At 36.5% G+C, this 72,089-nt stretch overlaps 1 protein-coding gene across 1 annotated transcript; it reads right to left on the reverse strand.

Annotated features, from left to right (window-relative positions):
• Window positions 1-41,843: 41,843 nt before the first annotated feature.
• On the reverse strand, window positions 41,844-42,389 carry LOC149266020 (uncharacterized). Its single transcript, XM_089406813.1, has one exon. The coding sequence runs from the start codon at window positions 42,387-42,389 to the stop codon at window positions 41,844-41,846; it is 546 nt and encodes a 181-aa protein (XP_089262939.1).
• Window positions 42,390-72,089: the final 29,700 nt, after the last annotated feature.

Raw genomic sequence — 72,089 nt, forward strand, 5'->3', positions numbered from 1 at the left:
ATAATGTAAATATAGAAATTTATTAAAAGAATAGATGTGCTAGAAATATTAATTTTATTGAGGAAAATTATAAAAAAAAAAAGTGGTATACGCAATTATCAAGAAGAAAATAACACTCTGCAATGCATGTAGACAAAGCAACATATCCACACTAGTCCTCTGCGAGGACTAGGATTATATGCAAGGAAACTCTCCGGCAGGAATTAAATCTGGTGCATACATACGACCCCACGTGACATTTAATGTCATACAGCGGGGTTGTAATTGATTGATGTGTGGGAACCTCCATTCCTTCGCTTCTGTAATTATTCGATGTGTTTTGATTTTTTTGTTTGCATTTCATATTTTTTGTCAATTATTTCATTTTACGTGGTGACTCCAATGCTAGCCCACTCTTCAAGTACTAAAGTTACAAGATGAGTTGCGAAGTAGCAAATCTTTAGCCGTGTATTTGAAATGAACTTTACATATGCCACGTTGACATGATCACCAATGTGTAGTGTTTCCAGGAACAGGGCAATGATATAAGCACAGGTGAACTATTTTTTTTGAATTCGATGTCATTCAATGTCAAATAGGCTATCTTATTTGAGTTAGTCTGCTTCTAGATTCTCAGCCCTATGGTCTAGCACTCTTGTTATGAATTTTCCTTGAAAATTAGTATGTTTCCTTGTTAAGAAGTATTAATGCACTGAAGTGGTTGATATCATGGCAAATAAGTTGTCTTATTCAGATCTGGTCAGCTTAAGTCGATTGCAGATTTCCCGAATATTTGGGAATCCAACGGATATGGGGCGGTCAAAATTGACCGCGCCCATATCCGTCAGATTCCCAAATATTCGGAGAATCTGCAATCGACTTAAGGATGGCCATTTGGATCGACATCATGAGCTATCTGATATATCAGTGTTGGTATCATTCAAAAAGCTATAATTGGATGAGCCAAAGCATGCTCAGCTATTTGCAGAGTGATTACTACCTGAGTGATTCTGCAGAGCACATTATCCTTTCCGTCACATAATTGTCTAGCATAAGCTCTATAGTGCATTACACAAAGTAACACAATCTCATAAAAGACCCTAGATATCCCCTACTGCAATTTCAAATGACTCTGGATCCACCGAAAGATTTAACAATCAACATGGTGTGTACTATGCACATAATGCAATATCAAAATCAGGTAAGCATGAACAACCGGGGCATAAGGGAGCAAGTTGGAAAATTATTCTCTCTCGGACTTTAAAGAAATTGGTTCGCAACTCCTGCCAAATAAGATTAAGGTAACAACTAATGATGAGGTGATTATATGGTATAGTGGTTAAGATTGATGCCACTATTTAAATTATAATAAATAGAATAAAATGCAAATAGAAGTGGGAACAAAATTGAAACAATAAAAAGTGCAATTATACTTAAAAACAAGTATTACAATGGAGAGATAGGTTGAAAACAAAGAGAAAGAAGATACATTTTTTTTCATTGAACAACAAAATTTTCAAGACATATACAAAATTGTTCATATTTACAACTGTTAAGATGCATGTTACAAAAACTGAGGGTTAATAGAACTATCAACATGCATATAAAAAAACTTGATCTTAACAAAGTAATTGAAGGTATCAAATCTGCTTGATATCGAGAATGATATTTTCCATCGAAATTGTGAAGGTTCCCTTGAGTGAAAATGCACGTAATCCTTGCAGGAATTAAGGCAATGGACAAATTGAGTGTATTGAAGCGCACAAGAACTTGAACTAGGGTTCTGATCTGCATTTTGATCGTTGTCACAAACTTTGGTGGAGGGCAGAGCCCTGTTCGCAGAGCTTCGGAGGCGTGGGCTCACCCTGGCCCAACAAATGAGGTGAGCAGGGACCAATGGGGCCCCTTCATACAAACAAGTAATGATGGATAAAGGAAAAGCCCCACTGGAAGGGGTGCAGATCTCTAGATCTGAAAATGCAGGAAAGGATGAGCTAAGCAAGAAGAAAAAGGCTAGTGGGCAAACCAAGGAAACCCAAAGTCAAAAACGGACCAATGAAATCAAAATTCTAGAAGGAAAAGACAATGTGACCCTAGTCCCGAGCAGGAACCACAAGAAGCAGAAGGAAGAAACAAAAAAAAATGTGTAAACCGAGGCCCTACCCCATAGAAAATTTTAGAGGCGAATGTTCGCCCTTTGGGGGAATTAAGGGGTTTTAAATTTTTAGTGGGCGAATATTTTGTATCATAGTACATTTTTACAAATCACCTCAAATAGCCCACCTTATTTTAAGGGAGAGGGTAAAAAAGGTAAATTTAGCCCTTGAAATTAGGAGTTACAACCTTCCATTCGCCCATTTTCAAGAATAGGTTTTATTTAAGTGAATCCTATGGGCCAAAGGCCCAAATACCATATTTATAAAAGAGGTATGGTAAATTAATAAAAATATAAATAAGTGAGAGGTATGGTAAATAAATAAAACATTTTTTATATTTACTCCATAAGTCACCTTAAACAAATAAAAATATAAGTAAAGTGGAGGTATGGTAAACAAATAAAACCTCTTTTTATACTTCCTCAAAAGGTATGGTAAATAAATAAAAATATAAATAAACTAGAGGCATGGTAAATAAATAAAATCTCTTTTTATATTTAGTCCATAACCCTCGTTCTATTTATGAAGGCTCAAGAAAGAGGTTTTATTTAAGTGAATCCTATGGGCCAAATACCATATTTGTAAAAGAAGTATGGTAAATTAATAAAAATATAAATAAACGAGAGGTATGGTAATCAAATAAAACATTTTTGTATATTTACTCCATAAGTCACCTTATATTTACAAACACTCAAAAAATGCGTTATATTTAGGTGAAACCTATGGGCAAAATACTATGGGACAATACCATGCAAAAAAACATTATTAACCCTAATATTAATAATTAATAAAAATAAAAATGGCACATGGTATTTACCCATGGTATTCACCAAAATGGCACATGGTATTGACCCATGGTATTCACTTGGAATGTAGCCTATTTAAATGGGGGAATTAAACCAGCATAGATCCATCTTTACTCTGGATCTACTAACCCCCGAGAGGTATCAAATATCGTGATATGCAAACTAGCATAGAGTGAAAAAATATTTGATCCGATCAAGAGTAAAAATGGATGTTGTAATTTAATGTATGTTAAACATTTTAGCTTGGTTAAAATAAAAAATAAAATAAAAATCAACTATTAATTTTATTAATTTTTATAAATTACTAATAGTAATTTCTAAGCTCCAGGTTTATGATAACCCATGGTATTTACCCATGGTAATACATGGTATTCATGTGAGCATAGACTATTTAAAGAGGAAATTCTATTATCTTAGATCCATCTTAATTCTGGGTCTACCAAGTGCTCAGAGGGATAAATAGATTTCATCCCCCTAAGAGTGGTAGATGTGGAGTTAAGATGGATATAGGTTGGTTTTTATGATAATGAAGATATTAAATAGACTTAGGAAATTATATTGTAAAAACATCTTAAGGTGAATGGTTAAAGCATAGACATTGGACAAGTATATTTGTATACTTCTGTTTTAAACTGAAACAAATCCAGGGCTAAAAGAAATGGATTGATTGCACTAATCATCCTTCTGTAACTTTCCAACATATGCTGGAGTAAACAGATTGTAATTTGGGTAATTTTTCTAATTGCAAACAGGAACATACTTGTGTATTGGCAGGGTGGTTACGAGGTCCCTAGAAGTGATGAATTTGAATTTTTCTTGGTTTTATATATAGTATTAGGTTTTTTCTCATGCTTTCTGTGAATGGCACGGGTGAATTTTATCCTACACCCACTAGGTTATCGATATGTAATTTCGGTAATTTTGATTTCAAAAGATATTTTAAAGAAATGCAATGATTTCATTTGTGTATTCAATAAACACAAGATTTTATAATTGAGTAAAATATTCGCCATGCCTGGTGAGAGATTCGCCAAAAAATTATATATACATATCATATTATTGATAAAATCACCTTCCATTTTTCCTATATACCATGGAGATTCGCCCATTTGTTATACATGTAAATTTAGGGGGGGTTCTTAAAATTTTCCTTGCCCTGCCCCAGCATGACACATATTTGGAGGGATCAGCCACAGCGACAAGAAAACAGGAGGACCTAGGGCGCTGCAAGCCCAAAACGACAGAAAGTCTACGGGTTGTTATCAACGACCCTAAAATGCAAGCTTACAGAGACCATATGTCAATACATGCGGTGATCTGTAAGTTCATGGGCTTCTGGCCTATGGAAAAAGCCCTCTGCTTCTGGATCAAGCAACAATGGAAGCCTAAGGGAGATGTTAGGTTACACCTGGGGGCCAAAGGGTTCTTTATTGTTGTTTTTGCGAGCCTGGAAGAAATGGATCGCATTTTTTATGGAGGACCGTATTTCTATGCCTCAACAGGCCTCTATATGAGACCCTGGAAACCCAACTTTGCACCAGAATAGGAAACATTCATGCATGTACCTGTTTGGATTCGCCTATTCTCTCTCCTCATAGATTAATGGAGACCTGCAGCGCTGGAACAAATAGGCAACAAGCTAGGAACCTTCATCCAAGCCTCGAAGGCTACCCTGCAAAAAAGGTACACCTCTTGTGCAAGAATATGTGTTGAAATGGATGTTTCAGGTGCACTACATGAAGGTCTATGGCTAGAATTTAGAGATGAAGTCTTCTTTCAAGCCATAGACTATGAACAAATCCCCTTTCCATGCCAGAAGTGCCACGAACATGGACAATTGTTTAGGGAATGCCCAATGAATAAGCCAATCGAGAAAACCAAAGAAAACACAGGCAAGGATTAGGAAGGATTTTTCCATCCAAATGGGAGACAACGGGCTAATTGGAAAAACCATCCCAAAACAAGCACCTCCATCAAAGGAATAGTCAATGCCTTTGAAGTTCTTGGATCCAGAATAGGTTCAACCGAAATCCCCCAAGCATCAGACCTAATGCAAGTAATCCAAGATGCTCCTTCACAGGAAGCCCAAGATCCTAATCTAGATCCAACGAATGATATCCTACAAGGTCATGAGTTGGCAAAAGACCTAAAAGGAGATGCGGAAATGATAGCCAGTGAAACCGAAATAGAGGATATGGAACTCAGCGACATAATAGAGAGGGAGGGTATGGATATCAATACCATGGTAGAGCAATGGAAGCAAAAAGGATTGGAACACATGCCAGAGGAGGAAGTAGCCAGAGTAAATCTTCTCTTCCTGGCAAGGCAAGATGCAAAACTAAAAGGGCAGAAAAGAGGGTTTGGAGCCACAAAGGGTTTGGGTGTCAAGGCCCAAGGATTACATCAAACAAATAACAATGCCAATCACAGGAAAAAGATAGGCCGACAAACAAACAATGAAGCATTACAAGAGCTAGGTCAGATGCTTCTTAACTCAGGTAAGATGAAATCCCTTGAGGCTTTCACATTTTCCTCTTAAACCCTGTTAAATATGAAGATTCTTTCATGGAATGCTAGAGGGCTAAACAACCAAAGGAAACAAAGACTTCTAAGAAAGAAAGTCAAAAATGAAAATCCTGACATGATTTTTCTACAAGAAACCAAGTGCTCCAGCCAGAAAATGAAAGGAATAAGCAGAAATTTAGGAAAAAGAATGGAATACACGGAAGTGGAAGGGAATGGAATGGAGGGAGGCCTGGCCACTTTCTGGAATCCCCACTCCCTCCATCTTATAAATGCAGAGGCTTCCAGATCATACATCTCCCTAGAATTGCAAATCATAGGGGAATCCAATACATACTTGTGTACTAATATCTATAGCCCCCAAAGACTAGAGGATAAACTGTTGATGTTAGATCGCCTCTCCAAGATGCAACGCAGACATCCTACGGCTAAAGCTATCTATGGAGGAGACTTCAACATGATTACCTCGCTGACAGAAAAGAAAGGAGGGGTAAGAACTCTGAATAGAGATGTAGAGGCATTCAATAGCTTCATCAGAACAACAAATCTTGTTGATATCTTCCCCAAAAATGGGTTATACACCTGGAATAACATAAGAGGAGGAGAAAGGTAGATTGCCTCCAGACTTGACCGTTTTCTTATAGCAGAAGCCATCCTCCTTGAGGGGGTCAATGTGGAATCGAACATTATTCCTTGTGGAGGCTCTGATCATTGGCCCATTACCCTGGACGCAGCCATCCTCAGCACCCCGAAAAACAGACCTTTCAGGTTTGAGAAATTTTGGTTGAGCCATCCAGAATTCACATCTAAAATCAAACATTGGTGGCATGAGTGGCTGGATACCAGAGGAACCAAAATGTACCGATTCCAAGCCAGATTAAAGCACCTCAAAGCTTAGCTTAGGACCTAAAACCAAGGGGCCTTCGGGAATATCTTCAAAGGAAAACAGGCATTGGAGGAACAAATAGCACAGATCCACACTAAATGGCTCAAAGGGGCCATCACCTAGGATTACATTAGCACGGAGCAAGTCCTCATGCGGAAATGGAATGAAATATGCCAACAGGAGGAAATACTATGGAGACAAAAGTCTCGTATACAATGGCTCAAAGAAGGGGAAAAACACCAAGTTCTTCCATCGTTCGGCTATAGATTACAGGTGCACCAACAAAATCACCCAGTTGAAGGATGAACAAGGCACTCCCCTCCACTCTCATCAGGATATTGCCTCCATCCTCATTGATCACTTTAGCCATATAGCAACGGAACCAGACACTAATAGGGAAGAGGTTATTAGGGAAGTCATGTCCTCCATCCCAAGGTTAATTACTACAGATCAGAACAAATCCTTAGACCACCCAGTTACCATGGAGGAGGTGGAAGAAGCAGTGAAAGAGATGCCTAATGGAAAGGCACCAGGACCGGATGGCTTCACCATTGATTTTTTCAAAGCTTGCTGGGAAATTGTGCGATTGGAAGTGTGGGAGGTGGTGGAAGACTCCCAAAAATCTTCCTCCATCCTCAAATCCCTCAATTCCACCTTCATCGCCCTTATTCCCAAAGAGGAGGCAGCATGTACCCCTTCGAAATTTCGGCCAATTGCTCTGTGCAACGTTATTTATAAGATTATCTCTAAAGTAATGGCCAACATACTGAAGCCAATACTTCCTTTGATTATCTCAGAGGAGCAATCGGGCTACGTGGAAGGTAGACAGATCATGGATAATGTCCTACTAGCACAGGAAATGGTTCACACTCTACAATCCCAGAAAAAAGCAGGTATGATCATTTAGTTGGATCTCTCGAAAGCCTATGACAAGGTCAGTTGGAAGTATCTTGAAGCCATTCTGGAAGCCTTTGGATTTGCACAACGCTGGATCAATTGGATTCTAGCCTTAGTCAAATCCCCCAGCTTTTCTATCCTGGTCAATGGTGCTCCCACATTCCCCTTTGCTCCCTCTAGAGGTATTCGCCAAGGGGATCCCATTTCCCCTTTCCTTTTTGTCATATTGATGGAAGGCCTGAGTCGCATCATTAAAACTGCAAAGGAGAGAAACCATATCCAGGGCCTCCAACCTCTGCCACTCTGCCCAACCACCACTCATCAACAATTCGTGGATGATACCATGCTCCATGGTACTCCAACGATTCGGGAAGCCCAAGGTTTCAAAGATATCCTTAATCTCTTCAGTCAAGCAATAGGTATGGACCTTAATTTGGATAAATCCTCCATTTTCTTTTTCAATACTCACTTAGCGATCCAGAAAAATCTTACAGCTATCCTTGGGTTCAGAAGGCAAAGCCTTCCCTCTAAGTATCTCGGGATCCCTCTCACTGATAAACCCTGGCAAAAGCTCCACTGGGAAAAACTGATCTCCAACCTCGAAAGACGAAGTAATCACTGGACTAATAGGGTCCTTAACTTTGCTGGCTGGCTTGTCCTGACTAAGGTTGTCCTACAAGCCATTCCTCAGTATATGCTCTCCATCCTTCCGGCTCCCAAAGGTGTTCTCCAGAAAATAAGAAACATTCAGAGAACCTTCCTATGGTCTGGAAAATCTGACAAACAAAAATGGGCTCTAGTAGCTTGGGAAAAACTCTGTAAACCCAAGATCCTGGGTGGTTTGGGGCTTCAAGACCCGGACACAGTAAACAAAGCCTGTGGGGCCAAACTTTGGTGGAGATGGGTCAAAGAACCACAGACACCCTGGGCCAGATTATGGAAAGCCAGGTATGCTGAAAACTAGAGCCCTCAGGATCTCATTAGATTGACTGATCCTCCTATCAGATCCCCCATTTGGAACCTGGCAAAGGCCAATCAAAACATCATTCAACATCAATGCTTCTGGGAAATTTGCAATGGGAACACAACTCTCTTTTGGGAAGATTCTTGGCAACAACTTCCCAAGCTTGAAAATCCTGACTATCTTCCCCTGCAGCACAGGTACCAGGAACTAGGAAAACTCAGGGTGAACCAATACTGGACAGACAGTATCACGGACCAGCATTGGAGACATTGGAACCCTAATACTACCCCACAGGCAGATGGAATGGGCAACCTTCTCTTATCCTTGCACTCTTGTCTAGATAAAAGGAGGATCTATTACTCTCAGGATGAAGACCAACTAAGGTGGGGAAAACTAGATGGAGGCACCTTTAACCTAAAGGAAGCCAGATTTTATTTAGAACACAGGGATCAGGAAGAAAAAGTGAATTGGCACAATAATGTTTGGGAAACCACCATCTGGCCGAAGATAAAGACTTTCTTATGGCTCCTAATGCATCGTAATATCCTCACTTGGGAGAACCTATGCAAAAGGCTTCATTGGTCCATCCCGATGTCCCCTCTGTGAAAAAGAAGAGGAGTCGATGAATCATCTCCTCAACGATTGCAAATGGACCAATAAACTATGGGAATGGATGGAGGAAATCTTTAGAAAAGCAGATAGGAACAGAGAGTCCATACAAGATAACATAGCCAATTGGTGAACCAAATATTCTAGCTGTGACACTGTAAACATTTTATGGAAGCTAAGCCCTAGTTTTATAGTCTGGTCCACAAGGAAAGAGAGAAACAGAAGAATTTTTTAGAGAGATTCCAGACAGCTAGATACCATTAAAATAGACATCATGCAAAATATGCGTGAAACTGGCCTTACCAGGAGTAAAGCAGAACAAGCAAACAAGCCTTCCACAAATGACAGGCGAATTCTACAAATTTTTGGCATGAGTGCTGCAACCAACCTCAATTCTCTAGCGCAGAGACCTCAACCGTGCCTTCTCTGTTGTCCTGGAAACCTCCTTTACCGGGGTTTCACAAATTAAATTTTGATGGAGCTTCTCGGGGAAACCCTGGCCCGACTGGCCTTGGAGGAGTAATACGCAATGACAAAGGGGAAATTCTTCACATCTACAGCAATTCTCTGGGGGAAGCCACTAACAATGAGGTAGAATTTGCAGCTCTGGAGCAGGGGCTGCAAATCCTAATCCGCTTGGGGAGTGGGGCAGCAATTGTGGAAGGAGACTTGCTCTTAGCCATTAACACGACAAGGAAAATGCAAAAGGGTGCGCATACTGAGAAGGTAACAAAGCACTGGCGCCTAGCCATGGTCACCGAGCTAATCGCCAAACATCTCTCCGCTCTCAATGGAGTCGCTCTACAGGCTGTCAGGCGTAGTGTGAATGAAATGGCGGATAGCCTAGCCAACCACGCAGTCAACCACCAGAATGATGACATTGACACCTATTGGTAGAGCGTCACATGTGCCAATCTTCGGGACAAATGCCTACAAATCTCAAGGCAAGACCTCACAGGTGTGTCAGGAGAGAAGGACGGCTTACAAGGTACCGATCATCAATGAATTATGTGGTTTGCTATAAATTTTTATTCCCTAATCCTTAATGCCTGGAGGTGGCACCGCTAGTGGATGTCCTATGGCTCGCATCGGAAAAGGTGGAAGATCTATCATAGGGATAGATGTCAACACACCCATCACGAATTAAGGTACGCATGGGTTCTTCTCTTCAGTGATAAGCATGGAAGTCCAATCGTAATCAACTTTAATAATAAGAAGGTCGTCAGTCACCTGCTGGGGATTCTGACAGTTAGGAAAATGGAAAAGATGTTGGTTTCGGTTAAGATCGCGGCCCCTCGCACCATGTCCTTCACTATTAATACACAGACAACCGGGAAAGAGTTCACCTGCTTACGGTATTACTTAGAGCTCAGTCTTGTGTTCACTATTCTGTGTTTAGGAGTTCGATTTGCAATTGCCAACACCTGCAATAGTGCTATGGCCGATAGCAACATCCGTAGCTCTAGAGCTATCAGAGATTTAAAAAGAGCCCGGGAGAATTACGAGGCCTCTGTATCCAAGAAAGGTAAATAGTTTATTGAAGAAATCCAAGTCGAGGTGAACAAATCCCGTGCAGGAATGGACATTAATACCATCAGTGAGGAGGTCGATTGGCTCTCGGACCCGGGCACCCCAGCAACCAGAGCCACCCAGTTCCTGCGAACTCAGAGTGAGGCTTGGAAAATGAAAAAAATGCTGGCCAAAGCCCTGAGCATGCAAGGAGCAGCTCTCAAGGATGCCTACCAAGCACACTCCCTCGCCTCTGCCAAGAACTCAGTGAGGTTGGACAAGCTGGAAATAACCATAAACTCCCTCACGGAGGAAATGAAAATGTTGGCTCAGAGCCTGGGAAGTTTCATTCGGCTCTTCAAGCTGTCTATACGCCAGGGGCTCAATGTCTCTATGGATATCCCTGAGGATGATCCCGAAACAACCATCTTCAGTCACCAAAGGTCCCGCAATGCTCCCAAGGGAGATGATGGCGTTGGTCCAAGTGTTGTCGGTTCTCCAGGAGTGGCAAGAAATGACCAGTAAAATTCCTGGGGGGCGATCTTCTATTGTAGGCTCATGTTTGTCCTCTAATTTTGGTTTGTTTCTGTGTTTGTTTGAATTTTAGCATTGGCAGGCCTCTTAGCGGCCTTCTTTGAGTTTAGTTGCTTCAGTTTGGTCTGGCAGCCTTGTGTGGTTAGCCAGTTTCCGTTTTGAATTATGTTTGACTTCGGGTCAGTTATGGAAGTCTAGTGGTCTCTGGTTTTGATAGGCCTGCATTTTCTCTATTCTCTCTAAAAATGGCAGCCCCCTTTTTGTAACTATATGTAATATTTTTTGTGATCTAATACATCAACTGATTTACAAAAAAAAGAAAGAAAATGCACGTAACATGAAAATATTTGTAGAGAAATTTTGTTTATATTCTGCAAAGGATATTTGCAGAAGACATGAAAAGAATATTTTAAGAAGGTCTTTTGGAAGGATGCAATCTAGCTTTCCATCTGCATCTTTTATTGTATATTCTAGGCTGTGTTCATAAGAAAATAACTTTTTGTCACCGCAGTTCGTGCAATAGAGCATGTTATTGACTGGACAGTCTGTTGTTCTAATCAGTTGTTTACACTCACTGCAGAATGACTTGTATGACGGGAAAAATAGATCAACTAGTTTGAGAATTCCATTAATCTGTAATAGTTCAAGTGGGAATAAAAATATTCTTGTTAGGTTTATAGTAGATGAATAATGTAAGGAAAAGAAAAAATAGTGAGAGAAAAAGTAAATAGTTCAAGAAGAAATAGAGAAATGCTTATAAAAAGTTCAAATGCAGCTGAAAACTTTGTTGAACATTTGTTTTTGGTAGAGTCTGAAAATAAGAAGTAGTTGAAATGCAATTGAAAACCTTCCTTTGGAAAGAGTATGTAGATAAGATTTTGTCAATTCATCATTAAGTGGCTCAAATAAGCTTGATAAACATGTACGTATGGTATGTGATTCTCTTGGTCCAATTCGAACCATGTTTTTGAAGAGAAGCAAGATTGTCTTTCCTCTTACTATATCATATTGCAGTTCAACAAATTCTTGTTTGTGTTGTTTGGTAAAATACACCTGAAAGAAATTCAAGTGAAAATTTTGATTAGCTGTGACCGAAAAAGCATAAAAAATTTCTTTTAGCAAGAGAAAGAAACACTGGACACATAAAAAGCTAAGCATAATAGAACAGAAGATTTGACACAATACCGAAGCACAGTCACTATTTGTTTCACCACCTTTGACATATATTTCAAATTGACGATTGTTCTGCTGGCAATATCCTTTGACAAATGTTGCGATGCTTCCAACTGAATAATCTTTATTTTCCTCTAAAAGCATAGCAATCGTAGTGGTTGGAGTAAGCCGATGTTAAGAACAAAGCATGGGTATTGTCTCAATGAAAAATGTTGAATTCAATGAGATACAGTGGCTAGCATCATCTCTTTCATATTTTATTTTCTTAGTGGTGTTGAATCCTATTATATGAACACTTTTTCCGACAGAGAAATACGAGGAAAATTGAGAGATTAGTTTATCACTTATGTTGATGGTTATTGTAAGTTTTCCATGCACATTAACAAGGTTGGCATGTACAAATTGTGCCTTCTGTGGTGAGGAGGGTACTGGAGTAGAATCAGGACCATATAACACTAACACATCACCTTCAAATATAATTGTTAAACTTCCCATGCAAATGTAGATTATGGACGATGCTACTATTTTTCACTTTGTTGTTTTTTCTTTTGCCTACTGGATATTTTAGAAAGAGTGAAACAAAAAAATAAAAAGTGAAATTGATTAGTGTATAAATACAAATACTAAAAATACTAAAATGGAAAAAGAAAATGTAAAAATTAATTAATGTATAAATGCAAAGACTGGTTGGTTTGTTCTTGATTGTGAAAGGAAAAAGAGTGAACCATTTGTCCAAATGGCTAGATTCATTTATGCTTGTTGCACTATCTGCTTTATGACTGTATTCATTTATGTTGTTGCACTATCTTATTTATGAATGGATTCATTTCTTCTTGTTGCACTATCTGCTTTACGAGTTGACATTTTTTCTATTGGTACACTTATGAAAACACAACAAGGAAACAAATATATTGTAAATCAGTTATTGAAAACATTTCACAAGAGTTATATGTTTGAAACACTAGTTGTGTAACGTAAACATATTTTAGTTTTGACACAACAAATTTCCTAATGAAAATAGAAAGCTATGAAATCAGAAGACAAAGAACAAATTAGATGCACTAACGATTCTAAGGCAAGGCACATTATTGTACCTGGATTGTTGCACATGAGGGATGCACACAAATCTAGCTTTTGTTGTGATCAGAAATGCAACAAAGCGTATACCATGTTTTGATTAGAGTTGTAGAAAAGCATAAATTATGCTATGATCTGACCAATATGCATTTTCAAGATTGATTTCACATTGCTCAATAAGTAAATTTGTCCAGATATGATCTATTGTTGTTTTTTATCGTGGACATAAATTGTTATTTCTTGCAAGTTCTCAGTTTTTATATATTCTATAAGAGCTCGACTGCGAGTTGTTTCTAATTGAATATCAATGTTAAAATCACCAATGATTAAGAAGACACAATTAACAGGTGTAGTTTGTGATTTTGCTTTTCTAATCATTTCTATTATTGTGGACACTTGTTCAAATGGAGTTGCATAAATGTTGATTAATAAAAAAATTTGTTGGAAGTAGATGTCAATTAGCGTGAGTTCAGTTTTGATGTTACAATTTTTTTTTGTTTCTTTGATCAATATCTTCTTCTCTACACAAGTAAGGATGCCATGCATGTAATTTGCTATGGCAAACTTGGATGGTAGGAATTGTTTGTTTATGGGTGGAATGTACAAGTGCATTTCTTTAAAACATAGAATCATATTGTCTAATAAGTCTTTTTCATGGAAAACATCACTAATATGTGCATGTAGACCATGTGTATTTAAAGTTGCAATTGAAAAAAAAAATAGGTTGTTAGGTTTTTTTTTTTGTAAATTCCAGTTTCCATGAAGCAATTGTTTCTAGTCGTTTCATTTCATCTAATATCTTGTTTTGTACATGAAAGTTTTGGGGTGTTATCTTGTTAATCAAGTATAACGAGTCAATAGTTTTAACACGTGATAGTGTAGTATAGACTAGCCCATGTTTGGTGACACCAGTTGGGTCAAATGCAAGTTGATCCAATGTTAGTCCTTGTGTTCAATGTATTGTTCATGCACAAGCTAATTGTATTGGGAATTGTTTTCGTATTGTGATTTGCAATTTGTTGTGGGACATTTCTAATGCTTTTGCAATTTAAAAAATTGGTGTCCATGCTGACAATATATTTATCTCATACAACTACTTGAATTTATTTTTTTGATGCTTTCCAATGTTTACATCTGGAAATTCTATCCAAATAATGTCATTTCCATTGTTATTGGATGAGTAACATCTGAGAATGCCTTCAGCGTCATTGACTAATCCATCATTGGTATTGTATTTTCCTGCATATAACTCAACTAACATGTTTTGTTTGACTATTATTGTTGACATCAATGCTATTTTATTTTTCAAAAGAAAAATAATTTGATCCAACAATTTCATGCTCATCAATAGCATTAAGTGTTATTTGTTGACCATGTGCCAGTGAAAGAATTTTTGTATTATGATTATGAACATCCTTGTTTCGGTAGAAAATGTTTGGGAAAAGTGGATCTAAAGGTGGCAGCCTATGGAAATTTTCATTAATGTATGCAATATCTTTATCAGTTTGCATGTTTAATCTCATCCTATTTAGGACATTGATGAAGATCAGGTCTTTTTGACGCATTGATGTATATAGTTGATAACATTTTATTTTCTCTGTCCAAAAGCCATATGGAATTATGTTTTTTTTTATTCTTGGGTTTTAAAATATAAGAGAGTCTCTTATAGGGCTTACTTGGTAGAGATCACCAGAGAATATCGTGTCAACATTAGCAAAATATGAAGTTGGTGTATGCAGGATTTGGCGAAGTCACTTATCAATCTGATAAAGCATTGTTGCACCAACAAGTGATGCCTCGTCTATAAGAACTACACAAATTTGTTTGAAGCGCTTTGATAATGTATCTAACTTTTCATTGTTTAGTGAAGAACAATCATTGTTGTTAAAGGGTAAATAGAATGCAAAATGCAATGTGACACCACCTGCGTTAAATGCAGCTTTTCTTGTATTGGATTATAAGCCAATGTGCCATTATGTATGTGTAATAAGGACTAGAAAATTGCTAGTGTTGTAAATATTTTTCCTCTTCCTGCACGTCCTTTCAAGAACAAATGATTTGGTTCATCTGGCTTATATAGTTTTCTTGCTATCACGTTAGCTACTAATGTTGCATGTTTTGGGTTTAATTATCAAATTAACTTATAATACTCTATGTCTTCTAGTATATTTTGTTGTTTGACACTTTCATATGGCCTTGTAGATAGTAGAGTCAAGTTCTTTGTATGTTGGAAATGTTGCACATCACTTTGGAAATCATAGGTTTCGTATTTTTCATTGATGGATTTATCAAATCTTGTATTCTCTGTTTCATTTGGTTTTAGAGTATCTATGTCAAATAATTGTTCCATTTTTGTGTCTATTGCATTGACTTCATCATGTATGTCACCCCATGTAGGTCCTGTAACAAACCTAATTTTTTGTTCATTTTGCCTAATTATTTTTTCCAATGCAACATATGCATATTGCCAACTTGGGTGATTTTGCTTGATCGTAGTCCCATTGACTTGACAGATAGTATAACATTAACTATTCTCTACAAAAAAATTCAATGTCTTTATATTTGTTATATCTCACGCACCAAATGACATATGGCTTATTTTCTTGTTTGTGTTTTTGCCCTTTGTTTGTATAACTAGATGCAAATTTTGCTAAACATATAGCATTAATAGCTATAGGTCATAGAATATAATAGTCAATCATTGATGGACACATTATGTCTTCAGAGTCATCTGGTTCCTTTAGCAAGTCTTTTTTTCTTTTCAAAACAAATGCACGTTCCGCTATAGGAGAGTTAACGAAAATACATTTTCGTGAACTACAGTTTAATGGAAGTGATAGCACAATGTAAATTTCTTGTTGTGCAGACATTTGTTGCATGTTTACTAAATATTTTCCTAGACAATTAATAGTGTCCATTATATCAGATTTTGTTTTAAGGTAATTTTTGCATATGTTCTTGAAGGTTGATGTAAGTGTTTTATCTTCTTTTTCCATATAGGAATTGCAGTACATCACAATGACATATGAATCAAGTACAAATTGAGAGTGAGTGTTTGCAATCCAAATTGCCAGAATGGGTAGAGCAAAGATATTTTTCTAGGTGTCAGATGACTTTCTTTATAGCAGTTAAGTTATGTGATTTAGTGTACATTGGATAGCATGTATGTATTCATCATTTGTTAATCTAATGTTATGCAATAAGTTATCAAATGTATCCTTTCGATCATAATTGACATCATTTATTGTGTCAAATATTAGCTTTTCATTTGTTTTCATTTTAGCACTATCAAGTTCCAGAGGTTCAAGTAATTTCGTTATTTTCATTGGAGATATCGGGAAATTAAATTTGCAATTATATTTTTTATTTTTCCTACAGGTTCTTATGTGACAATGATGTTGGACGGTTCTAATATATTTTGGTAGAACTGATGACTCAGTGGACAAGTATTTATCATCAAAATTGTCAACATCAATGTTTGTGTCTTTACCATAGATCGGTGCATATTTTATCCATAATAAACCATGTTCATGCTTAATTCCTCTGTTTTGGAATTCTGTGATGTAGAAGTAGTCATCAATTTCTCCATAATACTTGTAATCATGAGCTATTAATTGACGCAAAGCATCCATCCTAGATCTATAGTAATGTGCACAAGTTATAGGATCATTTCTTATTAATGAGTGTGGTTCATTTTCTTCTAATTCATTTTTGTTTGGTCTTGTAGTACTTTGCCTTATATGTTTTAATGCATTCATCAAAGGCTCCCAAAGATGCTCTACGCTACTAAAGGACACGAAGAAAGTAGGTGGACCTAGTTGTCGAATCATTGCATATTGTTTTTTATGTATTTGTTGATGGTAGTTTGGTGAAGTGCGATTTTTTTTTAAATCCATGTACCTAATGTCAGATTTCAAAATGAAATCCAAATTTGGTTTGGATTTGACATCTTTTACAAGTAATTTTCTTCCTTTCAACTGACCTTTTCTAATTCTAATCCACATAACATTCAATACTTGGTTTATGATAATGTGAATTGCTTTATAAAATAGGTTAGTTGTATCGTAAGAAAAGTCATGATTTTTATGCAGGACTTCTCATTAATAGATTTTTTTATATGTAAAGTTTTTAAACAAATCACTTGGATGTTTGTTCCATAGACCAATGATGGAAAACTCATTTCTTCTTAGTTTTTATCTTGGAAAAATCCTAATGGCACATAGCCCGCAGGAGGTGCAATATTAATTTTCCTATTTACAAGGTCATGGATAGTATGTGGATCAGTGAAACCATGAACCAATGTTTTTGTGATCAGTTCATCAATATCTTGATTATCATTTTCACTATTTTCAAGATCATATGTATTGTCATATGATCCTTGGTTTTCTATGAACAATTGTTTCCAATTGTCATCTATCTTGGCATTTTATAACTTGTAAAGCATTGTTTTGCATAATTGTTTTAATGTTTTCATGACTATGTGAACTAACCCGATCAAATGCATAAACACTTTTGAATTTTAAATGCTTTTGTAGCACAATTTCCACTGTGTCAGTGTATTTTATGTTTCGAGGCAAAATAGATTGAATTTTACATTTATTAGTTGGGACATTGATGACTCCTCTAGTTAAACCTAGCTGTGGTTTTTTATGTCAATGGCTCATTTTGTTTATTTGCAAAAAGGGCAATTGTAATGCCATTAGTCTTTCTTATAGTTCATTAAGTTGAATAATTGTTCGAGTGCCTTTATTTCTTCTTTTTTTGCAGGAACTGCATATTTAGTAATTGTGTCATCTGAAAATGCTTTTTCTCAAAGCCTACAAATGAAGCAACTATTAATTTTCACATTTTCAAAACTAGGCTTTTCAAATTCATGGAAACAAGTTAGTGGTTTTCGAATGGTCTTTGCATGTGTTTTCAATTCACTTGTTTCATCAACAAAACATATATTCTAAAGAAATTTCTTTGACATATTGAACAATGAAAGGTAGGTGTATCATTATTTATGCTTGATATTTTTGTTCAACCACTGATAATTTTGTTGACCTGTTCCTTAGTCTTTTTCTTGATGTTGACTGACACAAATCATCTAGTACTACTTGTTGTTTCATTATTTTTGTATTATATGCAAGCTATGTTTTGTTTGTTTTCATGTTTCTTCGAATAGTGTCTTTAAGCAGATGCTAAGACATGTTTTTCTTTTGCTTGTTTAAGGAAAAATATGGTTTGAATTTCCCTACATTTAGTTGATCTATTGCTTCAAACTTGTTTGCAACACTACTTTTCAAACACTACATTGATTCAAAGATGACAATATCCTCAATATTAATGTCAATTGGAACACAAGATCTTTTTGTGGGCTAATGCTCTAAATCTTCTAGCACTATGTGTTGTTTCATTGTTGTTCTGTTATAGGCAAGTTTGATTTTCTGTGTTTTCAATTTCCTTCGAATAATGTCTTTAACAAGATGCAAAGATAAACTTTTGTTGTACTTGTTTAAGCTACAAAATGCTTTGAATTGGGTTGCACCAATATCAGCTATTGCTTCAGATGCTTTGAATTCGGTTGCACCAAGTTCACCTATTATCTGACTTTCAATTTTTCCTATTTGTTGTAAAGGTTCATAGTAGACATGGCCTATACTTGTTTCAAATTGCAATATGTTCAAAGTTCTAAGTATTGTTTCTGAATTACATATTTTCCTGAATATGGACATTGTAATTATAGACCAAATGACAAAAGGTATGTTTAGCATTTTTCTTAACCAAGCAAAGACAAATAGATCACCTTCAATATTTCCTTTGTTATAGGGAAATGCTAATTATTTTATGTATTCCTTCCAAGTAGCTATTGTTTTTTAATTTTCTATACAGCTAAAGGATATATGCTTCGTTATGCATCTAATTGCAAATGGGTCAGTTTGAACAACTGCATTGCAAAATGTTTGTACAATGATAGGTCGAAGGCATGATACAATATATTCATTATCTAGAAGATCCTATTATTTCTCTGTTTATTCATCAGCATCTCCCAATCACTACATATGCTTTTAGGTCCAATGCGTAAATTATAATAAGAAATGTTCTCCTTCTTTAGAGATTCATTCAACTTTTAGACTAGAGACATGATAGTTTCTTCTCTAAAACCTTCAACAAGCTTGGAAAAAAACTCTTTGAAGTTTTCTTCATTTCAAATGTTTGAAGCGGAGGTCTTCTAAATCAACTTTCCAACCCCAGACTCCAAATTGATTGGCTAACATAGTAGAAAGAATATTTATTGTCTCTAGAAAATTGTTGTTTCTTGAAAAGGTAGAACTGCAAGGTCCCCATGTTATGAAATATGATTGCCACTTTGACCAACACATCCCTTATATCGACCATTGCAAGAAACATCGTGTGAAGACGATATGTTTCAACAATCTTTTTGTATTGTTGTCCCGGTTATTATGGTGCCTTAAACGCCTTAAAAATTTCTTGAAAGTGGCCATCATTTGCAAAAAAAATTTAATTACTTCCCTTCTCCATCACTTCTGAATTTACAATAATCATCTAAATGTAGGTGGATAAGTTGTCTCAGCTACTCTTTAGCCATTTCTTTTGTTGCAACCAACAATAACAAACTGTCAGATAATCTGTGGATGGCATAATTGGAACCATTTCTCACCCTTAACCATATGCTCCACCTCATATGAATTATGGTCTATCTCAGGGAGGGACCAATTCCATTTACAATTATCCCTCCCCCAATCCTCCACAAGGCAACTGTTATCCAAGTCCCATCACACCATATGCATATCCCCATCCACATCAATAGATGACAGGGCTAGATGTTGCACCGCCTATTTATCCCAATGTTGCCCCATCTCCTTATTATCAGTATGCATCAGCTAGCGCTCTAGCCCCTTCGACACCAATGCCCCAGCCCCCCATGCCCGCTTCCCCTCTGCCACAACAACCACCTCCTCCACGACATCAAGTGTATGCTCAGTAGAGTGGACCCAATCCCCCTAACCAAAAGAAAAGGAACAAGGAGAATGGTAATCAGAACTACCAGTCTCAAGGTAATCAAGGAAACTAGGGTCCTCCACCCAATTCCCCTCAGGGCCCTCAACCTAATCCCGCAACCTAGCAACAAGTTAGTCAACCCAAGCAAACCAAGGGTCTTCATATGAACAAATCTTGTGAATTTTGCATCATATATGGTCATTATACCCATGAGTGTCCTCTTTTACCTTAGCTGCATCAGGTATGGGAAGTTCAAGTAGCTTCTCAAGGATGGCAACCTACTGCTTCTCCTCCCCCTCCTACTTCATCTCAACCTACAGTGCTTATTAATCCTTTCCCTCACCAAGGATATATAGCTACCCAACCCATACAACGTTAGGCAGCTCAACCAACTCCACCATCTGGTCACCATGATTATCAGTTCTTATAATGAATTTTGATGAGGTTAATACCGAGCAAGTGAACCTTTAGACTCAATCACACCAATACGACAAGCCACCCGCTAAGTCTACGACTAAGTCCCAACCCAAAGTTTCCACCCAGCCTCTATCGTCATCCAAAGATACCTTGCAGATCCCTCAGCTGAAGGTTGAGGTTATTCCCAAGATCCCCAATGGTCCATGACGTTGAAATGTCGCTTCTGCCAAAGCTGCCCTTACATATAGCATAGTAGATGACTTGGCATAGTCTCCTGCTACCATGTCAATTTTGGAAGTCCTTTAAACGTGCCCATCCCAACAAAAATCTATACTATCTGATTTGGGTGGCATGGATCCTCAAGACGATCAGATGATTTTATTTCATGTTAACAAGTCAGAAAATCCTTTGTTACCTTTATCCGTTGTATTTAAAATACCAATCTCCATTAGAAATGCCATTGTTCAGCGATGTATCATTGACAAAGGCTCCTCCACCTGTGTGATGGTTGCCAGTGTTTGGAAGCAACTTGGTTCCCCTGACCTATCCCCGTCCACCATCACTCTTCGTGCATGGGATGGTCATCCTTCACAACCCCTTGGCTTCTATCGCAATTACTCAGTCGCAGTTTCTGGCAAGACTATCTATATTGACATTGAAGTCATTGATGCTCCCCTAGATGGCATTCGTAGCATGAGATAATGTTCTGAAATGCACAAAATTAGTAGTATGTGAAGTAGAAAAATCCATTTCAAGGGTCAAGCTACTTCTCGAAAGAAAATTTGGGTTTGAAACCTACCAACGTCAACAAGGTTAATCACCTCTTGAGGTAATCTTCAATACAAATAAAAGCTCCCTCTTATTTTAATTCTCTATCTCTCCAATAGAGACGACATCTTATGAAGCTTTTAAAAAATGTTTGTTGTGGTGTTAACAATGTTCAGTAAAGCCTCATTGTGGTTGGAATGAAAATTTTTAACAGGAAAAAAATAAATACAAGTTGTGGTTTGCAGGTAGCAGGGCTCACCCAATGCCTACAGGGAAGCACACTACAATCTAGAATTCTCTTCGTCTGAGTGCACCGACTGCCTTGCCAAAACCGTCAGCGATATATGAATCTATTGCGGCCTTGCCATTGGTGTTGAGGGTGACTCCACTAACTATTCATTGCGTTACGAGCAGTACCATTCTTAATGGCTACTTCCCACCACACTGATACTTGGGGCCTCCACATGTCTATGAATAACATGGCGAACAAAGGTTTTTCGCATTCATTAAAATTAGTTTTCTCTGTTATTGTTTCAAACAAACCCATGTTACCCAATTTGTGCATCCCCACTCCTTTCATACAACTTCAGCCATATCTCATTTGATTCCAGACCAACTTGAGAGATTAGATGCAATGAGCAATGACGAATGCCCTCCTTCAAAATTACCTATTGCAAGAGGAAGTGCTTGAACAAGGGAAATGGCCAACAGGCCGCCTACAAAACCATCAGAAAATTAGATCTCCTTTCAATATCCTTCAAATAAAGTTCCATCAGTGGAATCTACTAGGAAAAAATGGTGCCCAAATTGACGCCTTCCCGAGTTGTCACAGTGTTGTTAGGAAAACAACTAGGGTTTTAACAAAGAGTTAAATAATTTACTTAATCCACTCCATTAGAGGCAAATCAGATCTTATACCTGAAGTTAGCTTCTTGACATGCAAGATATTTAACTAACATAGTGCAGTTCTCTTGAGCCCAGTAAGATATCCAAACAAGAAACAAAATTTTACATAATGAATACACAAATCAAGTATGAGGTTCAAAAAACATTTGCCAAAACTTGCATTTCATAATGAACCAATACATATATAGATTGAAATGTTTTGGAAAAAGGAATTCTTTACCTTACATTAGATCTCAACTTTCTATTTCCAGTTAGTGTACTCTGTGACAATGAAAGCATCGATCTCACTTGAAAAGGCTCTTCATCACTCTCACTATCTAACACAATAACATTTGGTACCTCTTTTAAGGCTCCCACCTGAAATCTCTCTTCAGTATTGTTTTGCAATTCATCATGCCTTCTCTTATTATGGTTCTAAAGAGGAGGAATACTGCAAAAAGTTTGCATTTTTGTTTTTAAAAGAAACATGTAACATTTTATTCATATTTTTACAGAGTTGGTTCAAGAAAGTATTTATAGCTACCCTGGTTATTTATTACTATTCTTCTTATAAAATTTAAACTATAGAACCTCCAAAAATGTGTTTATTGCTTCTGTGGTATACTGTAGTGGCTGGAAATAAGTTGAAGATGAATGGGTGAACATTGTTGTTAATGTAGTTGTGGCAGCAATTGTAGGCATGGTAATGTGCCATCCTATGCTCTACTAGAAGGGCTTTTTGTTCTTGAAAAAACATTTTTGTTCATATAAGTCATTTTGCATGTTGCAAGATATCTTGTCACATTCTCCTTCATCATCAACCGCAGATGATGAAAATGGACTCCCTTCACCCTCATTTGATAAGGGTTCCTTTTTTACAATTATTATTTCAATTCAAAGCAACTTTTGCAATTTAACAATCCTATTTGCCTCTCTTTGCACCTTTTGGGGCAATTACTAATATAGTTATTTTATTAGAAAGATTTAGATGGTGACGGATACCGTAAATGTATTCGTCCTATTATGAGGATTTATCTAGATATCTCTTAAAATATTAAATTATTTAATTTAATTAGTTCAATTATTTTTAAATTTATTATTAAATACATTTATTATTACATTTAATAATACTTTTTAAATTTTAATATAAAAAATATTTTTATATTATTAAGTATTTTCTAGGAATTATAATATGTCTGCGATTTTTCTAATTTCCTCGACGATTGTACCGTCTGCGTAGCACTCCATCTGTCCAGCTGCACTTGGTGCCTCGTAATCCGTGGATACCAACACTGAAAAGAAATGATACATCCACACTCCAATGATACCACTATCGCATTCCCCCCGCGTGTAACTTTTTGAATATTTTAAAATTTCATAAACTTGCTCTGGGATTTTTCCTCGGGCGTCTAATTTTTATTTTTATTTTAAATTTCGTGAACCTGCTCTGCGTGTCTAACTTATTGATTTTGTTATCTTAATGTATATAATTTAAAGGGTTTAATAATAAAAAAAAGAGTAATGGTTTAATAATCAAAAATAATAATAATTAAGTTATAGATTTAAATGGGTATGTTTTTAAAATTTTAATATTTAAATATTAAAGTAAAAATAAAAAATTATAATATTTATTACTTTAAAAATTTAATAATAATAATAATAATAATAATAATTATTATTATTATTATTATTATTATTTATTATTATTTAAATATGATTCAGAGATAATAATAATAATTATTATTATTTATTATTATTTAAATATGATTCAGATTAATTTGTTATATCATGTAGAGTTATTTTAATTATTTTTCAATTTTACACTATTTAAAAACTAATGTGGAATAAATACAATTATTATTTATATAAATTTATTTTTATAATATTTATTTAACATATTTTATAAATATTAATATGTTGTTATATCTGTAACTCAAACATGTATCAACTATTATTTAATTATTATTTGTATCAACTGTTATTTCATTATTAATTTTTAAATATTTGTGTTTGTTATTGGAGTGTTTAAAAATTATAATAAAAAAAATATTTTTAAATAATGATATATGAATTAGAAAGTAATGGGATATGATATGAACATGAAGATTTCAAGTTTAAATCTTTTAATTTAAAATAGTTAAATATTTTGTATTTATAAATTATAAAAATTAACAAGATTAGAATGAATTCTCATGAGTTTCATAGTGAAATAGGTTGTTGGGAAGTTCCTAAAACACCATGGATGGAAAAGATTTGTCATCTCTATGAGAGAATATGAACATCGATGATGAAAATCACTTCCTCTTAGAGTGCCCCCGATACAATCACATTAGATCTCACTTTCATAATCTTTGTCGCAATACGATGTCAAAATTATAGTGAGCTCAGGAGGCTTCTCTCCAAGCTTTTTGAGCATAGGAATAAAATATTAAATCAAACTCAATAATTTCGTTTCTTTAAGTCCGATAGACCAAAGTTTGGTCTCCGTGGATGTTACCCATCATCATCATCGTCGTCGTCGTCGTCGTCGTCGTTATGTTTAATTTAAAATATTTGTCAAATTTTTACATACCAATCTTAATATTTTTATACTTTTAAATTTGTAATTTAATTTTAAAATATAAAATATTGAGCATTACTTCATTGAATTTTTGAAATATAAATTTAAAAAAAAATCAAATTATTTTAAAAGAAAAAGGAAAAACAATTAACCAGAATATGATTTTAATATATTTTCAAATTATTTATTTATTTGATAATACTTTTTCATTAAAATATCATGACTATTTTTTCCTTTTAAATTGAGGAAAATATTCAATCTTTATACACACTTCAAGAATTTTCTAAGATTTGAGTATGATTATTAATATTCACAAAACGAAAATCATGAAAAAAAAAATCATTTATAATATTTAGGTATATAACAACCAACAATATTTTGAGGAATTTCAAATCTATTTTGGAATTCATAACACAAGTTCAACTAGAATTATGACATTGGGAATAAGATTATTAGAGTTAGGAAAGTTTATTATGGATATGGCGGAAGTTTTGAAAAAGGATATAGCATATTAAAAAAAAAATCCAAATTAAAGGAAACATTTTATTCTACTCTTTTTATGGAAGCAAATCATTTCCTCATTGAGAGCATGACTATTAAAAGGTTAAACCACATGGACAACGAGAGGCTTTCTAAGATAACTTCAAAGTCTAGCCACAACCACTTTTGAATCAAGTGGAATGGTATAAGGAGGCATTATCTTGGTTAGACCATGGAGGTGTAAAGGAAGAGATCATTTTACACATTAAAAAATAATAATAGAAATTATGGTGCCATGAGGAGTTAGAGATATTCACATTGTTAAAATTAAGAACAAATTTCCATGAGCTTAATTCTCAAAACCTGTGAGTAAATCCAAATTTGAAATTTTTGTCATGCTTTTAACCTTTTTAAGGCTTTAATTATGCAAAACTAAGGTGATGTTGAAATATTTCTCGTGATGTATTTCAAGAATAGAAATAAAATTAAGGCAATGTTGAAATGTTTTCCCTGATGTATTTCAAGCATAGAAACAAAATTGTAAATAATTTCAAGTAATATTCTACTTCAACTAAATTTAAACTTCAAAATAATTGTTGCACTTTCAATTTTTTGACCTTTTAATTCAACTAACACTATAACGATCTTGAAACACTTTTGCTTAAAGTTTTTGAAGCATAGAAACAAAATTTTAAAGAATTTCAAGTAAAAATTTACCTTCTTAAAGTTCCATAAACCATTTTTGGTCTCAATGCATATTAATCATACTTTCCATCATATATATATATATATATATATATATATATATATATATATATATATATTAGATTCATCTTAACTTGGATCTATCAAACATTGTGAAGAATATAACTTTTTAATCCAAAATCATTTAATTTTATGTTTCTTATTAGCCTCAATACAAAATTGATCAAGGTCTTAGTTAAATAGATTTAGGGTAATCTTTAATTATTTTAAATATTGTTACATATATTTTTAAAACAGTGGGAAAACCTATCAGAACTCAGTTGTCAAACCAACATAGGGGACAACCATTATTGGCTATTATGCACAAATGTAAGTTGGCTTATCATTGTTATTCAAGGAAAAGCATGCCACTTGTATCAGTAAGGAGGCATGGTTTCACTCCTTCCAAATGTCTCTAATATGTTTCCTTATATTCAAGGAAGACAAACTATTAGCCAAGAAGAAGAAAATTTAGGCATGATCGAGACTATAATGTTGTTACATCTGTAGTGATTTATTTAATTTTTAAATATATTCAATAAAAATTTATAGAACAACATATACCATATAATAAATTGTAAAACATCTCACCACTCTTAATGTAATATTTTTTTAATTTAATAAGAATATAACTTTTTTATGGAGAAATTTGTATTGTTATTTTGATTTCTCTCTACATTCAAAATATATCATTTATGTTATAAATTGAAAAAAAAATACAATTTTTTTTCTTAGCACTAAATTTTAATACAAATATGATTTTCCATTTATATAATTTTTGAATTAATGTAATGACATATAAATTTTCACATATTTTTCTAATTAAATTGATAATGATGATAATTGTTGTTGATTAAAATCACAATTGGTCTATTTAATCTTAAAAAAGGTAAAAATTACTTAGATTACCATAAGATTTTGAATATTGAGAGGGTCAGTGGCATAACAGATCTTTTAAATTGATTTCTAATTTGGGTGTATATAGGGAATTTTAAGAGGAAATGTCTTTCACCTCCAACCCTCTTAGTGTCACAAAGATAAGAGGTTCTTGCATCTCATGGTGTTTTCATAATTTTCCAATGCCCAATTTTTGTATGTAGCTCATTAGAGTTCGTTCATATTTTCGTAGTGTTGATTTTCCTCTTTGTGTTGGTTAGTACTAAAAGATACTTTTAATATTTTAGATTATAGTTGACCACCTCTTTGTAGTATATTTTAAGTTTTTCTCCTTTTCTAACTCTTCGTTTTATTAATATCGCTTGTATCTTGTATGATGACATTTAATCCCCATTGATTAAGCCAAGAATAGATGTCTTGATGTCATCCTCGCATTAGCCATCAATGGTTATTCAAAACTGATTTTAAGAAGCCTCTTGTCATGCATTTTGTTTATTTTATTCTTCTACATTAAGTACCTAACCATGGTCATGCACTTAGTGGGGGAGAAGCTCATTTTTATGAGGTGGGTAGGATTAGGTGTATTGCTTTTAATATTAAGATTATAAGTTATAATCCCACCCACAACTCATATATATTGGATGCAGTAGGAGACTCACAGAGGGTACAATAGCCTTCCCTATCTACTTCCAAAAAAAAGTTTGGGTAATTTTTTGCATTCGGTTTTAATGGTTTTCAACACACATTTTGGATTTTAGAATTTTTGTAATGCATAGTGTTTCATCCCATTGTTTTGTAATTTCAATTAAGGAACTACAATTGTATTTTAATATAGGATTAATAGATTGGGGGTTTATGGATGTTGCGAAATATACACACCATAGAAATTTAAAATCTATTGATATAAATATTGCATAGTAACATTATATATAAATAACACATCGAAAAATCTTTAAGTATTTTCTTTTTTGTTTATGGATTTCCATGGTAAAATCTCATTGTTAAATGTAACATCTAATCTATACACAACATTGTTAGTTTCTAGGATCTAAAGGTTATAACCTTTCAAACCATCTTTATATCCAATAGAGCTACACTTCTCACCTTTATTATTCATCTTATTCCTATTTTTCTTTGGAATGTATACATAAGCATTATGACCAAATACCTTGTGATGTTTAAGGGATGGTTTCTTTCCAATTCATATATCACATGGAGTTTTTTCATCCAATGTTGGTGAGAGTGATCAACTTACCAGATAACACGAAATATCCATTGCCTCCACCCAAAATTCTTCTTCTAATGCTCATTTTTTCGATCAATGTCCTATTAATCCTTTCTACAACTCCATTATGTTGAGGTGCATATGGAGTAGCTTTATTCTTTTGTATATTGCACTTATTATATAATTCCTCAAATTAATCCTTCAAAAGAATCTGCAAGTATCATTGCTCAACAACTCAATTGTCTTCTTTGTCTGATTATACACAAAAGCCTCAATCTCTTTAAATTTGTCAAATAGTTTGTATTTCTTCCTAATGAAATGCATCCATGTATTTCTCAAAAAATCATCTAAAAATGAGATACAATATATAGATTTACTCAATGATGGAACTGAAATAAGTCCAAACATGTCATTTTATACCAACTATAATATTATTTTTCCCTCATAGCACCACATTATAATCTTACATGATTCAAAATCCCATAGAAATAATGTTATCATAAATCAAAATGTAGAGAGCATTTAGGCATATCTTTAACCATACCTTTACCATTGGGTACTCAAGGGCCTTTCTCTATGATATTTTCTAGTTTTTCCTTCTACAAATTCATTGTCAGCAACAATGGAACTGTTGCACCCATCACTAGTAATGTTTCCTAGCGTCTCATATAGAGTTCCAATCTAATCTTTCCTCACCCACAACATTTCTCCTCGAACCATCCTATAGGTTTCCCTTTCAAACCCCATTTTTACACCTGCATCATTCATCTTGCTTACATAAATAAAATTCTTGATTAATTATGGGTTGTGAAAAATACTAAGGAGTGTTCTAATCCTTCCATACATGAGATTCAACTTGACTTTTCTTCACCTTATGATTTTGGTCGTTGAGTCATCTCCTAGGAAAACATCACCACCATCATACTTTTTATAGCCCCAAAATCACTCCCTATGAGGAGTCACATGAAAATATGCACCTAAGTTGACTAACCATGTCTTATGATTTACATGTGTGGTTTAAGAAGCCAAGTACACATCCTCTACTTCATCTAAAGAGGTTTTTACTTTTATAGAAGTATCATCAAAGCCCTTCCCTTTCTCAACAATTTTGGATCTATAATGTTTCTTGTAATTCCCTCTTTTCTACATCTCCAACACACATTTATGAATTTTCCAATAGATATATGTCTTCCTCTAGATTTCGATCTCCTACTTAAGGAATTATTTTTATTCCTACCCTTGGACTGTCCTCTTCTATATAAGGCATATGCATTCAGACTTTCTATGTTTTTCCATTTCACCTTTTCAAATATGAAGGATGAGAATATTTCATCAAAGTTTAAATAGTTGCATTACTACCTATGACAGCAACTAAACTATCCAACTAGTCTAGAAAATAACACAACAAATCTATACACTTATTTTTATTTAAAATATTAATATCAATAGATAATAGTTGTCTCATTACAATATTGAAGATGTTCAAACAGTCTATCATTGAGCCTTCATCCTTCATTCTCAGGGCATACAAAGTCTTTTGTGAGAACAATTTGTTCAATAGGAACACAAACTAATAGTAGCTTATCCTGGAAAAATTAGTGATACTTAATTTGGGATACATAACTACATTGTGCTCTTCACCCTCTGATCCAACTTAGTCCAATGTTTCATCGACATCCCCATCGATGTAGTATCCAAATATCCATTGATCTCTATCGAAGTATCTTCCATATTGAGATTCCTATTAGATTAATTTTGAGGTATAAAATGGACTTCCTAAAGAATATAAAAAAATAATAGTAAATATTATAAAATAAGAGTTATGTGTTTTTAAAGGAAGACAAATAATTTCTTTTGTGGTATTTTTGTATTATTTTCTTATACATTTACTCAAATTTCTAGTGTTGGAACTATTTGGATGTATAATTAAATTATGCATCCAATGGGTACCCATTGTATATACTTTTGAGTAGATCCATATAGATTTTTTTTTGTAAGCTAATACTTTGTATTATTAAAAAATCATTATTACATTGTTGTAGAAACTGTAACACATGAATTTGAGATAGCAACAAAATTATTTCCTAACATAATCCATGGCCCCAAAACTCAAAGTTACGACTAAATCCAAATAAAAATAGAGAATACTAAAATTTATATTCTTTGGCTATCCAAAAAAATAAACTATATATACATAACAAAAGAAACTAAAAGAACTGACAGACAAAATGAGTCATCCAGACTCTGAAGATGAGATAGTAGCTAGAGCTCTAACACTTGATCCTGGAGGTTCATCATTATCAGATTCACTATTGAAGTGTCCATCCACATGGCCAAGCCTTACATCCAATTTATCCATGGTGAACCATTTGTTCCTCAACATTCTCTTAATTTCTTCAAAGGTGGCGAAGACGTTCTGCCCCAGTGGAGTTTTCATATGCATTTGTAAATCCACTGAGTTAAAATACTGCTTTCTTCCCCTCGTTTGTCTAGGGTCTGAAATCTAGGTAGACACTTCGTCCATGATTTTAGAATCAAAGTAGGATTTCCTCTCCAACTCAGTCTCAAAGTCCAACTTACATATTTCTCTTCTTACTTCTGGTGGCACTGCATATATGTGGTAGAAAATTATTGAGCAAAGAGCCTCACCCTATGATGTCCCTGTGGACTACTACGTCCCCCTCCCCCGCGACAATGCATAAGATGCATGGGAAGCATGGTAGAAATAGAGGGGGTGCCCCCGTGGAAGCTACTAAATCTTCCTCTACCTATAAAGAAACAAAAAATAACACAAAAAGTAGTCTCCCCTAGACTTAAAACACCATCCCACAACATCATCACCAACACTGATAATAAAAACCATAAAACAAGAAGAATTCCCAAGTAATTTCCCCTAAGACGTGGTGAACCTTGCCACATAAACCTTACACCCCGACAACTTTAACTATAAACAAAGCCACATGGTGCCCAACGACCACAGAGTTCAAATAACTCTTGAAACCGAAAGAAAAAAAGGACAAGAAAACACATATGCCCAAGAACCAAAGGCATTTGGAAGGAGTGAAACCATGGCCCCTTATGGAACACCAACATGTTAATACAGGTGGCATGGTTTTCCTTGAACAACAATAATGAGTCAACTTGCATTTGTGGATAGTGGCCAGTGATGGTTGTCCACATCGTTGGTTTGACAACTCCATTCTGATAAGATTTACCATTGTTTTAAAAATATATGTAACAACATTTAAAATAATTAAAGATTACCCTAAATATATTTACTGATCTATCCAGTGCAAAGACTAGTCAAATTTCTTAATAAGCAACATAAAAATAAATGATTCTAGATTAAAAAGTTATATTCTTCACATTGTTTGAAATATCCAAGTTAAGATGAATCTAATATATATGATGGCAAGGATGATTAATATGCATTGAGACCAAAAATGTTTTATGGAACTTTAAGAAGGTAAATTTTTACTTGAAATTCTTTAAGTGTTTCAACATCGTCATAGTGTTGGTGAATTAAAAGGACAAGAAATTGAAAGTGCAACAATTTTTTTGAATTTTAGATTTAATCTAAGTAAAATATTACTTGAAATTAGTTTTTTTCTATGCTTTACATACATCAAGAAAAAAATTTCAACATCACCTTAGTTTTGCATAATTAAAAAGTTAAAAAGGTTGAAAGCATGACAAATATTTTCAAATTTGGATTTACTCAAAGGTTTTGAAAATTAAGCTCATGAAATTTTTGAGAATTAAGTTCATGAAAATTTGCTCTTATTTTAAGAATGTATATATCTCTAACTCCTTATGGCACCATAATTTATAATATTACCTTTTAGTGTGCAAAGATCTCTTCCATTATCCCTCCATGGTCTAACCAAGATAATGCCTCCTTATACCATCCCACTTGATTCAAAGGTGGTTGTGGCTAGACTTTGAAGCTATTTTAGAAAGTCTCAGGTTGTCCATGTGGTTTAACCTTTTATTATACATTAGATACATAGTCATAGCCATGCTCTAAATAAGGAAATGATTTGCTTCCATAAAAAGAGTAGAATAAGATGTTTCCTTTAATTTGAAAGTTAAATTTGTTTTAATCTCCTATATCTTTTTGCGTAACTTCCTTGATATCCATAATAAACTTTCCAAACTCTAATAATCCTATTCAAAATGCCATAATTCTAGTTGAATTTGTGTTATGAATTCCAAAATATATTTGAAATTCCTCAAAATATTGTTAGTTGTTATATACCTAAATATTATATTATTCTTTTAAATTTAATTTTCATGATTTTCATTTTGTGAATATTAGCAATCATACTCAAATTCTAAAAAATTCTTAAATATGCATAAAGATTAAAAATCCTCCTTAATTTAAGGGGAAAAATAATCATTATATTTTAATGAAAAGGTATTACCTAATAAATAAATTATAAATTGAAAATATGTTAAAATCACATTCTTTTTGGATTATTTTTCCTTTTTCTTTTAAAATAATTTGAATTAAAATTTTCTTACAATAAATTTCTTACCATTTATATTTTAGAACTTATGAAGTAATGCCTAATATTTTATATATTAACTAAATAGATTACAAATTTTAAAGTATAAAATTATTAAAATTGATAAGTCAAAATTAAATAAATCTTTTAAGTTAAATATAAATATATTATTATTATTATTTTTATATACAAAAATATTTCACTATTTTAATTGAAAAAATTTAAATTTGAAATCTTCGTCTTAATATAGTAAATATTTTAATATCATATTCTATTACTTTTTTATTTATATACTATTAATAAAAAATAAAAAATAAAATTATTTATTATATTATTTTTTCAAAAGAACCCCATAACAAATTCAAATATTTTTTAAAAAATAATTAAATAACAAATGCTACATATTTGAGTTAAATACAACAACATACTAATATTCATAAAATACACAACTATATATATTAAATAAATATTATAAAAGTAAAATTATGTGAATAACTATTATTTTTATTCCACATTAGTTTTTAAAATGTGAAAATTAGAAAAATAATTAAAATAAATTCACATCACATAACAAATTAAAAGAGACTAAATCATATTTAAATAATAAAAAATTATTATTATTATTACTATTTCATTTTTAATGTAATAAAATTATTATTATTATTATTATTATTTTATGTAAAAATTTGAATATTAAAATTTAAAAAACATGTATATATATATATATATATATATGATATCTAGCGGAATCGGCAATGGCAGTGAAATCGACAACGGCGGTGGCATCGTACTCGCATTACACGATGTCACGCCCCCAATTCTTTTTTCGTTAAATTGGCCAAGTGCGGCACCGCCTAAGTAATTAGCATGTTCCATTGTTAGCTTACTTTACAAACTACGCCTTACCATTCATCTTCATTCATGAATAACATAACATTAATGTGCGAAATCCATTACCATTATAAACATCAACAATATAGAACAACAGGAGAACACATCACATGTAAGAACAATCTTTTATTATATATGAGAAGATTTTTACAAGTGACTAGGAGCTAGGCTCGACTGGAGTTACAACTGAGTCGGGCGCCCACCCGTGCACGACCGCACGGTGGTCTCATCCTCCAACGGAATATACAACACAACCGAGTCTTACTGTCAAGTCAGGCGGGCGCACCCATGCACGACCCACCACCCAACTTACAACCTCAACCTCGTTCAATACTTGGCGAGCGGGCGCCCTTGCACGCCTTCCACCCACGCTTCGACCGAACCTCAACTCGTGCAAGACCGGTGTAGCTTGCCTGACAGGCGGGCGCTTTAGCGCTGCGGCTCTACCCTTCCTTCGCACCTTTCTCTTGATTGATTGATGCCAAGTGTGATGGTGAAATTCCATCTCTCCACCACCTATATATATATGCCTTCTAACATGGAGGTCGCGCCCTCGGCCGACCCTCCATACTTCTCCAACTGCGTGCTCTATGCAATAGCTGTGTCGCCTTTGTGTGGTCAGCCTGCCCATGGCGCGGGACCGCCTACCAACCTTGCCCACACTTGCATTCACTCTTCGGTCGGCTAGCACGACGAGCTTCCCCAACTCGCCATATAAACGTGGAACGCCAACCTTGCCCGCGCATAATGTATAATGCCTCATCCCTTGGTTGCTCCATCGCATATTTCATAACTTTGGTTACTTCGCACGGTGGGAGGGCGCACCTAGTTGGTGAGCCAACCGCAGGGCATTACATCCTCCCCCACTGGAATTGTTGTCGCCCTCGACAATCCTGACCTCCTCAGTAGCTTCCTGTCATACTTCTCAATCTTCTTCTTCCATCTCCAAAGTGAGTCCTCCGATTCCCAACTTTCCTCCTCCAGTGCATTCTTCCATCTGACAAGAAATTCCTGCTTCATGTGGTAACCAATCCCTGTAGTTTTGAAGCTCAAAATATTCTCCAACTCCAAATCTAGCTTGTCCACAATCCTGGTTGGTCCTCTTGGCAGTTCAGCTCTCTTTGTATGATCAACATCAATTCTGCATCTCTTCAACTGACTCATGTGAAAAACTGGATGCTTCATGTGCATATGGTGCGGAAGCTCCAGCTCATAAGCAACTTCCCCCACTCTCTTCTTCACTTGGAATGGTCCCTCATACTTCCGTGTCAGTTTACTCGCAGTCCCCTTAGGTGGCTGAAACTGCTCCCCGGTAATCCTGAGAAACACCATATCTCCCACACTAAAGTGTACATCCCGTCTTCCTCTATCTGCCCATTTCTTCATTCTCCTTGCAGCTTCGTGCAAGCGCAACCATGCCAACTCCAAGGTCTCATCCCAAGCCTTCATGAACTTCTTCGCATGAGGACTTCTCAAAAAACCTCCTATCACTACGGTATGCAGTGTGACTGACATTTGTCCATTCACCAACTCAAATGGACTGTACCCTGTCGCAGAACTCTTTTGAATATTGTAGTTGAACTAAGCAATATCCAAGAGTTCAGGCCAATTCTTCTTGATCAGTCGTCACATAATGTCTCAAGTAATCCTCCAGCAATGCGTTGATCCTCTCGGTCTGTCCATCTGTCTGCGGATGGTAACTCAAACTCATCAATAGCTCTGTCTCGACTAACTTGAACAATGTGGTCCAAAATTTTCCTGTAAAATGCGGATCTCGGTCTGACACAATGCTTAATGGCATCCCCCAATACTTCACTATGTTCTTAAAGAACAACTCCGCAATCCGCTTGGCTCCACACGACATCTTTGTTGGGACAAAGTTAGCATACTTGGAAAAATGATCAACCATGACCATTATCCCATTATACCCCTGAACCTGTGGCAACTGAGAAATGAAGTCCATTGAGACACGCATCCATGGCCTCTCAGGAATCGGTAAAGGCTACAAAAGTCCTCCTTGCTTCTGATTATCCAATTTGTCCTGCTGACAAATGATGCATGTATGTACATACTCCTCTACATCCTCCCGCATCTTCTCCCAAAAGAATCTTCTCTCCAACAATGCCAAAGAACGACGTTTCCCTGGGTGGCCAGCCCATGGTGAGTCGTGGCACTCTTTCAAAAGGTGTCTCCTGATTCTAGATGACTTTGGAACATAGAGTCAGTTTCCAAAGAACAAGAACCCGTCTCGTAGAAAGAACTTTCGTGTCTTCCCCTCCTTTATCTGCTTCACTATATTCTGCGCCAAAGTATTGATTTCAACACTTTCCTTGAGCTTATTATGCATCTCTTCTGACATCTGAACTCATCTCCTACTCCTTGCTACCTGGTCTTCACCTTCCAATGCTGCAAGTTTTCCCTTCCTGCTAAGGGCATCTGCTACCGCATTGTGTCTTCCCGATCTATACTCGATAGTCATGTCGAATTCTGCCAAGAAGTCCTGCCAATGAGCTTGCTTTGTAGAAAGCTTCGGTTTTGATGCAAAATAACTTGTTGCGACGTTGTTTATCTTAACAACAAACGGCTTCCCAATCAGGTAATGCCTCCACACATGAAGACAGTGAATGGTTGCAGTCATCTCCTTCTCATGAACCGGATACCTTCGTTCTCTATCCTGCAACTTCCGACTCTCATACGCCACTGGATGCCCATCCTGCATAAGAATCCCTCCTATGGCAAAATCTGAAGCATCTTTGTGTACCTCAAACGGTCTCTCGAAGTCAGGAAACTTCAATATTGGTGCTATAACCATCTTCTTCTTCAAGTCATCAAATGTCGATTGACATTTATCCGTCCAACTCCATCTCTTGTCTTTCTTCAATAGGTCTGTCAGTGATGATGTTACCTTGGAGTACCCCTCTACGAACTTCCATTGGTAGTTGGTCATGCCAAAAAACACCCTCATCTCATGGACATTCTTCGGTTCAACCTAGTCCTCGATCGCCTTTACTCTGCTCAGCTCCATCAATATGTACCCTTGATCAACAATATGCCCAAGGAATGGAATCTCAGTCTGAGAGAACACACACTTAGACTTCTTCAAGAACAACTGATTTGCCCTTAGTGCCTCGAACACCATCGCCAAGTGCTTCTTATGATCCTCCATGTTGTCATTGTACACCACTATATCGTCCAAGTACACTACTACGAACGAATCCAAGTATGGTCGTAGGACATCATTCATCAAAGTGCAAAACGTAGCAGGAGCATTGCACAACCTGAATGGCATAACAAGGAATTCAAAGCTACCATACTTTGTTACTATCACGGTCTTCTTCTCATCTCCTTCAGCTATCCGCACTTGATAATACCCATGCCTCAAGTCCAGCTTGGAAAACACTCGGGCTTTCGCAAGCTTGTTAAAGCAATCAGCAGCCAATGGCAAAGGATACCTGTTCCTTACCGTCTGCTTGTTCAGTGCATGGTAATCACAGCACATCTGTAGCTCATTCGAATCCTTCTTCCGCTGGAACAATACTGGAGCTCCATAGGGCGACCTTGAAGGTCTGATGAAACCTGCATCAGCTAACTCCTTTAAATGTCGTTTCAATTCCTCCAACTCAGGTCCTGACAACCGATAAGGTGCTTTAGCCGCGGGTTTCTTTCCTGGATCAAGCTCAATGCTATGGTCCACTACACGCCTTGGTGGAAGTTTCTTTAGTAGCTCATCAGGCATCAAATCTGCATATTTGGCTAGTACCTCAGAAATCTCAGCTGCAATAGGTGTCCCCACTCCATCACCTTCGACTCCCTTGAACATCACTGCATATGTCTCCATATTTGACTCCTTCATAGCCTTATCCAAACTTAGTGCAGAAACATGCTGCACCTTGACTTCCCTTCTTTGCCTATGAGTGGACAAAGTCCAAGTTTGTGACTGTCCAACTAGCACCACCTCATCACGGAAGGGGACAACAATTGCCTTGTTTCCCTTCAATAAATCTTGCCCCAATATCATATCGAAGTTGTTCATCTCCATCACTGTGAAGTCCAACTAACCCTTCCAGTCTTTTATCTGCACAGGCACTTCGTGTGCCAAACCTGCCACTTTAGCTCTAGAGTTCACTGCCTTGACTTCCAAATTCAATGGGAAGATCATCAGTCCAACCTCTTTTTCCAACCGTGTCGTCATGAAGTTATGAGTGGCCCCCATGTCCATTAGAGCTTGAATGGTCTTGCCATGAGCCATCAAGTCCACGAAACCCAGACTGTTAATCCACGATTTCTCCATAACTTTTCCCTGCATACATGTATGTTCTCTGCGTCCATCAAACAACGACTTCACTACTTGTGAACCTACTCTGATACCACCTGTCACGCCCCCAATTCTTTTTTCGTTAAATTGGCCAGGTGCGGCACCACCTAAGTAATTAACATGTTCCATCGTTAGCTTACTTTACGAACTACGCCTTAACATTCATCTTCATTCATGAATAACATAACATTAATGTGTGGAATCCATTAACATTATAAACATCAACAATATAGAACAACAGGAGAACACATCACATGTAAGAACAATATTTTATTATATATGAGAAGATTTTTACAGGTGATCGGGAGCTAGGCTCGACCGGCGTTACAAAGTCGGGCGCCCACCCATGCACGACTGCACAGTGGTCTCACCCTCCAACTGAATATACAACACAACCGAGTCTTATTGTCAAGCCGGTGGGCGCGCCCGTGCACGACCCACCACCCAACTTACAACCTCAACCTCATTCAAGACTTGGCGGGTGGGCGCCCTTGCATGCCTTCCACCCACGCTTCGACCGAACCTCAACTCGTGCAAAGACCCGTGTAGCTTGCCCGGCGGGCGGGCGCATTAGCGCTGCGCCTTGCTGCGGCTCTACCCTTCCTTCACACCTTTCTCTTGATTGATCGATGCCAAGTGCGATGGTGAAATGCCATCTCTCCACCGCGTATATATATGCGTCCTAACATGGAGGTCGCGCCCTTGGCCGACCCTCCATACTTCTCCAACCGCGCGCTCTATGCAATAACCATGTCACCTTTGTGTGGTCGGCCTGCCCATGGCGCGGGACCGCCCACCAACCTCGCCCACACTTGCATTCGCTCTTCAGTCGACTAGCACGACTAGCTTCCCCAACTCGCCATATAAACGTGGAACGCCAACCTTGCCCGCGCATAATGTATAATGCCTCATCCCTTGGTCACTCCATCACATATTTCATAACTTTTGTTGCTTTGCACGGTGGGAGGGTGCGCCTGGTTGGTGAGCCAACCACAGGGCGTTACACACGGGGTCGAATCCCACCGGCTGCCACTATAACCACTAAGAGGAACCGCCCAACCCGCAAGAATGGCCCCTCAGGATAAGACAAGACTGTCAAATCCCAGTGGCTACCATTATAACCACTAGGAGGAACCGTCGAGCCCGCAAGAGCGGCCCCTCAGGATAAGACGAGACTTGAACCCATGACCTGCATAGTACTCGCGTTACACGGGGTCGAATCCCACCGACTGCCACTATAACCGGTAGGAGGAACCGCCGAGCTCGCAAGAACGGCCCCTCAGGATAAGACGAGACTTGAACCCTAAGACGAGACTTGAACCCATGACCTGCATAGTGGCATGAATGAACGACTTAGCAGACCGTCCGTTGGCGACGAGACCAAACCCCTACGGGTGAAAAAAAACAAAACAAAACAAAACAAAAACAAAAAAACAAAACAAAACAAAAACAAAAACAAAACAAAACATGTATATTTAATCTATAACTTTAAAAACAAATATTCTTGATTATTACGTTCTTTAAACTATAGACATTAAAATAATAAAATCATTATTAAATTGTTTAAACTATATACATTAACATAACAAAATCAATAAATTATAAGCATTTCTATATGACATTATTTATAATTATATTTTACGAATTTATTTTGAATAAAATAAATTAAATTTAAACTACCCATATTCCTTACTGATTCCCGGCAAAGAATGATGATGGAAAACCCTTGCTCCAAACACATACATCCCAAAAAAAAATAACCCTTGCTCCAAACACATACATGTATCAGTCTAAACACCAACACAACATGAACACATCAACTCCTTCCCAATCTTCTCTTGTGAAGCACCTTCACAACACAAACGTGTATCAATTTAAAAAAACTAAACCCTGCAACACATATTGGAATTGCAACACATATTGGAATCACAGCTCATCGATCCATACAAATGATATACTCCCAACGCCTAAGTGACACAACCAATCTAGAAAACCTTTAACTCTTTTACTATTTAAGTGCTACCCGCTTAAATCGTTGGGCGGCTCGCAAGAAACAAAGGGTTTGAAATCTAATAATGAAATATCGATAAAAAGATTTCCTTCTTTAGTGAAACGACTCTCCTAACAAATTTTGTTTTACGAAATTCATCTTTCGACTGAAGAGGAAGCAAACCAGAACGCAGCTATTAGTTTTGAGCCTCAAATAATGATAAATGAAAAGTTCTGAAATTGCCTGAGGAGAAATTGCATAAATGAAAAGCTCTCATACCTGTTGAATAGAAGGACCATCTCCATCGTGTGAGATCTCCTAGCCACTGAGATAACTATGCTAACAGGGATGCCAAAGAATTCACAAATGGTAAGTCGGAGCTACGCAGAAAACGGAGACGGTACAATCGTCGAAGAATATTAGCTTAACAGAAATTAGAAAAATCTGATTGCATCGCCACGTCCAAAATCTGATTGCGTCGAGATGTCAATGGCCATCTATGACATACATACCGATGTCACATTATCTCCGAAAAGTCATACCGATGTCACATTATCTCCAAAAAGTTGCAATATAGACCACTCCTTTCAAAACGGATCTATCCTTTTGAAGGTTTTCATGCCTCCCAACCTAAGGAAAAAAAGATCTAGACAGTAGGGCCCTAACAAACAGTTTGCTCATTAATTTCTATCCCTGCTGACCAGTGACAACCGTCATTAGGTTGTGCTCGCATGCCTGTCCCTACCTACTCATTCCTTCATTCTTGTGGTAGGGTTTTTCTTAAGGTATGAAAATTTGAGTTATATTTTAGAAAAATTGGGCATTGATTTTTGTAAATTCAATTAAAAATTGTCAAAATTCATAATTTTAGGTGCTTAAAATTTTAATTTTTGATGATATTGATTTTATTTTGGCCATCAAAAATATGGTTCAAATATTACATCTACAAAAATAAAAAAAAAAAATCTCAATTTCGACATTTTTAATCATGGAAAATTCGTCGAGATAATTCAGACAATTCCTCCACCTCGGTAGACCACTCCCTCATTCTCCACTTTAAAGTAGAAATGTGAAAGGTGGATTCCATTCTAGAGGTGAGGAGCAGCAGTATTCATGGTTTCGTTTATCGTGGCAACCTGCCCACACATGTCTCCACTTGACTCCGTTATAGAGGTGAGGAGACGATGTGTTGATGACATCATTGTGGCGACCCTACCACCGGTCAATTCTCCACTTTAATGTACAAATTGTAAGAATTGGATTGATTACATTATGGAGGTGAGGACGAAGAAAAAGCTCAATTTCTGTAAAAGAAACGTCTTGGATTTGTACATCTTCCCTTGTTGGACGGCCAGAAAAGTCTAAAGAAAAAGGTGCACATCTTCGCGTGTTGGACGGCAAGAAAAAGGCGAACAGCTTCGCGTGTTGGACGACAATGACATTTTCTTTTCGGAGATCCACATCACAATTGATTTATTTTTTTCCCAAAATCTACATAATGATTTTTTTTAATAAGTTTTGGTATTTACTTTTTAAATGCATAAATGCATTCAGTTTCTGTAAATTTTAATTTTCAAATTTTTCATTACAAAATCCAAAAGGAATGTAAATTTATTTTTCAATTTCTCATTACAAAATCCAAAAAGAATCTGCTTGGAACCCAAAAATTAATTGGGCTCAACCTACTACTGCGTACGTTCCTTGTGATAATTTGGAATCAGAAAGAAAGAAATATTACATTTTTTTTTTTTTTTTTCAGAGGAAAAAAACCAGCATAGATTTATATTAAGAAAATATAAAGATCTGCAATACATAACAAGTTTTTGAGGGCAAAAGAAAAGCCCAGAAGCAGATACTAAATATAGGGACAGATTTTCCAGTTCATCAAAATCTAAAATAGAAACATAAACATATCTACTTATCCGATCTTGATACAAAATCATTTTGCCGCAGAAAAAACAAAAAATAGCTAAGGATTGCATGATAATACACATTCATATAAAGACAAAGGCTCAGTGAGCTCGCGGCCTTGCCATGGATGAGAGTCACATTCCATTGATACTGAAATCCTGAATGAGGAAGGAGATACCATCATGCATGACTGTTAATGAGCACAGACCAGGCTGCATGCGAAGACCATCCTTTGAGAGGATATCAGCCTGAGCATTCCAGGAACGGGGAATATGCTGAAACGAAATCTGGTTAATTAAGTTCCGAAAGAACTTGATGCGGCTTAACCATCCAAGGAGATGTGGACAGTTTATGAGGCCCAGACCGTTTACATGATCAATGAGCGATTTCGAGTCTCCAAAGATTGAAATAGACTGGATGCCCAAGAAGACACAAAAGGCAAGCAACCCTGTGAGAGCCCTAGCCTCCGCCAGAGAGTTTGAGCCAAAACCACCATGCCAAGATATTGAATAGTGAAGGCTGTCACTTATAACGACGACGACCCCGCAGCCACAGCTATGGTTGCGCTCAGCTCCATCAAAGAACGCGGCAGGAGTCTGATAGGAAAAGATATCCAGCTTCTTTTTGCAGACTTTTTTTGGCTGTGAGTCGCCCTGATGAAAAGAGTCATGGCATGCCATAATACGCTGAAGAATTGCATAAAGAGGCTCCTTTGATTCTTGAAAAATTTGTGCGTTTCTCCATTTCCACAAGAACCAACAAGCAATGATGAACAAAGATCTCCAGGATAGACATTGCCCACTCCACCACTTAAAACCATCCTGTACAGAAGGAAAGATAAGGTAAGGAAAACCAAAAGCTAAAGAAAGATCATACCAGATATGGAGGGACGAGGCACATTGAAAAAACATATGCAGGTTTGATTCCTCTGCGTTGTGGCACATGGCACATCTACTTGGGCCCTGCCAGTTTTTCCTTTGAAGAACCTCCCAAGTAAGATTCTTGTTCCCAAAAACCAGCCAAGAAAATATAATCATTTTAAGAGGACATGCAGCCTCCCAGAGGCAAGGAGGGAAAAGCAGACCAGGACTTCGAGCATGAACAGAGATCATTTCTGCATAAATATCCTTTACGCGCACTGGCAGTTTTGCTTTTGGAAGAGACCAAACCAAACAATCCTTTGATCCCGCTCGAAAAATCCCCAGGCTATTTAGTCTCTCTTTTACAGAGATCCAGAGAGGGATCAGCGATTGAGGCAGATGCAGGTCCTCCCCATCCTTCCAGACAGGGATAGAATCTGACCAAGATTTTATCAATTTGTCCCATGAGAAACATCCCAGTCTATGAAGGAAGCATACCAACGGAGGAGGGAATGAGAAATCCAGACCACATAAAATAGAATCAAAACCGATTAGCATACTAGATCCCGAGCAGAGGTTCCATCGAAGATTTTCCAAGAAGAAAGGGTGGACTTTCCTGAGACTTTGCCAAATTGTCGAACCCTTCCTTATGCCAATGGAACTCCTTCTGTACCAGAACTCTAAGCTCCTGCCTTTTAAATATTTCGCCCTTATAACCTTGCTCCATGGCCCATCACCAAAAATACCTCTATAAAGAGACTTGCAGAGGAGTGCTTTCCCGAAGGAGCGCATGTCTAAAAGACCCCAACCCCTAGCCTTCTTTGGTTTTGATATAGAAGCCATCTTGACTAAGTGAAACTTGCTCTGATTTACTTGCCCTCCCTAGAGGAAATTGGCTGCCAAACTGTTCATTCTGTTAATAATACTAGCAGGGAGAAAGAAGATATGTGCCCAATAGACTGCTAGTTGAGATAGAACAGCCTGCACTAAAATGAATCTGCCGGCTAAAGAAAGAAATTTTAACTCCCAGCCTGAAATCTTTTTATAAAAATGGTCCAATAACCATTGCCAATCCCTCTTGGAATTGCCCTTTGCCTTTAAGTTGAAACCCAAATATTTAATCCCTTCCTTGATCGAAAAAGGAGCAATGCCCATCAATTCAGAAATCCAAAGAATGATTTCCATGTTAGAATCATTGTGAAACAAAGAAGATTTTTCCTTATTGATAAACAGACCAGTTGCTTTCTGAAAATTTGCAAGGATATCGTTTAGGCAAGCCCAAGAAGCCCTACAGAGCATAGCAAAAATGAGGACATCATCAACAAAGAGATTGTGGGAAAGGGAAATGTCCTTGCATATCTTAACCGGGCGACATCTCTTGTCCTCAACTGCTTTATTTATCTGTAGACTGAGAGAGTTCATTACCAGGATGAAGAGCAGAGGAGAGAGGGGACAACCTTGTCGGAGACCTCTCTCCGCTAGGAAGAAAGACGAAGGAATTCCATTTATAATGACTGAATATCTGACATTCTCGACGCATGACATTACCCAGTTGATGCCCTGAGATTTCAGTCCTATTTTAGCCAGCAGAATTCTTAAGAAGCCCCAGTCTACGCAATCATAGGCTTTTTGCAGATCAATCTTGAGAATAGTCGCGTCCAAATTGTTTGACAGCATTGAGAACAGACTTTCCTGGGTCATGGCAACAACATCCAAGATGATACGGCCCTTTAAGAACGCATGTTGGTCCCTAGAGATGAAGGAATTTAGAATAGGCTTCATCCTTTCCGCAATGATTTTTGAGATAATTTTGAACATGATATTGCAGAGCGAGATAGGCCTAAAATCATGGAAGGAATCAAACCTTTCCTTTTTAGGAATTAGAGCAATAAAGGTAGAGGAAATAGCACTATGAATGCTTCCTGACATCCGGGATGCCTCCACCATCCGCAACAGATCCGCTTTAAAAAGGTCATAGAAGTGAGAGAAAAATTCGATTGGCCATCCATCCGGCCCGGGGCTTTTATCCTTTTTGAAAGCTTTGATAACTCTCAGGAGTTCTTCTTCAGAAATCGGCTTTAGGAAGCTTTCATTTGCTGTGTCATCAAACATTTCCGGAACCAGTTCAATTCCCCAGAGAGCATCTTGAAAGTTTACCTCCCTTCTTCTGTATTGATTCTGGAAAAATATCGTTGCCTCCGTCGAGATTTCGTGCTGAGAGAAGAGAAAATCTCCCTTGTCATCTCTGATCCTCCAAATAGAATTTTTCTCTCTTCTTGCATTTGCATAATTATGGAAAAACCTCGTATTCCTGTCCCCCTCTTTGAGCCAGATGGCTCTGCTCTTAAGTCTCCATGTAGCCTCCTCCTTTAGCAAAATCAATTGTTTCCTTTTCTCCAATTTTCTTATCAAGCTTTTCAGGTCTAGAGACAGGCTATTCGGATCTGTTGTATTTAATAGGGAGTCCAATTCCTTTTGGATATCATTCAACTCTTGTTTATCCTTCCTTTTCTTTCGAATTTGCCAATCCTTTGCCACAGACCTCAGGCTTCCCATCTTTTCCCGAAATGTCATGAAGGGAGCCATTTCAGATTCCAGGAGTTCCTTCCATTTGTTTGAGATGATTTCATTAAAAGATGGGTCTTCTAAATGGATCCTGTTGAATTTAAATGAGTAACCGAGCCTGACATCCTTACCACGCCATTCAAGGAAAATGGGTCTATGGTCAGAAGTGTAGTCATTCCCAATAGACGATACTGGCATTCCCAATTTTCCAATAATGCTTGCATGAATGATAAATCTGTCGATTCTCTTTGCGATATAGGCCTGCCCAGTCCTGCTGTTATCCCAGGTAGGCTTCATTTTATTGGGCACAATGTCCACCAGATTCCTGTTCAGTAATTCCTTCCTGAGTCTATCGGCCAGAGGGTCTATTTTCCTGCATTTACCCCAGCATTCATCAGAGCTGAGAGTCAGATTTAAATCACCTGCTATCATCAACGATTCAATCTCAAGAATTTCCGAGGCAAACAACCTTTCCCAAAAAGAGAGTCTATTCTTATAAGGAGCATAGACATTTAGCATGTTGAGAACTAAAGCATGACCCCTGATAGAGGCCGAAATTAAAATTCCTGCACAGCATTTAAAAGCTTTTGCCTTAATCCAAGCGGGGTCCCACAGGACCGCAAGACCACCTGACTGGCCATTTGCCTCAGTGGCAACCATAAACCACGAAGGGAACATTCTCCTAAAGAAAGCTATAGACACATTGCTGGGGTGCATGGTTTCCTGTATAAAGATGATTTTAGGATGAGCCGAGTAGAAAATTTCTTTAAGCGCAATGAATTTAGGGGATGCGCCCAAGCCCCTGATATTCATTGAAGCAAGAAAAGTCATTTGGATGACTCGCCAGCCACACATGCTCTAAGAGGCTGAAACTCTGACGAATCCAGAACAGGAACTTCCACTAGAGATAAGTTTCTCACACCATGCTCAGAAACTATAGATCTTCCTCTAAAGTGGCGACTACCACCCTTGTGTTTCTTCCTGACCGTAATATTCTTTGCTGATTTAGGACTAATGAAAGGATAGGACGGGCTGGAAGGTTTATGAATGGTCAATGGCTCAAGTTCCAAAGATTTTCTATGGAGAAGAAGGTCGATATCACTGTCGAACTTATTGACCGGGGACTCAGAAGGCGAGTTAAAAGGAGTAGGCATATGAATAGGTTCTTTTCCTTTTGGATCAGAAGAAAGGGATTTGACAGGAGTCGGAGATGAGGAAGAGATCTGAATGGGAAGAGAGCCGACCACGAGATCCCTTTGGTTCATAGCAGGAGGAGAGGGAACAGGATTTTCCTCCAAGGGCTCAGGAATAGGAGTGCATTCAAAAGGAGGCGAGTTGAAAGCATCGGGTTGGCCTAGAGAATCTTGAAGAGAGCAGCGAGGGTCCGGCTCGATATGGGGATCATGGACAGAGAGATTATGAGACAACTTTTGGTCGGGAGCCATTTGATTCAGATTTTTCTTTTGAGAATTCTCCAGAAGACCAAAAGAATCCGAGGAGCGTTCAGACTCAGACCTCCTATCCTGTTTAAAAAAAAATCTCTTGTTCCTTCGGGTGAAGCGATGACTGCAATTTTTGATCAGGTGTCCAGTTTTATGACACAAGGAACACCTAAATGGTATACCCCAGAAGTCTAATCTTTGATGGATTTTGAAACTACCCCAAGCTATCTCGATATGATCAGGATAACCTCCTTTGTACGGCTTCTCTATAAGGACCCACGCAATTCTCTTATCTTTCTCCCCTCTGCACCAGGGGTCTACATAAACAAACTTGCCTATCGAGTTCCCTATCTTTGAGAGAGATTCAGTCGACCACAGTTCCAAAGGAAAATTCGGAAGTTTCACCCAGATCAGGCTGTTCGATGGAGTATTCTTTAATGGATCGAAACCTATATACCATCGAAAGAGGGACAAGAAACTTCTGCCAAAAACCCAGGGATTATGAAGAATAGTCTCTAAATCAGAAGCTTTTAGGAAATGGAAAGAGTACCATTCCTTCATAAGACGGGAGATGATAGGAGTATATCCGATCAGGGGGGACCATTTGTCTGTCAGCCACTTCCTCATATCCGCTTCACCCATTTTAGGGAAATGCCATTTCCCAACCAGAGCTAGATTTTGCAGACTGTCAATACGTTCTGTAAGAACGGCACTGTCCAAAGAAATGGCCTTCGGGGGAGGTACAGTTTTGACAGGGTTCCTAGATTTGTTGAAATGTAAAGCTTGGTCGGGAAGCCGGTCTTCTCTAGAAAAGTCCTTTCCTTTTTTCAATACTCCCGAAGCATGCTCCGCAGAAAGAGGATTATTTATTTCTTGCCAGGCAGGATTGATTATCATATCTTCCACCGTGGCTTGCCAACCTGTACAATTCGAAGATTTCATTCGAGCCTCCTCAACTTGGATAGAGGCTTGAATGAGAGCCCGCGTGGCAGATGAATCGGACCCATCCGCCATTTTGATGGAATATAGGACGCAATAAAGCGACAGATACCTAGAGACCATAAAAATATGCAGCGACAGTACGAGAGATATCCGATCCGTAGATCCCTTCTGAACAAAATCCCCAGATGGAATAACTCCTAGAGGAGAAGAATTAAGAAGACAGATCAGGAAGGATCCGATCCGTAGATCCTATCCTGACTTAAGGACACTACTAGATAAGGATAATTAAGAGTTTCAGCAGATTGAGCTCTCGGGATCCGAAAGATGGAATGCTCCAGAAAGGGAAATTGAAGGCGATAAGACCAGCACTCTAAAACACACCTATTGAGGAGACAGGAAAGGACAATTCCCCACCATCATTCCTAGACTAGAAATGAATGAGAAAGATTTGAAAAGCTGAACCGGATGAAAAAAGGGTACTAATTAGTACAGAAGACACAAAGGATTAGGATAGAGCCAGATTACTCTCCGGAAAATTTGAATATCCCCCATGACGGATCGTCGGAAAAAAAAACGATCACGGAAATTGACTGGTTATTCCAACAGCCACCCTAACAGGAGCCATGAGAGCGCCAAAACCAGGATAGAGCAGAAAAACTAAGCAGAAGAATGGTCCTGACAGTCAATGCAGCAACAATATAGCTGAAAAATGCACCACCATTTACCAATTCTAATGCGAAAATCTGAGCACGGACTGTAAATGACTATAGAATTCTTTATCTTAACAAATAAAGACTTCAACATTTTTAGAAACAGAAGAGTTCAGACCATAATCAGATATCAAAGCGATTTTAAGCCATATTTCTAAGCCATATAGACTTCTTATAATGGAGAAAATATAACTTTCATCAGCTTTTACAGAAACCTTTTAAGAGAAACTTCATCGAAAACCAGACCTACCAGCACAGGGATAGGATAAAAATCTGACCTTTTTGAGCTTCACCGAGAGCAGCGAGAGAGAGCGTCCATGAGCAATATCGATAACACCAACAGATAATGAAGGGGAAAATTAAAAAGCAGGAGTCTTCACGATGAGAAAACCAGGAAAAACAGAGAGACTCCGAGGCCGCAAGGCCCGGGGTCGAGAAAACAGATGACAACTGCAGGGAAGACTTTAAAAAGGAGAAATATGGGAGCTTTCGTTGAGTTCAGATTACCCTCCAGGCGTCCCCATGCATGCTAGAGAGATTCCGAACTGCCACGCCGGCTAATCCATGCAAGAAGGGAGAACGTGGCAGAAAATAAGATAAGAGGCCATGCAGATTGGAAGCTGGCACGTCTTCGGATGTCTGTTGGAGTGACACAAAACTCCCCAGCAAGGTGATTGGCTCCGACCGAAAACCAATGACCGGAAACCTATCAGCTGCTTGGCTCCTATGATGAAACCGAAAGCTAGGAATCTAGGATCACCAGTGGTGCATGAAACAAAGCTACTCCTGTCAGGTGGCTGGCTCCTGTAATAAGTCTGTAGGCAAGGAGGCTAGAAGCTCCCTGTGATGCATGGCTCTCCCGCGCTCCGGCTCCGCTCCCCCAGCGTAATCTTTCTTCATTATACTGAATACACTCAACACCAAAGAAATATCACATTACCATCTGTCTCTGCACGCAAGCAGGGGAGGTTGTAAAGGCGCTGGAAAAAACCTTGTTGCAGTGATTACTTTATATATAATTATGAGATTTAATATAATTGAATATGAACTAGTTAGCTTCATTTTAACCCAAGATTTATAAAAGCCAATAGAGATCACTTTAGAAAGAAAAAAGGAAAAAAAGAGATAGTAATAATTCTACGTATTCTTTAAAAAAATTAAAAAATGTTATGTTTAAATTTTATTTTTAAATAATTTATTATTATTATTATTTTATATTAAAAATTAAATAAATTATTTTTATTTGGAGTAGCTCAATTAGTTATAACCGTAGAAATGAAGAGGAGATAATTCAATTTTTTTCCGAAGGTGGCAAAACCTATCAAACTCAGGTGTCAAACCAACAGTGAGGACAGCCATCTCTCGCTGCTATCTGCGAATGTCGGTTTGACTCATCACCGTTATCAAGGAAAACCACGCCACCTGTAATAACCCGCTGGTGGTCCGTAAGGGAGCAGGCTTTCACTCCTGCCAGATGCCTTTGGGTCTTGGGCCGTTAACCTGTTTCCTTACATCCGAGGAAGACGAGCTCTTAGCCAAGCAGAAGCAGTTTTACGGCATACTTCAGGCCGTAGATGAGATAATTCAATTGATAATGAAATCTCAAAATTAAACAAATTACATATTTATTAAAAAGTAATTAAAATATTTTACTTTAATTATTTTTTCTTTCTAACTATTAAAATATTTGATCAACATATATTTGTATATTATTTAAAAATATTATTATCCTGCTGAGGTATTGAGAAATGAGTTGACTTTAGAATTAACTTAAGGTTGACTAAAAATCGAATAAACAATATAAAGAATTTAATTTATAAAAAAATAATTTATTTTTCTTTTAAATTTCAAATTTTATTTATCTGTATTTTAATTGGTTCTGAGAGCTTATTTCTTTTTTCGCAGTGACGAATTATGCAGTTAGATCGTTATTTCGCAATGATGAATTCTACAGTTTGCAGTAGTGTACATTTACAGTTATTTACCTCCATCATTAGTCTCAGTTGTGAGGACCCCTCTTGAGATACAATATGGTTTGAGGCATAGTTACCAAATTCGATAGTATTGTCGAAAAAGATTCGAAAATTTGACAGTTCCATTCGATTTACGAATTAAAACGGTAATTCGAGTTCGGATTCGGTAAAATGCATTTGATATTTGAGTTCAAGATATTAGATTTTTCGCAGATTTTTAATAATAGTTACAAATTCGAGCATTCCATTTACTGTTAATGGCATACGATTAACGTTAATAATTGATAGGTAATTCGAGTTCGGATTCGGTAAAATGCATTTGATATTTGAGTTCAAGATATTAGACTTTTCGCAGATTTTTAATAATAGTTACAAATTCGAGCATTCCATTTACTGTTAATGGCATAATTAACGTTAATAAATGATAATGGTAGATGTAGTTTTATGCAACAAGAAATTTATAAGAAATGAAATATTTAGAAACTTATGATAATTATAAAATTGTATAAATTATTTGAGTAAATAGAAAATTTTGTTTTTTTCAAAATGGATTTTTTTATTGAAATTGAGTAATTGATATTCTAAGTATATATTTTTAAAAAATATTCACAAATATTTAATATATTATTTCATTATCAATCTAAAATACTTGATAATATAAAATTTAGATGGTTTATTGTAATGTGGAATATTTTGGAAATTCACTCTATATTAATTATCATATAATTTATGGTGTAGCAATACAAAAATTCTTAAAACCTATTATCATACTTGCTATTTTAAATGTAAAACTAAAAGTCTAATATATAATGTTATGTGCAAATCCAAATAATTTTAAAACATTTTTTTATCATTTTCAATATTATAAATTATACCTTTGAATGATTTAAAACATTGGAAAAATGATATATTTAAATATATGTAAGAGATATATTGCCCAATTTTAAAATTTGGTAACTATGTTTTAAATCATAGATACAATAGTATGATTCGGTTCTGCTGCGAATTCGGAAATTGCAATTCGGTACGGTATTTTTTTAAATAATTTGTTTTTATATTAAAAAAAATTATAATGAATTGTAAATGGTAGGTTGAAAATATTACAATTAGGATGGAATTAGGGAATAATTTTTATTTATGTTAAAAAATTTTTATAATAAAGTGTAAATTGTAGGTTAAGAATAATATTACAATTATGATGGAATTTGGTAAAGTGTTTTTAATAATATAAAATTTAATATTTAAAAATAGAAATTTCTATATTATTTAATTTTATAAACAATATTCTTAATATAAAATTTAATATTTAAATAGAAATTTCTATATTATTCAAAACATTAAAAGTATAAATTTCCAATTTAGAAAAAAAAATGTAGTTACCATATAAAATTGTTAATAAAAAGTTTAATACTTAAATAGAAATTTCTACATTACTCAAAACATTAAAAACATAATATTCAATATTAAAAAAATTGCAGTTACGATCTAATTTGGTAAGGATTTTTGTTAATAAAAAATTAAATATTTAAAGATTAAAAATAGAAATTTCTATTAAAAAAGTATAGTAAATAGTAAATTGCATATTAAAAAAATTACAGTTGTAAAAAACAATAAATTTTATATTAAAATATTGTAGAAAATAGTAAGTTTATACTAGTTAAAAATAATAATTTCTTATAACAAAGAATAATATTTTTTTTTTTTTTATAAATATTTATAAAATATATAATCTCCGTTTTTTTCTATTTGAATTTCATACTTCTCATCTTTCCCATAGTAAAGAAATCGAAACCATGAATTAAAGTTTGGATGTGCTTCTATCTACACTCTAAACGACTCTTTGAAAAATCTAGAAAGAAACATTTAGGTTGTTTTAGTTATTAATTAATAATGTTATCATTTTTAAGCCTTATATTAAAATTTAGGATTTGATTGAGTGATTTTTTTAAAATATATTGTAAATATAATTAATTTTTTTTTTTTAATTTTAAAAATAATTTAATTTTGGAATATCTATATTTCCAATTTTTTTCCTTATTATATTTTTGATAGTCAATTTTTTTCCGTACCGAATCGAATTCTAATTCATATTCAAATTCGAATGTGATAATTATGAGTTGAGAGAATATGGTTCGAGGGGTGACCCCACTCGAAATACAGTATGGTTCCACGTATCATCACGCCTTGCAACCATAGTTACCAAGTTCGAATTCGAATTCGGATACGTTAAAAATTCGAATCAAAAATATTAAATTCGAAAAAAATTCGACAATACACATCTTAATTTTTTATTTTTATTTTAAATAAAAACAATATTTTTATTTATTATTTTCTGAATTTATTTTAAATTAAAAATCAAACAAAACTTCTATATCTTTCAAAACTTACTTTTAAAATATATTCCTAATTTGAACAGTTATTTATCTAAAATATTCATAATAATAAATACAAATACATTTAACAAATATATAATAACCTACCAAATTTATCACTGTTTTTCTTCACAGTATAACAAATTCTTTCTTTACCTATTTTCTAGACTCTTAAGTGATAAATTGGTAAACTTTCACATTTTACCATGATTTCTAAATTTTCCCATCCCTGATTGATTTTTAAACTTGTAAATTTCCCATTTCAAGATGCTTTTTAATGTTCTTTCCTTATGCGTGGACGCCCCAGCTTCATAAATTAAATCGGATGCCACAGCCTTCGAAAAACAAGTAATGATGCAGGGTCTTGGCAGAAGTGCTGGAAGATTGTTTGATGTTGAGATTGTGCTACACGGACCACAGCCTGTGAGCATTGATCTAGTTCACCTCTAAGCTGCAATTCTGTGCAATTGACAACTTCGAAGCTGGCACTGCACTTTTGTTGAATGGAAGCTCCTGGATGGAGGAGACATTACTAATGTCTGATTTTAGCAAAGGTTTATATGAAGTTGGAGAAGACATTACTAATGTCTGATTTTAACGAAGGTTTATATAAAGTTGGAGATTTACTTGAAGATCTCACAACAATCCACTCATCATGTGGGCTTGTGATCCAATCAGACTTGTTAGCAACATCTTCAAATTTACAAGCTCTGTCCCTGGGAGGTCTTGAGCATTGCCTAACTGACCTATTCACCTCCCCAGTGCATTCCCCTATTGGGCTTGGTATGCTGAGTGACAGAATGGGAGAAAGCACTGCACTGGTCCACCTCTTTTCTGAATCTCTCTGAAAGCATCTCTCCAAAAGCATTTCTCCAGAAAATCCCAGATCTGAGATGAAAGCCATGCAATATCTCAGACAGCTCCTCCGTGCATCCATGATGTCAACCTGCTAATAGTTCTTATTGAATGAGCATCCATGATCTCAACTCGCTGATAATTCTTATTGAATGAACAATTGTCCGTAACCTTTATCAATTAAACGTGAGAAACGAATCGAACTTGGACGAATAATACGATATTCGTACCGAATCCACGAATTATCGTATTTTTTTGCCCGATTCGGGCGAATTTGGTAACTATGCTTGCAACTTGTGCTGCAGCTAGTGCAGTGATTCGCATATCCCCATCGAAAGAACGGATCAATATGGTTTCACTTACGACGTTGGTACTTGTTTGATTAATTTTGAATTTAAACGAGGTAAAAAGTTAAAAATATTGAGTTATGTAAAAAAATATTGTTGTTTCTGCAATTGGATTTCCCAATAATGAATTCTGCAATTGGATTTCGCAACGATGAATTCTACAATTAAATTGTTGTTTCGCTTGGATTGTAAATTTATAATTGTGCAGTTTGCAATAGTGTACATTTACAGTGATTTACCTCCACCGCCTTAGTCTCAGTTGTGACGACCCCTCCCGAGATACAATATGGTTCGACGGACGACCCCACCAGAGATACAGTATGGTTCCACGCATCATTACTCACACATATCTTCATCGAGAAACATTTTTTTTTTTTAATAATTATTTGTACATATATATATATAACTAAACATTTCAAATAAAGGTATATGTGACTTTATTCATGCTCTAATTTTCAAGTCACACTCTTTCATACTTAAGATGGTCATCGTATACTAGATAACAATTATCCCAAAACTCCAAAATGTCTTCATGTAAGACTTTAGATTTATGAATTAATTGTAAATAATTATTATTATTATTATTTTAAATTTTATATATATATATATGTTTTGCTGCTCAAAATATGTTTTTAAGATAGATATGTAATTTCCCCATAAAAATAATTATATTTTAATATGTTTTATAAAATTATAATTTAATATGTTTTACTATGATATATGTTTTATTTATTAGTATTATTTATGAAGGATTTATGTAATTTTTTATTTTTATTTTTTTTAATATGAAATTAATATCTTAAAAATAAATATTTTAAAATAATGATTAAAAATTGTAATTCAACTATAATTTAATCATTTAATTTATATAGTCAAACTAATTCATATTCTCACTCATCCATCTTTTACTTCTTTACTTCATAAACTCATAATTTCTAAATAACGATACTCTTGCTCTTACTTCTCTAATTGAGATACTTGATAACTTTAGTGTTGTCATGTAGTCCTTATCTATTTTCCTATGGTCTCCATTATTAATTATTATTGTCCACGCCTTGCCTATTTGTCTCTTTCACCAGTGAAAAACAAAATCAAATTCTCTCATGAATCCATTCTAATTTGCTAGAAATGAATTAGGCTAAGTGTAAACGGCACACTATTATATTAATTTTTCTACCAATATATCTTGGTGATATTTTATGTTTATTTTTAAATTTTTTAAATAAAAATATATTTTATTATCATTAAAATAAATTATACAATTAATCAAATTATAATAACTTTTATGGCTTGAAATTTGAGGTAAAAATAGTAATCTAGTTTAGGCTTCTGTGATCCATATCAAGTTAGAGAAAGATTTTGGCGAAAATCACATGGAATCTCATTTAGTATTTTAATTCAAGTTTTTTAAACAATGATTGATTCTAAGTTTTATTAATTTCTATGACTATGTGAATTAAATTAAAAATAAATATGAAAAATATTTTGACGAGTGTATGCGTACATTATAACTAGCATATGGTTATTTCAACTACAAGGCACTTGGCTTTACCACATTAAATACACGTATCAAAATGTTTCAATTTAACAACATCATAGTTTTACATGTGATTGTTCTACTTTGAAACCTTCGTGATTTTGCAAAATGATTTGGTCAAACTAATTTTATCTATGAAACAACGAACTTAAATCAAAGATTAACTTAAGGTCAACACGATCAAACTCAACGCTTTAAGTACATAAAAGGCTATACTATGCCCATTATTATCAGTACATCTTTCTCAATCGCTCCTAATGAAAGTTTCATTTTTTAGTCAGCCTCCTTCTAGTCAATAAAAGACTAGTTTGACAAATCCTAGTGGTCTATCCAGTTGAGAAGTGACAAGATTATACTATTGCATCTGTTGTGCATATAACACTGTCACCTCCAAGTTTGTATGAACCCCAGGTTGATAAAGTAAAGTTGGTCTTCTTAGGACTTGCAACATCCTTGCTGCAATACTGGGGCTCATAAGAAGCTAGACTAGAATGATCTATAATAGGATGAGATGTATCAAAGGAGCAAGCGAAGAAATTCTCCTTAGTTTCATTACAAGAGGCAAGGGTAGAGTCCCTTAGTTGCACCACGGCAAGGTTGCAATATGCCTTAGAATAGAGGAGAGTATTCTCTACCTTATAAAGATTGGATGCTTTAACCTTATCCTAAAATGGGAGATAAACCCTATACGTGTTTAACATGGATTCGCTGTTGAGATCATGCAGCCAAATGAATGGGCCCAAAGGATCATTTAAGTCCCAAGGGTATAATAGAGGTCGGAGGTTGAAACCGATGCCACGGTGATAGTAAGAGAAGAGTGATTTCGACCCTGACTAATCGGAGGTCAGGTAGCATGCCAAAAAAAAAGAGTGTGGTAACAAGGCGTGGTATCCCGACCCGACTAGGTCAAAAGTCAGAGGTTGGGCCGTTGGGAAGAAGATAAGCCTTGCATTCATAGAATGGGTCGACCCCAACTTAGTTGGAGGTTAGGGGTCACAATGTTAGGCGGTGTTTGTGAATAAAGAGATGTATATGCCTCGACCCTTCCGCTTAACCAATTTTTGGGCGAGATCAGGGAAGACCACCATGTGGAAATGGGAGACAGTCGGTCATTGTTCCCTATTTGTGAGGAAAAAAAAGAAAAATAAAAGAAAATAAAATAAAGCAAGATTAATGTGTCTATATCTATATCTATATCTATATCTATATCTATATCTATATCTAGATATATATATATATATATATATATATATATATATATATAGATATATAAAAGGAGAATTCAGTCAAGGGAACATGGGTTCGATCTTCGTAGTCCTTTTCCCATGATCGTACAATGGGGACTGGATCCGCTAGTGACGACCCTCTTACTCTAGCTGGGTATGGTGGGTATGTTATATTTGGGCCTTATTGTGACTTTTTCTAGCATGAGTTGCTTTAGGAGATACAGAAAGCCTCCTAGAGACATCCTCTAGGTTGATTGTATATGTAACAACCTCCGGGGTAAATGTGAATAAAAAAACATAATAGGAATAGAAATACAATAAACATATCAGCCATCAAAATCCATATATACATCAGTACATTTGCACATGAAAATCAAGGGAATGAATTTTTATTTCATTAATAAATGCAATGAACCAACCGGAGATGGGACTACCACACTCCACCCGACCATAGATTAGCTGAGCCAAGTCTCTCTTTAGCCAATCACCCCTGTGCAATATTCCAAGCATGAATGTGGAATCTCATAGAACACATCGATCAAAACTCATTCAGGGCTTCCCAAGGCCACCCACCTCAACCCATCAAACAATGATTCCACCTCACAGTCAAACATCACCAAAAATCATCATCAGATTGGTCTCCATCCAAGCCTTCCAGGGCTTCCAGAGCATTTTCCCAACCAAGTTGTAGTATACCTAGGGGGGATAATATGGGGTACAAAGGGAGGTACCCAAGGGAATAATGTAATAATGGGATGGGCCATAGTAACAAATAAGGTGGTTAACTCATATCATATAAGGGACCACAAGTAGTTAGCAATAATAAGCCCATGGTATTAGATAGATGGTATTGAGAGAACCATTGTAATGACCCATGGTATTGTATGTATGAGGCCCATATAGAGGCTAGATACTCCCCATTGAGAGATGTGAAGGAATATTGTATGAACAGACATATGGCTTGTGGAGTGTTCTCCTTCCTTAAGGAGTGAATATATGGTGTTGCCATACCTTAAGGGTTTGATCAATAAAGTGAAGCATTTCTATATTCAGATCTTGTTATTTCTTGGGTTTATTTGTATTATCATATATTTTCATATCAAAACTATAACAAGTGGTATCAGAGCACTTTCTTGGGCAAAGTGGAGATTTATTTATTTATTTATTTTTTGACAGGAATTTTTTGGGCGGCGATTTTTCAGATCAGATCTGTACGCTCTGGTGGAAAATATGTAGACTCTAATTGCATATCTGAGTTTTTGGCGAAAAAATACCCAATTTGAAAAAAAAAATCAACCGAATCGGAGTCCGGATGAGGGAGATATTGCTAATTTAAAAATTAGTTGGGTTGCAGACATTTTTCAGGGTGGCGAGTTTTCAGAGTAGATATATACGTTCTGGTGCAAAATCTGTAGAATCTAATTGCAGATCTGGATTTTTTGTGAAAAAATACCCAAGTTCAAAAAAAAAAATCACTCGAATTGGAGTCCGGATGAGGGAGATATCGCTTATTTAAAATCAGCTCTTTTTTTAGAATTTTTTTGTGATGGCAGGACAATTGCAACGCGGATCTAAAATTCCAGTTCCTATATCGGGATTTCTACCACATGGAAATATGCAGAATGATTGTTCCATTTCCGAAAATAGGTCATAATAGGGATTCTAAGCAATATTGATGGAATTATGGCCATTTCAAATTTTTGCCAAGCAAGCGATTTGTTTTACAAACTCTTTTCATGGCTTATAACAGTAAGTTTTTTAAAGGACAATATGATTGGACTTCTATTGAAAATTTTATAGCATATCATAAGTTGGACCATCCAGGGTGTTGGAAGGAAAAAATAGGGTCTTATTTGAGAAATGACGCCGCTATGTGGTGGCAATCACTTGACAGTGAGTTTCTGAAATTATGTAGTGCTGATGTAATAGAAGAACTACTTTTGGACGAATGGTCTCATACTAGAAAGGAAAAAACCACAAAACCTAGCAAAGATTTTATTTTTACAGGAAAGAAGGAAACCAAGAAACCTAAAGGGTTATTTTCTGCTGGTATCTCCTTATTGCAGGTTCATGGATTGATTCAGAAGGAGAAGATCGTTGTGTCTATAAATCCTAGTTGCAAGAAAAATCTTATAAGTGTTCATTTGGAAAAATATTGCAAGTTCTAGCAAAACACATTGAAACCGCACAGATTGATAATGAGGATGTTCAAGTTTATAAAGATTTGAAGATTTCTATGGACAAGTATGTATTGCATTCTGATTTTTATGCTTTAGATATGGCTAATGAGGATGTTGTTTTGGGATACCCTTAGATGGAATCGGTGGGTACTATAAATATTAATGTGTAGAAGAAATTCCTAAAGCTCTGGTATAAAAAGAAGAAAATTACATTACAGGATATTTCCATCAATAAACAGGTAGAGTCCAAGGAGGCTAAAGCAGAAGATATTCCAGGGACTGACATATCAGATGATGAGCCATTGATGGTTGACAACCAAACACAAACATCAAACCTGGTACCAGAAAAACAGGTAGAGTCCAAGGAGGCTGAAGCAGAAAATGTTACATCAGATGAGGACTCAGTGGTTGAAGTAATATTGGAAGATAAGAAACAACAGCAGGCACTACAACATGTACCAGATACCAATTAGGTTCCATTAGGTGGTGAATTAAAGAAAGATACATCGTTGGTTAACACTTCAGCATATCACCACCCACATCACCCCACAAGAAAACAACCAACAAGATGGCAAAGAATTAACCACAAGGACAACAACCCCTGTATGATAGATAGAGAGGGGCGACGATCCACTTACTACGCATCAATACAGAAGAGCCGTCAGGGTCAACCTCCATCTCAAGCAAGCAAGGCACCAGCTAGATCGAGAGCTCACCTTTCTCTAGGATGGCTAGATGCATGTGCATGGTACCAGTGGACTACTCTTTTGAGTAGATCTTATTATTTGTGTTCTTCCCATGTTTCGGGGATGAAACATGTTAAGGGGGGTGGAATTTAGTAGACCTAGGGGGGATAATATGGGGTACAAAGGGAGGTACCCAAGGGAATAATGTAATAATGGGATGGGTCATAGTAATAAATAAAGTGGTTAACCGGTATCATGTAAGGGACCATAAGTAGTTAGCAATAATAAGCCCATGGTTTTAGATAGATGGTATTGAGGGAACCATGGTAATGACCCATGGTATTGTATGTATGAGGCCTATATAGAGGTTAGAGATTCCCCATTGAGAGATGTGAAGGAATATTGTATGAACATGCATATGGCCAAGTATTCACACATAAATGAAGAAGCTTGCCAACTGATCCTCAAAAGCCTTTTTATGAACGAGATCTCTATTTTCTTCATTTTCCTCCTCACATGCGACATGTGACCTTTCACCTCCTTTTCTCCTAATTTCCATTATTTTCATAAATAAGTGTGCCAAAATACCTTTTCGCCTCTTTAATGCCTTAGCCATTTCCTTTGCCAATTTCCTTAACCATAAACAACCAAATCAACACCCACTAGGATGTCATGCCCACCATTCGGCCTAGAATATATTTCCCATCATCCGTGGTATTTATATATTTTTACATGGAATTTTCACAAGGGTTGTTACAAAACCCTCCCCCTTGGGGGAACACCGTCCTTGGGGTTCAATGACACCTATAACCAACATCAATACTGAAAACAAAACATGCTGCCAATGGAGCTTTATAACACAGCTCGTTGTAGTATTTACAATGAAAGCCCTGCTCAAAATAAAAACATCATGACAACATGACAACATGATAACATATCACATACTAGAGCTTTATAACACAACTCATTACGGTATTTACCATGATATACACATATACACATTTTCTTAACCAACAAATAAACGATACGACACCCGTATCAATCAACAAGGGAATCCAGAGGCTCACATCTCCACCAACAAAGTAATACCGGGATTCACCTCCTTCCAGGAAGTACAGAATCCACTACAAAGTTAAATATGAATCTAATGTTCAGCGCTATAATCCCTTGCTACTTGTCCTCTCAGTGAACAGTTACTGACTCATTGTTCCAGGGTGCACTCCTAATGTGTATTTGATTCCATCTGGAAATTCTAATGACCAAAACAAATCCATCTGTGACCTTCCCTTCTCTGCTACACAGTCTCTCAGGAATTCGGTAACCCCTTCCATGCAGTCACTCACCTTCCAAGTTCCGCTGACACCCACATCCCGAGCAGTCTATCCCTTGGCAAGGCTTCCTCGCATTGGAAGATACAACAACCAAGGAATATCCTTGCCTCAACACATCAAACTGGTTATAGCATGCTCATAGAAATCAATGGACACTATTGGGTACCGGTGTCCCACAATGGCCCTGTTCCTGAAGTGCTTTACCAACATACTACTGCCTGTTTCAATTCCTTTGCTGCTACTACTAATTCTTGCAGTTGATTTCGAACACCCAATTGAGCATTTTATACATTCTTGTACCAAGCACATAAATTCAATTAAATTTAAAATAAATTGAAATGAATTCACAACATACCTCATTGGTAGCTCGTCAATAAGGTGCATCTTCAATCTAGTTGTTCACTTCCTGTCACAACAAGTCAAACTAGCATACTTGATGAAATCAACATATATAAAGCTATCACATCAGGTTAGCTCAAACACAACCATCATAGATCAAAATCATAAATCACATGTAACCATCATAAACCAGAATCATAGATCACATATAATCATCATATACCATAGTCATAAATCACATGCATAATAAAATTGAAATAAAATGATGATACTTATCCTTTCCTCAATCCTTAGCTTCTACCTTTGTCTTTGTTCCATATGCACTCTGGATCATTGCTACACTCAACAAGCACCCAGTTCCTTCTCCTCAACCATGTGCATAGACACATAGTGTGCATCACACACATACAACCACATGGCATACCACACCATGCAATACATGCATCTACACCTGACATACAACACATACACCTACACCCAGTGTATACAATACAATGCATCCATCTATACCCGATGTGCAATACCACCCAATACATGTACCTACATAGAGTACAACACAACGAGTACACACGCTACAATACCATGACTACATGATGCACATACATAATACCACATGCCCTCAACACAACATGTATGAAATGCACACAATACCACATGTGCATCAGTGCCATATGTACAACATGTACATAGTACCACCGGTATGCCGCACCACCTGCACAACGTGTGCACAACATCACATGTACACGCACCACCTGCATAATGTGTACACAACGTCACATGTACACCGCACCACTTGTATAATGTGTACACAATACCACATGTACATAGTACCACATGCACAACATGTACGTGACACCACATGTACACAACGCCACATGCACGACATGTACATAGCAACACATGCACAAAATGCCACTTGTATAACATGTACATAGCACCACACGCACACGACACCACTTGTACAATCATGCACACAACACCATATGTACATAGTACCAATGTACCACATGCACGTAACACCACTTGTGCATAGCACTACATATCGAACACGGACATAGCATCATCTGTACACAGCACTTCATATCCAACATTCACAGAGCACCATATGCACACACGCCACATATACAGCATGAAGACAGTACAATAGGTATACAACACCCCACATGCAATATTCACATAACCTTATTTGTACCATCCTGTACATAACATTGAATAAATAACATGTACACATGCTATGTATACACAACACCACAAGTGCACACATCATAGATGCAACATGTACAACATATACAACGTATGCTCAACAATAGTACCACACATCCAAAAACACACTGTCCTTACCAAGAAACCTTGCTTCCAGTATCTCATCCATGCTTATCCTAGCATGCCGCAGACCACACTACTTTCACTTTGTTGATGTATCCTTCAATGTTACCTGTCATAACACAAACATAGGTATAATACAAGTATACAATATCAATTCATATCCACATGATACTGACCTCGTATATTTGTTGTGACTACTCTTCCCAATTGATTCCTCGTAAGACTAGGAACCTCTTCATGTCGTTCTCTTGCATAAGCAATCATTCCTCCACAAGAATGATCCCTGACAACCCTGTCAGATAGTAACATGGATACATGGATACATACATATGTATAAAAACGTTAGCATAAAACAATCATGATCCTGGCGATGAACCACACTAGTTGGTTCAAAACGCGTTGACAAAGGTTTTCTACATGTGATTTACGCCGAAACTCTTCTTAAAAAATCATGATCCTGTCAGACAATGATATACATACATACATACATGTATACATATATAAACATCAACATAATCATGATCATAACAAAATTTCCAGATAACATAAGGTCAAGGTTAAGAGAACTTCCTTTATTCATGCACAGGCACTGACAGCAACAGTTCCCAACATAGCCAATGCATATGACACCTCTTATCTATTTACTTTACCTTTTCTAGTTACATTTCTTGTGTTTGCACTGCTACTCTCCATTTACCACAATGGACCCAACCAATCCAACCAACTATCATAGTCTTACCTTCTGCTGTGCTAACTCATGCACAAAGCTTCATCTGGGTCTTATATTATCAGTTGGGTACCACACATCTCTCCAGATTTCCATCAACTTTCTTCTTTCCCAACCAATTGCAAAGACTCAGAACATAAAAGGCATGACATGAAACAAACAAGAAGAAGACCATCAAAACCAATAACAACATGATTATGAAAACGAAGTGGTATGGCCATACACTAGACATAAACGAAGCTGCAAATCAAGCTCAACAATTCATAAAAGACCAAAAGCACAAGACTAACAACAAACACCATGACTCAATCCCCATGGTTCCCAGGGAAAGCTCAACCCGAGCCTTCTTCAAGATTTCATGGAAACCTCTTATGCCATGCAACTCCTTGCATCATGCTCACATGTGTCAACCACATGTTCCAAACATCAATATAATCATATTTATCAATTTGAAATCAACTTTTACAAATAATCATGTCATAATCCATAGTCATTATACATAATGCTACAACTATCAATTGCATTCAAGTACATATCAAATGTCTCAACACATACATGTTAGTACAATCATCTTGAAACAAAATCATTTGAACACATACTCATATTAAGAAATTCATCAATCATTCATACCTTGTTAAATAAATCAACTAGATGACATAATCAACAATCAAACACCAAATATATGACATAAGAAATTGATACCTTAATGTATCTCAGGGGAGGTGATCTTGTCTGAACAATCAATTTAGTTAGCATGATATAAATTTACAACACATCAGCTCAAGCACTCATAAGATCATGATATCCATAACAATATCTAACTAACGTGTTCACATCGTAAACTCATACACAATTATCGTTCACACATATGCAAAGTCAATCTCGATTAGTATGACACCACATCACCAAATATGTCATCTCATACCTGAGTATCACAACCATAACCATCTGCATAGGTCAAACCATGTTAACACAATACATATAACATCAAGATCTTCAATGCAATGACATAACCATCACACATATGACCAATCCAAATTACGAGATCAAGATCTCAATGAAATAACTCTAATCATCAAGTTAATAACGTATAACAACAATAGACTCTATATCATGTTCATCAACAATATAAAACCGAATTGTCAAGTTAACCGTCATATAACAATCAACAAGTTAACCTATAACATACTCATCAACAACATATAACATAATCGTCAGGTTATCTAATATAAAACAACAATAGAAATGCATACAACTACAGGTTACTATCATTCCTAACTGACACATGTGCATATAACTACACTAATCAATCAACATCTATCATGAATGTAACCATAACATCAAAATACATGTACATAAACCTAATGTATATAAACCTAATTCATATAAAAATCCTTACATACCTGCATGCCGAACATGCAATACCTATATGACGATATGCTCTTACCTGAAAGTCCAATGCTGCAACCTCATTATGATGATCTGCATCTCCTGCTCTATCACATCCAACACATTAGCACCATAACAACCAATAGCATCATGATGACCTAAATTGCATACAATGATTTCACAAGGCATGTCTGACCTAATATTCAAACTATAACCAAGACCATACATGCATAACAACTATATATAGACATATAACACATGAGTACAAAACCATCTATACACCATTCTAGCTAGAGTCCAATCATCAATGCATGACCATATCAACTTCACAAACCATGACCTCATGCATGACAACAAACATTAATCCATTGTACACATTGCGACATGCAACCAACAATATGCATAAGCAATGCCAAACCAACTACCAACATGCATAACCGCATGTAGTCGAACATAATCGATCAATTATTGTAATCAACCTATAAGATTGATGCATGTAATCAAAATATTCAAAAATGTAACCTAACATACAAGGATGTAAGTAGGTATCATGAAATCAACATGTAAGTGACATATAATCCATACACAGTCAGTCACATGTTCCAAAAATCAAGACATCATGTCTATTAATTTGAAATTAGCTTTCACCAATACTAACAACCATATCATAGTTGGAAATCAACTCACAATCATAGTCATAATACTAAAACTAGCACCCACTTGCACGCAAGTGCATATCAGTTGTGTCAACACATATTGTGTTAGTACAACCATGTTAAAACAAGAGAATTCCTTCATACAATTTTATAAACAAACACATATCACGCACTTAATCGAGCATTCAAACAACCTATAAGCATACCTCCTTACTATCCATGGTCCACACTAAGGTAGAAGGAGGAAGCTAGTATAATGGCCCGATCTCCAATGTCCAATTATGGAAATGGGATCTCCATAGCTCTACTATATTTAACCACATTTGAAAAGAAATTGATTTTTATTTCTCATACATTTGTATGAGACTAAGTCAAAAATATTTCACTTATTCCACTTGTAACATCATAACTAAAAACATGCCACTTTTCCATTTCCTTACATGCAACTTTTCAAATTTCTTGCATGCAACCTTTCAAATTCCCTACATGAAACACTTCAAATTATTTGCATGCAAATAGGCATAGATCAGCTGCATCCATATTATCACACTACAATATTATCCCATCCAAGAAAAAATAACATTTTCTTCAAACAATTACCATACTTTTATATTTCCACAAACAATTACTATACTATTACATTTGCATGTAAACATTTATTCAAACACTTTACATGCAAACAAATATAGAAAACTATTTGCATACAAGTAAGAAAATATCAACTATAGAAATACTATTACACATCAATACTATCCCCAACCATAAACAACATACTCATTGGGGCATTTATCAAACAGTTTGTATGCAATTAATCATTGAACCATTTAAGCATTTCATCAAACACTTTTCATGCAAACTAATATAGCAAATGATTCAATGCATATATCCTAAATTGTAGTAGTACAAGTTATGGAAAATGAACCATATGATAAGTGGAATTATTCTTGACTATGGTTCAAGTTTCATCTTCTGAGACTTCATAGTTGAAAAGTTATAACAAAATACCAACACAATCCTATTTGGTGCACAATTCTAGGAGTATCCAGAAAGCTCGATGTACATTGGTCATATCTCCTAAAATATATCAAATAAATGTCTGAAAGCTTTATCAAAATATAAGTGGGATTTCCTCTCATTGTGGAAAAAATTTCAGCTCCTTAGAGTGCCTAAAATAAAAGTTATAACAAAAATGTTAGCAGGACCTGTTTCAGGCCTCAGGCTTTTAGGAGCATTCAGAAGGCTTGACTCCCTCTGCTCATATCTCCTAAAATATTGCGACCCAATATCTGAAATTTTTACCACATAATCATTGGTATTTCCGCTCAATGTGGACGATTTTTCAGCTTTTGAAAGCCTACAGAAGAAAATTTATTGCAAAAATTCTAACGTGACCTGTTTAAAGGTGCATTTAGGAAGGTCATCTTCCTTAGATCATAATTCCTAAAGTATTATGAACCAATATCTGAAATTTTTACCACATTATCAGTGGGATTTACCTTCAGTATGAACAAATTTTCGACTTCTAATATGCCACAGAAGAAAATTTATAACATATATGAAAGAAAGGTCTAAAAATTAACCTTTGTTATTCATTTTAACTATAATAGAGCCCATCCAGTCCAAGTGTTTGAACCATGCTTTGATACCACTCTGTAACAACCTCTGGCGTAAATGTGCATAAATAAAAACATAATAGGAACATAAATACAATAAACATATCAGCCATCAAAATCCATATATACATCAGTACATTTTCACATGAAAATCAAGGGAATGATTTTTTTTTCATTAATAAATGCAATGAACCAACTGGAGATGGGACTACCACGTTACACCTGACCATAGATTGGCTGAGACAAGTCCCTCTTCAGCCAATCACCCTTGTGCCATATTCCAAGCATGAGTGTGGGATCTCATAGAACACATGAATAAAAACTCATTCAGGGCTTCCTAAGGCCACCCACCTCAACCCATCAAACAGTGATTCCACCTCATAGTCGGACATCACCAAAAACCATCATCAGGTTGGTCTCCATCCAAGCCTTGCAGAGCTTCCAAAGCATTTGTCCAACTAAGGCTTCCAGAACTAGTAACTCAACCCACAACTTATACAGGGCTTCCAGAGTGTTTTTCCAACCAAGGTTTCCAGGACTAGTAACTCAACCCGCCAAGGGCTTCTAGGGCATTTGTCCAACCAGGGCTTCCAAGACTAGTAACTCAACCTAAGCTGTTACAGGGCTTCTAGAGTGTTTGTTCAACTAGGGCTTCCAGGACTAGTAATTCAACCCAAGCTGTTACAGGGCTTCCAGAGCATTTGTTCAACCAGGGCTTCCAAGACTAGTAACTCAACCCAAGATATGGAAAAATGAGAACCAACCAAAACAAAGCAATGAAAGTAAACCCACAATCACCATGGCTATCCAAGAAATGGAAAGGCTAGGAAATCCACTGTCAATCCAGGCAATCCTCCATGCCAATGATAGACCACAACCAAGAAACCACATGCATGTGCCATGCATGCCAAAACTAGTGAAGAAACCATACATGCAACTCGGTCCCTGCAAGAAAATTTGATGTAGCCGCTGATGTCGATACCTGCTTGCGCTTTCCTTCTCTTCCTTTGCCTTCCAGCTCCAAGAATCCAAGTATACCACACCCTCCAAGAGTGCTCCAAGAAAACTCTAAGTAACCAAGAGTATGAGAGAGAGAGAGAGAGAATAATGAGAAAGCTCCAAAACTGAACTAACCAAGTCTTCACACAGGAAGGAAGAAGCTTGCCAACTGATCCTCAGAAGTATTTTTATGAATGAGGCCTCTATTTTCTTCATTTTCCCTTATTTTCCTTCATTTTCCTCCTCACATGCAACTTGTGACCTTTCATCTCCTTTTTCTCCTAATTTCCATTATTTTCCTCCTCACATGTAACCTATAACCTTTCACCTCCTTTTCTCCTAATTTCCATTATTTTCATAAATAAATGTGCCAAAATACCTTTCTACCTCTTTAATGCCTTAGCCATTGCCTTTTCCAATTTCCTTAACCATAAACAACCAAATGAACACCCACTAGGATGTCATGCCCACCATTCAACCTAGAATACATGTCCCATCATCTGTTGTACTTATATATTTTTACGTGGAATTTTCACAAGGGCTGTTACAGTATATCAATGCCTAGGAAATATTAAATAGAGGAGTGCATGGAAGATTATCTTTGAGGGGTATTTGCAACACTCCACTTGTCACGTAATAAAAGGCTAATAAAAGGGCCTTGGTTTAATAGGCCTTCATTAAGGTAGATTCAAGCCAATACATGGATCCAAATGAGGGGTGGCGGGGTATATCGGGGAAACCTCAAAGATAAATTTCTTGCTCTAGTGGGTGACACACAACAATGATACAACTTAATACTGAAGTAGTAGTGACAGTGGAGAGGAGGAGACGAAGGAGGGAAATAGATGTGTAGGGCTGTAAACAAACAAAATCCTCAGCAACAATGTTCCAACAGAAATATGTAAGAGGAATAGGGTGAAATGGTAGAAACAACGGTGTGCTAATTAAGGCTTCATGCCAGATATGACATAGGTATCATTAGCGCCAAATAACATGAGTAGATCTGGGCTCACAGAGGTACTGCATGTTAAACCAATAACACAAATAAATATGCAATTACTACAGGTATGCAGTCTATTGAATAACACAAGTAAATATGTAATATAATGCAAGTACTATTATCTATTTAGAAGCCTAGATAAATCCATGAATTAGAGAGAAACCAATAGCTTCATTACACTATTTCAAAGAAGGGAAAACACAAATAAAATGAGATTACAGAAGGGAAAACATACTGCATATTGATCATGCTTGGAATCATTAGGATTGTTTCATTAATATTAGGAGGGTCCAAATAACCAGTCCATAACATTCAACACAATATCAGTCCAGTCTCCCCATGAGAAAGCAAATAGAACCAAAAGTGGAATCACAAAAATCCTAACCCATAGGTGCAGAATTCCAGAACCTCTGTTAAGTATTTCTTCCCCCTATTTATAAGAGGAGGGGGAGCTTGGGTTTCAGTTACAAAAAATATCTTCACCAGAGCTCCAGCTGTCTGCTAGACTCGCTGTCTCGGCGTGCAAGGCTTTATTTCCCAAAATGATTACAATCGAGATCTGGTCCCTTCTTGGAAATAAATAGAAGTTACATAATAAAAACAAATCAAGAAAACTGAAAAATGATGGAGGAGGTATCCCTTTGTTGCTCCTATGAAGGCCCCCCTAATCAAGCCATGTCTCTGCCATGATGTGCAGTCCAGTTCACCTGCCGCTTTCAGCTTAACTGCTTGAGTAGCTTGTTCTCCGGAGTTGGGAGTGGGTCGACTCTAAATGCCTGTCACAGAGTGGAAATGGAACATGTCACGGTAGTCCTTTGCTGTGTGACGAAGTGGAGCACCATGCTGAGGCGCTAAGTCTTCCTGAGCCTCCCATACTGTCATTTACTCACAACAGTCGTGCAGTGAAGATGTCGAATCCATTTTTGCGGCCTATGTAGTCCTTGGTTTCTTGCTGCAGGGGTTTCTACAGGATTAGCCCATACTGGTGTGCCACTTCCCCATGCCTTCATTCAATACCTTAACTACTGACCCATCCGCCCTTTAAAGCTCTGTACAATTCTATCATAGCATTATTGCATTGGGGCCTTTACTCTAAAAGGCGTTGCAGAATGATGGGTTTTGGTGTTCCTTGGCCCCCCCTTGGTTTAGCCCCTGCCTACATTTCTTCCCATACGATCAGGGGCTATGACCAGGCACTTAGTCCTCAAGAGCTAGGGCCTTTGGACTGCCTTCTGGGGGGGATTTTTCCTTTGTTACTGTGAATATCACATACCGATATTTGTAGTGCTTTATTTGCGGCATTCCCCTTGAACCTTGCGATCGTTGATCTGCGGGATCGGGCCCACAAAAAGTATTGCAATCGAAACACAAGAGAGGGGGACCTTTTACCTCCTTTCATAGCACTGGCCGATTGTCGAGACACGGAATCCCTGTAAGATGTAACACATAAAATATCGCATCCTAGAAGTTACCGCTTATCGCAATCGCAAGCCGGAAGGGACTTTGGTGGAGGAGAAACTTTGACCGGTGCAATCGCCAATTTACTCCTTTAGTGCATGCCCCTTGGTTCTTCAGACCTCCGTGTGATTGTGGGACAACCCCCTTATCGGAGCCCTTTTTACTGCAAATCGCAATCACAGATCTGTAATTGGAGTTGTGACCTTTTACCTTTGCTGATCGCCGATCTGCATGATTGATGACATTATCGTGCCATGTGGCACCCCCTGAGTGGTGACATGTGTCACCCGGATATGCCCCCCATAGGACCCTTGAAAAATCCATACTAGCATGCCACGTGGCCTCTGTACTGCCACATCATGCTGACATCAACTTCCATGTCATTTATAAGGACCAATGGTATTCTACCACGTGGCCCCCTAGAGGAGAGAGAAAAAGGCCCGCCGTCCTTTGTTAAATATTTTTGGCCTTTCCCTACGATTTAGCCCTATATGCCTAGTTTTTAGCAATTCCCACGATATCGGCGTTTGACGATGATTTTGGCCTTGGGCTTGTGTGCACCCCTTTGTGCCTATGATCGCTGATATGTGATATCGACGTTCAGCATCATGAATTGCTGATAAACCACAAGCCTATGCTCCGGACCCCGCAGATCGACGATTTGTTGATATGGAAACATTACGAGACTGTAATGATGCGGGATTCCAGGATTGTGATATGCGAGACTGTGATATGGCCAATATGCGGGATGCGAGATTTTCCCACCCCTGAAATGTGGGATTTACCATGCTTGGGGCCCTCCAATCACCGATATGCGATATTTTCTCTGTCTCAGACCCACTGATATGCGATTTGTGACATCGGCGATCGGTTGATCATAAATTCTAGTGTCTCTCATTTTCGCTACTTTAGTAAGCCCCAATTTGTGATTGCGATGAGCCTGACCCTTAGTTATTTTCTCCTTGTTTTCTATGTTTTCAAAGGGTATCTTTAATCTGCTTTAACTTCTGATCTAAAGTCCATTTTTGGACTTACATATACCATTGGAAATATTATCATGAGAACTATGCAATAGATAGGGACTGATTAAAATTTGAGAGCTTCCGTGGCTTGGGAAATGGCTTCAAACTTCACTACTTTTCTGCACTCTAGGCAACTGATAACTTTATGAAGCAATGAGTGACAACATTGGATCCAATTGGTGATCCAAAATGGATTTTGGATAGACTCCTAAGTCTAAGTGTTTCTCACTGAGGAAAATGAAAGTCAAAGGAAGTTCTTGGAACTAGTCCCATTGCCGAGATCGTCTCATTCCAAATCTACTGCAACTTGAATGGGGAAAAACTAACTTAGGATGCAGAAGATATCACAAAATGAAGCTGCCATTTTCCTTTGGAAAAAGAGGCAAAATCCCCTAAGAATGGGTCTTAAAAACCCTCTAAATCTTCAAAATCTTAAAAAATATTCAAAACTGCCACAAGAGAAGAATTTTTGGGAAAGTCGGATAACACTATCGGGAGGCAAAACCATAGAGAAAACATTGAAAAATGGGCTTATCGGTGGTTAACAAAGCAATGGACAGGAGCCGTCGGATCTGGCCAATCAACGGTCCAGATCCGATCGGCAAATCGCAATTGGCGATTACAGTGGAGTGCACACTAAACGACCTGGGGGTCTGTGCGATATGCGATTGTGACAAGTCGCATCGCAATATCACATCAGAGCTACACAACGGAGCGGGGATATATATCTATATATATATATGTGTGTGTGTGTGATGCGATAGCCGGACCCGATAGGGTTATAAACGGTATTCCATATATTTTGAAATCCGCCCAATGACATTT

This window comes from Pinus tabuliformis, chromosome 6, assembly GCF_031772625.1.
Source record: "Pinus tabuliformis cultivar Carrire ecotype Pingquan chromosome 6, CPIR1, whole genome shotgun sequence".
NCBI lineage: Eukaryota > Viridiplantae > Streptophyta > Pinopsida > Pinales > Pinaceae > Pinus > Pinus tabuliformis.

Excerpts from the sequence above, each read along its gene's own strand:
- LOC149266020 (XM_089406813.1), bottom strand. The coding sequence starts at position 42,389 with ATGGCATGCCATGACTCTTTTCATCAGGGCGACTCACAGCCAAAAAAA.